Here is a 72,089-nt window from a genome sequence, read left to right as displayed (position 1 = left end):
CATATTCAGAAATCATATTAAACAAAAATAAACTAAAAAAATGTGCACTTCCTTATTTGCTCCAGATGACGGATGGTCACTATAAGAAAGGAAATGTAGTGTACTGTAATTTTAAGCCTTTTTACTAAGTTTACTGAGATGGACAATTAACATTTCAGCCTTTTTGGAGTTGGAAATACCAAAAAGCAATTCTCTCTCGCTCTTGCAGACCACATATCCAGACAGAACAACAGAGTCAAATGCAAGTGACACAGCTAAGTGAAAAATAAGAGAGTGTGACATATTACATGACCACAGACAGCCAATAGCAAACCCAATACGCCACCGTGTTCCCGTTCTTTCTGCCGTACGCTCCCCCGTGAGTCAGATGTCTCAAATAACCTATATCAATAAATCTCTTCAAGGTGTGAGGTGGAAGCTATTTGCTTGCCCATCGATAGCTGATTTTACCAGAGGATAATCATTTTTTTTTCTCCCAGTGGCCTGGCCTGATATTAAGTCGATATCTGCTGTCAGAGTTCATTTTGGCAACAGAGGCAGGAAAGATTGTGGCTTGGGAGAGCAGTGTCGAGCCTTATCTGATGTTTTACGTGATTTACTTGATGCGTGGCTTCAACGGCAACATAATAAAACAGTCTATCGGGCCGAACTGTATTAGTTCAAATACGTAATAAACCTATATGCGAAAACTACGGGACGCGTCAACCATCAGTGTGAGTGTGCGAGACAATTCACATCGCCAATCAGTCAAGATAAAGATCTCCCCTCAGCAGCATGAAAGGGGAAGTGAAAAGCGCTAGAGAGAAAAATCAATAAGGAACCACTCATTGAGGAGGCCACATGTGTGTCACTGTCAATAGGAGTTAATAGGCCTGGGTCCATCTCAGCAGACTGGCCCGGCTCAGGCTCACTGCGTCCCCCTCCATCACCTCATGGTGACAACTTAATACATACTGATAGACTGACTGCTTAATGCCACACCAGTCTTAGCATCTAATAAACAGGCTTGTTTAATAGGCCCGCATTAAGAGAGAATGAACAAAAGACGATGCATTTTAGATTAAGGTCACCATCCTGAAAGTGCAAAAGGTGTAAACAAAAGGGTAATTTGATATAGGCGCTTCTTCAATACGCATATTGGGATTAGATCGGAGTATCGCATACTAGCTTGATCAATTTCAATAAGACCTTATAGGTTGCACTTTATTTTAAGGTTCACATTGTACTTTCTCAAATATGTACTAGGTAATTTAATTAATGTACATGTAGAGTTACGGTTGGGTTAGTTACTTGTAATTATGCATAATTTACTGTTATTACTAAATTAAGCGTAACGTGTAACTACGTCACCTTAAAATAAAGTGTTACCAAACCTTATAGCCAAGAGTAGGTTGATCCCCGATGCAACACAGAGCAACTAGATGCAAGCCGCCATTATGAAATCTAAATTTAATGACATTTGTCCAAACAGAAGATAAATGGTAAAAAATGAGCTTGTTAATTGGGGTCTGCGGGTCACATTGTTTGGTCCAGTTACACATTCTCCCCCTCATTAACACCCATTAAGACCTCATTTAAGGGGATCTCATTTTTTTTAATTGATTCTGGTTTAATTAATTTGTAATTAAAGAGGACCTCAGGAGAAGTTCTGCAAATTTTATGGCCCTTTGAAAAATTACATGTAGTCCCTGAGTTATAATATGAATGAAAAATTGAGCACTGATGGAAAATACGAAATAGGAACAGAGCGGAGCAGAAAAAAAAACACATCAAATACCTATAAGGTTCGTTATTTAAAAATCATAATACATCTAAAATACATATGTAACGTGCACAATTGATACTTTTAAAGCATTTAATCTTGGTTAGTGTTAATTTCTACATATTCTATTCGATTTTAACCATTTCAAGATGTATAAATGAAACTTAAATCAGCAATGCGGTGGAAGATTGTTGTTCATTGGTTAATGATACCAAATGCATTAACTAAATGTAAACAAATTGAATCAAGAATCATCAAGAATTACCTTGTGAGAGCCGCCAAAGAGTCAAGTACTGTTTGCACTGAAGCACAACACCGCAATTCCTACGAATGAAAAATCCAACAACAGAAAGACAACGTCATAATATGTTAATTATGATCACTTAGCCTATGATACCCATTTAAAAGCACATTCCTTTCCCTCCAGTATGAGTACAGAATGAAAAAAAAAAAAAGGGTTTAAACTGAAAAGCAAATGTGAAAAACACAAACCAAACATCTGTTGCACTCTCCTTGCTTCAGGTCAGACACAAAAAGAGGAAAGGAGATCTATACATTTTTTAATGGAACATAGAAATGTATAAATAGAGAATGGTAAGTGTGAAGTCCTGGCTCCAATTGACATTTCAATAAGTAGAACACAGCGTTACCGATCCATTCCCAACTTTCCTGAAACAATTATTGAGATGGTACCTTCAGGCCATGTGTGCTCGGCCTCCCTGGAGCCCCAGTGGCTGAAACAGTAATTGACTAAATTGTAGAACACATCGGGGCCATTTACTGTACAAATGTGCTGAAAATGAATCGTTTAAAAAGAAATGAGGGTGACTCTCAAATTAGCAGGGAAAATGATTGAGATGTGGCTCAGGGAATTAGGAAACGTGATTTAGAGGTCTGCTAGAGCCTGTGTGTGTGTGTGTGTGTGTGTGTGAGAGAGAGAGAGAGTTAGAGCGGGCCGTTTCACACACCACACGGGTCTGACTCGTATTTAAACACTGCAGCAGCACTCACACACACCTGACCTGTGCTTAAGCAATACACCACCATGATAATCATCTAGTCAGCGCACTGTCAGCTAAGACTGGATTGATAGATTCAGAAATTTATCCCTCAAGCCTAATCAACCGCTGTCAAAGTTGCATTTGACCCCAAATCACAATACAGAATTTTTTTCTGTCTAAAACAATAATGCATTTGACCTCAATCATAACTGCAAATCCCATGACACCTTGTCACTTCTTGCTAATACATAATTTGTGCATAATTTCTACTGGCTGGGGAGAGACCGCTACCTAAAAACGTTTACCGCCACCCGGGATATTTCTCATTTTTAAAAAAAAGCTTAAAACAGGCACCGACAACAAAGGGCAGAGTCACAGATCAAAGGACACAGCCCAAGATTGGTTTCAATGTCAACTGCTGCGAGGTGTTACAAAGTGATCTTAGCTACACATTACAGAGTGTACCCATTTCCTAAGAACAATTCCAATAAATTACACAGTGTGGTAAAGGCGCTGACAGATTTGATTGATTGTCCTGCAGCCAGTGTTGATTTTTGCTTCTTGTGTCTTTTTTTTTCTTCTTCCCCCAGTTCCCAGCGTTCTTTATTTCTTAATCATCCCTCACAGTTCTCTACCAATTAACTGTAGATTTGTGCTCCTTGGTGGCCTGTAGATCTATGTGTAATGATGTGTTTATGATGAGCACTCTGGCATTTTGGACCGCTAGCCAGATGAAACTACTGTCTCATTATGGTTATCCCTAGGTAGTTCATGGTAAACATAAATGCACATTAATCTATACACACAACATAGCTACACAGATCTAATACATAGAGCAGGGACTAAACTGAAAGAGACAGTATTACCCAATCTAGCAGTGTTGAAGAAGTTACTTTTTGAAGTTGTAGCTTGTGAGGTACAAGCTAATCATAATTTGAAACGGTTTAATGCTGCAAGCTATAAATATAAAGTTAATGACATGAGTTATTAAAGGGCTTCATATACATACAATAAAATGATCAAATATATCATTTCATAAATTTAGAGATGTTTTTTCCTCAATTTAACAAAGTTGAACAGGTAAATGTATACTAGAACAGAATCACAATCATGGTAGAACATGCAGGGACAAATTTTTTCCCATCAGTTCATTTACATGAATCATCTAAAATGGTTCTCCACAAGGGGGCCATCATTAAATTATATATTTTTAAAATTAATTAAAACTTGATTAAAATATTTAACACCAAAAAAAGAGACTTAAACTGAACTCATATTTGTCACCCCCCTCAATAACTGTTATTTTTATTGAAAAACAAAGAATCAGGATCTTAAATTACAGAATCCCAAAACGAATCACATTTAATTAATATATCAACACTCCCAGTTTCTGTTAGATAAATAAGTTTGAAAACACAAACCAATTCACTAATTTAAATGGAATTTCAGAAAGCTACTGTACATAACCGAGTTGAAAACATAGTAGTAACACGAATCAGTCAATCATTTTGTAATCAGTTCATTTAGCATACAAAACTATTCAGCAATGAATTGAACACTCATTACAAAGAGAGAGAAAGAGGACCTGATTAGGTGTGTCTGATTATTCTTTTAAATCAGACATTAAAAAACAGCCATGTACTGCTGTGAAAAAGCATTGCTACTTTTATTTGTAACTCCCCAACACTAGTATCTAGCGTGTCACTCCGGCGTTCAAAATGTTGACCAATTTAAGTCTATCAGTGATGGAGCCGCCCCTGGCTATTTACAGCAATGTTCACATAATCTTTCTTTAATGGAAAATTTGCTGCTTATCGATCTACACTTTGCAATGCCTGCCAGCCACACTCCAATTATGACAGCTGTCAAAAGCATTCAAGGGCTCTACACACACCTGATGTGAAGTCACAGCACACTGTTTACCGATCTGTTTATTTTGAAGTGATACTACTACCGTTTTTTTTTTTTTTTGGCATTAGTAAGAATCTTTAACATCCATGAAAACATTCTAATGCACAAAAGGTTCTTTAGATTATTAAAAAGTTCTTCATACTAAGTGGGTGTTTACATGACACCATTATCAACTAAAAATGTATGTTTCGGGGGCTGAAAAAACACAAACCTTGTTGATATCGTTATCGTCGTTGATAAATGATATCGTTACCGTCTCCATGTAAACTACAAAAATGCATTTGTGAAAACGGTGACGTCACGCTCATGCGTATTAAGTGTTCTTTCTAGGCATGTAGTGTTTCTTTACAAAGTGACATCGCCAACTACTGGCATGGTAGCAAAATACAGCGTTTTAAGTCGTTTTCGCGGATCCATGCGAACGGGGATCGTTTTGACAATGGTAACGTCTGTTCATGTAGATGTAAATCTCCAGGAGCAGGATTGGACACCCCTGTTCTATGGCATCGCTGCAAACGCCCTTTTGGAACCTTTATTTTCAAGAGTGTTTACTAGAACATATCGGCTTTATCAGAAATCCACCTTAAAATGTGTGAAGAAAAAAGCTGTTTATATGTGTTTCGGCGTTAACTCCAGGCCAGAGCTGTGGTTCGCTGGCCGTGGCTATTAGGTGCTGTGATTTGCTATTCCGATCGCGCTCTCTTTACAGCCCATTTCCTCTCCAAACAATAACATAAAAGACCATTTTTGTTCAATATCAAAGACTCCAACCGAATAATCACAAGGGTGAAACTGTAACTATTTTACAGGTACCTCTGGGATATCCCCACACAACAGGGGTGTCAAAATCAGCGCTGAGAAAAGTTTCTGCAGGGCAAAGCCTGTTTTGGCATTTGTTCCAACATCTGCCTATAATTACTTAATTATCCCAATCAGTTACCAGCTTTGACATTGACATTTCACCAAATGCTAAATCATAGCCGAGAGTTGCCCTGTTCTATGCTGCCATGGTTTTAAAACGGATCATGAAAAATGCATAGATAATAATGTACATGGATACTTAACTAATTGAGCCAATTAAGGTGGGAGAATTGGTTTGAATGAGAGCAGGGGAGACAGTGCCCTAAAGGAACCCGCTCTGACATCTCTGATATACTGCCGTGACTTTCGCTAGTCAGTCATTCAAGCCCCGGGTCATATTTCGGCAGACAAAAGAACTTGCCCTCCGTCTAATGGCTTGTTTAAAATCAACATAAAAGCAAGCAGCATGTGTTTAAATACAACAGAGAACTTCTTCAGGCCACACGCATGCACTATGAGCTTCAGAGATATAAATGGTGTAAAAGCAGAGAGGCATTTTCACTAAAAAGTAGTCAAGTACTAATGGCGTATATTGAGATGATAGATAGATAGATAGATAGATAGATAGATAGATAGATAGATAGATAGATAGATAGATAGATAGATAGATGGTGTAAAAGCAGAGAGGCATTTGCACTAAAAAGTAGTCAAGTACTAATGGCGTATATTGAGATGATAGATAGATAGATAGATAGATAGATAGATAGATAGATAGATAGATAGATAGATAGATAACAATAGGTAGATATAATGATGGATAGATGGATATAACGATAGGTAGATATAGAGATAGGTAGATATAACGATAGAAATAACGATAGATATAAAGATATAGAGATTGATAGATAGATGGATGAACAGATGGAAGGACAGATAGATAGAAGGATAGATAGATAGATAGATAGATAGATAGATAGATAGATAGATAGAGCAATGTTACGACAAAAATAGATAGATATAATGATAGATATAAGACATAACGATAGGTAGATATAACGATAGATAGATATAACAAAAGATAGATATAACAATAGATATTACAATAGATATAACGATAGATATAACGATAGGTAGAGAATAGAGATAGATAGATATAACGATGGATAGATAGACAGACAGACAGATAGATAGACAGACAGATAGACAGAAAGACAGACAGACAGATATATATATAGATAGATAGATAGATAGATAGATAGATAGATAGATAGATAGATAGATAGATAGATAGATAGATAGATAGATACAGAGAGAGCAATATAGCAAGAGACCGACAGATAGATATAACAAGAGATGACAGACAGACAGACACATAGAACGACAGAAAGAAAGATAGAACAAGAGACAGACAGATAGACAGATAAACAGATGGATGGATAGAGAGAATAAAAATACGATCAATTACTTAAACTACCATTGGATCTAAAACTAAGAAAACATCACTAATTTACTTGTCATTCTGTAGAAATACAAAGAAAAGCACAAGCAATATTCACGCTGAATATGCAAGAACATGGATCTGCAAAGGGCCTTGATGCAGAAACACAAAGTCATTGGAGACCTGAGAAGAGATGAACGATTTAGTTGGGTCGAAAAACAACACCCTCTAAAAATCCAAATCTGTGAAATCACCAGATCCCCTCCCCTCCAATCTCCCCCCCCAAAAAAAGACATATTGGAGCCCTACGGTTGTGATTTCCTTCTTGCTATAGATGCATAAATAAACAGAAATAAATACACAGAGGACACAGGCTGTGAGTGGCTGGCCAAGTGGGGCAGCTGTTATTAAAAGGGCTATTTATCACTGTCACCCTGCTCAGGTTTCATCCCTATCTGCCCGCCAGCGTTGTCACTAGGCCGCACAGGAACAATGAGGCTCATCCAAGCAGACCTAGCCCCACTGTTTGAACCCACACAGTGCACAACCATATTCATAGACTCTCTTTCTTATACATATGCCGAATTTAGGCTTCAACTCTAAATGCAGGCTTGCATGAAGGGACACATGGCTAGTGCAATAATATGAAATGAACATATGCAATCTATATCTGCCATAACACACCATTTCAGACCCCCTCCCTAACACAATTGCACCTTTTATTTTACGCTCTGGTGACTTATCGATTATGGCAACAATTACCCACTAATCTCTGCAGGTTGTGTTAAGTGAATTCCCCCTTTGTTGGACAATAACTAAACAAGGATGTTGTATAAATGCCTATCTCGTTGCCTCAGGGTTCAGGTCTGCACCCTTCCAATCACATCATTAAATTTACATATAGGTAATAAATTAGCAGCCGCGAGACTCCACCCCTCAATTTACCCCTGAAGAGGGACCATGATAGAGGTACACTTGGCTTTTCAGGTCAAGCCTTCATCCTGGTTAATGTCCTCATAGACACTAGTGAGCCATACCATTTATTTAAAGGGATAGTTCACCAAACATTACAATTATTTTAGTAATTACTCGCCCTCATGTCGTTCCAAACCCGCAAGACTTTTGTTCATCTTCGGAACACAAATTAAGATATTTTTTATGAAATCTGAGAGCTTTCTGACCCTCCATTGACAGCTACAACTAGTCTCTGACGCTTTAAGAAGAGATTGTAAAAACTAATCCACATGAATTAAGAGGTTTAGTCCAAGGTTTGATTGAAGAGACACGAACAGATTGAATTTATGCTTTTATTCACAAATAATTTATAAACATTCATCAACTCACACATCAGTTATGGTAACCGGAAGCTCAAGCATGTTTGCTTGACGTACGAGAACCAATGAGGTTCATTCTCGTGTTACTCAGCACCTTCGAGCTTTCGCGAGAGGTTTGTTCTCGCGCATCAAGCAGGTTCGGTTGAGCTTCTGTTTATGTTTGTTGATCAATGTTTATATGTGAATAAAAGCCAAAATTAAATCTGTTCATTATATAAAGCGATCGTGTGTCTTCAGATTTTTTTTTTACAAAACCGCTCAATTCATATGGATTAGTTTTACGATCTCTTTATGCACTTTTTGAAGCATCAAAGTGTCATTTGCGTAGCTGCCAATGGAGGGACATAAAGCTCTCAGATTTCATCAAAAAGATCTTAATTTGTGTTCTGAAGATGAATGAAAATCTTAAAGGTTTAAAACAACATGAGGGTGAATAATTAATGACAGAATTTAAATTTTTGGGTGAACTAACCCTTTAAACGTACAGGCGGGTTGTAACTTTCACATTTTTTAGAGGGATGTGAAGCCAGATGCATCATATCCATTGAAACTGAGGGCACACATGCTGCATATACACAAAAGGGCATTTACACACTAATTTAAATCTATAACACTCGTTTTTCAGGTCTTTAATATTGGGATTATCAATAAATGGCTCTATTTGGTGGATCTATGAAAAATAATGCCCACAAATGCCATCACATGCCTGAGATTTCAAAAGGAAACAATGCTGGAAACAAAACGTATTTTCTTTTTTCTCTCCTTTTTTTTAGCCAATCATTCTCAAGTGAGAAGTACATAGCATTTTAAATTTGATGAGAAATAGCCCAAAACAAAGATAAAAAAAATCTTATTTTTAGGCATAAATAAAATAATAATCACTATTATAATAAAAAAATACAACAATAATTAACAATCACTAATTGAACAAACAAACAAACAAGCAATATGTCTAATTGGCCAAATTGAAGAAGAAAAAAAAGTAAGCAATCAGCTCTGTCCAAGCTCTTTTGTCCTGTATAGTCACAGTCTGTGTCAACTTCATTCATGAAGCTGCTGGACTGTGCAAAGCTTAATCAAGTGCTTGCTTAACCAACTCAATCCTCCTTAATTCCTATTAATTTAGCATAATAGCAATCCTCTCATCTGGAATTAGCGACAGCCCAGCAGAAACCCTTCGGTCTCTGCGGAGCAGCAAACAGTCCAGCCAGCACATTCATATCCAATTGGATATGTATGTACATACAAGTGTGTAGATGAAAATGGTTAAAATTCATAACCCTTGCATAAGACCCCCATCAAGTCTGCTTTACACCTGTATTACATTTTCCTCTTCAATCAGCAGCTTTTGGGTCGAACGTACGACTCGCACTTCCCATGAGAAGCAGAAAGCCATTACAGAGAGCCAGGGCTCATTTGCAGAAAGATTGGAGATCTAACATCACATCTGAGGAAAAAAAAAAAGAGAACGAGTATCAAAGTGGATAACAGGAATGATTTATTTCACTTTCTTTCCTCCACGTTTTTTCCTTTGTAAAAGATTGCTTTTTGCGGCTTGCTCTCTGAAAAAGTGTATTTAAAGCGGATGGCTATTTCACGATTCATGCTGTAACTATGAGAATGCATGCATATGGACGTATAGGAGGCACACACACACACACACACACACACACACACCTCTAAGAGGAATAAAACTGAACCTTGACCTTTGGTAGATGCCGTTGACCTCAAAGGGGAGAGATCGTGCCCTTGGAACAGCAGAACACATTTGAGAGGTGGATCAGTAATAAGTATAGCCTACATAAAAAATAAAATAAATAAAAAAACAATACAAGAAAGTGAAAGCTGGACTGGACCACAGAAACAAGCTTTACAAGATTCATACTACAAGTCTTAGCACCTCAGGTTCCTTAGACTAGCGTAGACTCCTCCAGTCAAACTACAATAGTATCTGAACGCAGAATCAAAAACAAAGCATTAGTTCAGAATATTGTAATAATGCTTTTCTGAAGAATAGATATGATGTAGCCTGTGGCAACAAGGGCATCGCTGCACACTGGCAGGGGGTAAAAGACAAACTTGGGGCGGGGGGGAGGGGGAGTCTGGTTTTTAATGACCCAAAACTTTAAATACTGCATAATATATAATAAAATGGAGAGTTCATTTAACTCTCACAATAATTCATGGAGACACCATTAGTATCCATTATTCTTAATGTCAACACTGTAAACAGTAAATATGAGCGAGGCATCTTCCAAGCTCCAAGGGAGAAGCAAAAGCGAAGTTGTAATCAGCTGGAAGGAGAACCAAAAACAATGCATTAAGCTAAATGTTCGAAAATATCAAAACATGAATTCAGACGGGATACATTTACACGGATGTGTCAGTCGGATGATGAGCCATTAACATAAAGCGCGTTTTTATCACGCATTCCTAAATAACATCATCCGCACTTCAAATGAACAACTTTTTTAATGAACTTCTGCATTAATTAATGTTGCATTTATTTAAACACGAACCAAAGAGCGCTTCAGAGACGGCCTTGAGGAATTGTGAATCACTTGCCTGAATCCAGACTTGAGAGGGTCAGTGCCTCGCGTGACTGACAGCGCTGGAAACACCTGCAGCCTGTAGCTGAAGCAATACTGATTGGCACAGTGGGCATGCTGCCTTTCAGCTGGTCTTTCAACAACAAAAAAAGGAAGAAGAAGAAAGGAAAATAAAAAAGAAATATATAGCCACTTGTCATCCCTTCCAATCTGCTTAGTAATGAGAAGGCTTTCCCCTCTGGGTAAAAAGATCTGCTTTAATAGATTTTTAATGGCTTTTCCCCCTCTCTATAAGAACCACTCTCAGCACCCAATAGCATGTGAAAAAAGCATCAAGTAATTCCAGCCTCAGTGGTGTGAGGTCAGCAATTATAATACACAGAAATCACTAAGGCTTTAACAATTGCACTAAATCCATTTTCATTTTTCAGTCTGATAATGCTATGCTAACATGATGCAATAAGGGAAATCTCCATTAAAATATACTTACTAACTATCAAAGGCTATATAGGGAAGACCAGGGATGGTTGAAGCACAGGGTCAGTTGTAACAACAACAACACTTACGGGGATGAAATAACCATCATAAATGACAACCTTTATCCTGAGCTCAGTCAAATATAAAGGATTTACATGACAAAAAAATTATTTTGAGATGCAACATTTCACTTCTTGATTCTAATTTGATGAGGTTAATGCATATTATGACAACATATTGTCATCTGAATCCGATTCCGGTTTAATTTGATATATAGCATTTACTCAAAAACACGTCCTACTGTAAAGGACACACACACACACACACACACACACACGCTTTTACGTATAATATAGTATATAATATAACTATGGTATAATTTATAAGCGGTTTTCTTCATGGGGACCAAAACATTTCCCTAAAAGGACAAGGATTTCGGATATTGCAATCTTTGTGGGGACAGACACACAAATGGTTTTAAAATTATAATTTTTTCCTTTAAAAAAACAACAACTTTAAATGCATTGTTTTCTAAGTGTTACAACCCCTTCAACCTAATATTAACAACTCTTTGTACTTCACATTAATGTTCATATTTTAGAAGTTACATGTTTAAATACAACTTTAACTGCAGACAAATGTGGGGGAAACTATTTTTAGGTTTAACACAAATGGCACAAAACATAATCTGAGTCAGAAGTATTAAAGCAAATATTGTTACCGCCATTCAGTTTCCTCTATATATTGTAGACTTAATACAAAGGCATTTGTGCACTGAACATGAGCAACTAATTGTGATAAGGCAAAAAGAGCTAAATATAAATAAACAGATACATAGTATTATTTTTTATCTACAAGAGATTCACATGATGGTTTCATTCGGGGTGAAATCACATCACACTCTTAATTCAATCCTATTCAAAATCATTTCCCTCGCTAAAATGAATTTAATCAGAATTCAGGACTGCAGCCAATACTGTAATGCCACGAGACACAAATGCAATTAATACATTGGCAGATTTGTGACATTCGTGAAGATGTCCTCATGAACGTGATTCAGTGAGCTATAATTGCTTACCTTGGTTTGTCACCGTCATTTAATGACTTATGACAACAGAAGTTCAATTCCAAACCTATTTGTCTCAGCACCTCTGCTGACACGAAGATCACGGCGTACCTGGAAACAGACGACACACACCGTGATGCGGCTGACACGTTCCCCTGCTGATGGAGAACCCTGCGAGACACAGGAGCCTGTAGTTGGTCTGGGAGCTCAATGATAACCTTCACAGAATTAGCTGCAGGGGTTATTCATACAATAATTGTTTCTGCCAAACACATACATCTCCATGTCATCCAAAAATTAATGCGATTTTTCTTGCTAAATAATAGATTATGCACCTCATGCACCTCCTCATAACACAATCATATCCCGCTTTCACGTTTTCATTAGTTACCTAAGATGTAAATAGGGTTTGTATTTAAAGATTTCAACTTGGGTCTCCTTTATTTGCATGTAATTGAACTTGTTAATACAAGTGCTTAATCCTTTGTTGATTAGTACCTTATATTCAAGAGAGGGGTAATTTAGACCTCCAATTACAAACACGAGTCTTGATTGCACGGCCCTTAAAACAAGGCACTGATCTCTTAACATGGCACCGTTAAATTTTCCGTTACTTTACAGTAGCCAATTTGCTGCTCCGTTATCCTAGACCGTTGACCGAGGTGAGGTGTAAGCGATAAGCACCCGCTCAGACTAATGTCGTCTCCTGTGGCTTGGCACCGCGCTCGCGGAACAGACCAAAAACAGGAACACCACGGACACCGCGACATCGGTTCGGGTTTCACAGGGCTCGCGTCAGCCTGTCAAAGCCACAAAGGCCTGGCCTGTCACCACGCGGTGACACTCTACTCCTCCTCCAGGTCTGCTACGGTATCAGCGACGGGCTAAAGGTCAAAGAGTCAATGAGGAATTAAGACATGCTTGCCTGAGCATTCTCCATGCAGCAGTTCAACACTCAAAGATGAAAAGGAAGAGCCAGCCGTTCAGGCTAATAGTGCTGATCAGATTTCGCTGGGTGTCTAAATGATTTCCATTAAGGCCAATTAGCCCCCTCACTGATGATGTAATATAGGGGCTGCCTGCCTGTATATACACTGGGAATGAGTGGGCAGGTATGCAACACAGTCAAAGAAACACTATTACGTCATTTGTGTTTAAACTGGATGAAATTCTTAATAAGGGCTATTGGCAATTCAATACAGCCCTGATGGTTTGAAACTGCCATTATTCTTACAAGATTTAGTCATCAGACAATGGCTCAATCTAATCAAAATCACTCGGAATTAAGATTTGCAAGACAAGAGCCAAGAGGTCTATTGATTTGCATGTAATACATGATATTATCACATCGCTGCTGCTACTGAGAGAGAAGGCGGCAAGGCCAGAAAATCGAGGCCTCTGATTAATGTGCCCGGCAGAAAGCTTTGAGAAGTCCAGAGGATCAATATGGTAGTTTGTCAAAGCCGATCTCTGAGGTAATGTGACGAAAGATCCCGCAGAAGAGAGCTGGAGTCAGCAAAGCACATTATCAGAAATCAAAGCATCCGAGAATGACAGGGGGAGGGGGTTAGGGTGGGCTCTGAACGAAGGCCACACTTCCTCTATTGTAATTAAAAACCATTTTATCAGACCTGTCCTCCTAACAATCCCTCTTGCTTCCTATTGACAATATGCCAGGCAGGGCGTGGGCTCTAATTTGACTTTAAATAAATGAGCTGAAGGTATTTAAAATTCTGCATTAGCTTTAGGGAGGAAAACAAGTGGGAAAACGAGGAGTTGCCTAGCTTGTAAACTTCAAATAATACATTGAGATGTATCACAATAATGCCTAATAAACCTGATAATGGCATAATGATCTGCATCCCATGTTTGACCAAATCATTTAATCAAAAAAAAAAAAAAAAAAGACTCCTCAAAAATGTCAAATTTCAAAATAAGCTTGCCTACTTGCACCAAATGGATGAGAAACACATGTTTCTGATAAATACTAATAAAATATGATAAATACTAATAAAAGACATGTAATTAAGTATTTTACCTTGGAAAGAACAGATGTTCTTGAATAATCTGGTCAAACTTTTAATTTTGCCCCTCAATTTTTGGGTTTTTTATCTCTTTTATTATTTATGCAACTGGTTATTTAAATAGCTTCAATTATCCCTCAAAATTTTGGGGGAAATATCTTGCTTAGTTTAGGCAATACTATTAATACAAATACTAAAAATACTATTGTTAAATAATTTAAATTGAGAAATGCGTTTTTTATGCTTTTGTTAATGTTTAGTTATTAATTATCTGACATTTAGATTATGTGTTATACACTGAAAAGAAAACTCCAAAGATGAAAATTAATCATTTAATTTTTTGTGTGTGCAAAAGTGCATTCCAGGGCATTTGCATACATTTTCAGAAATTCTGTATGACAAATATTGGGCTGTGAAACTCAAGTCATTTTCAAATACTCAGTGTGTGTTCTGATATTAGAACTGAGCACCGTCCACCTCCTTGTATGCAAAGTAAACGGTGACAGGTCCTGCAGATGTCTGAACCTTCTCTGTCACACCAACTACCATCCATGAACCCAAGCCATATGCCAAGCATGGGATACCTTAAAGAAAGAGAGGAAAAACATATTAGAAATGCCTTTAGTTTGAAATATCAGATAAAACGTGTTGTAACCTATTAAAACTTACCAAGATTGACGACTTTCAATGCAGCAAAAAAACTATTTTCAAACTGCAGGTTCTGTGGAGGAGCTTTGGTGCAGTGGTATTTGATGAAAGGGAAAGCACCAGTTCTAAGGATGTGGTAGTTCGCTCCCTGCACCTGCCAGTTGAAGTTGGACAGACCAAACTGGTCGTTGATGACGTCACGGTAGCGCACGCAGAACGAAGTCCAGGGCGGGAGCGCGCGCTGTGTGAGGTGACATGTTAATACTTCAGAGGCGGCAGGACGAAGCGCTTTATTCCCAAAGGTGCTGGGGAACAACACCACTTTTAGAAAGCCGCTGTGGATTCTCCGCAGGATATCTGTCATTTCTGAGTTAACCCTCAAGTCTAATATCTCAAGAGCTTCTGTTGGAGCGTCACGTCATTATTTCATCATGAAAAATAAACTAAGCAACGTGACAGTTTACAAAGCCACCACGAGAATTAAAGAGCATCAACCCCCAAATAACAGCCGCTTTGTGACTTTTAGTCAGACTCAGTACAAAATTATCGCCTAAACATTCTGTGATCTTGAATCCTAGTCCCGTTTCGGTTGCCAGTGGAGGTTACACAACTTACCGGAGCGGCTTTAAAACTCGTCTGACAAACATTTACATTGTTACCTGGACGAAAGTACGATTAATGTGTTAGTTTTTCGCAGAAATTATGAAGCGTTCAATATAATCTTCAGTGGTACGATAAATATATTCTCCGGGAAGAAACAACCAAGCGCTTTTTTTTGTTCCTATTTGCTCTAGCATAGATACTGCAGTATTATATAGACAGTATATAAACGTTTTATCATGGATCTTTATTCTCATGTGCACTTATACTTCCTTTCATAATTGGAATTACACATACAATACAATATAGTAATATAGCATTAGTTATATAATACATTCCAACAGTAGATGTACAATATAGATGTACATTTCTAATGTATAGTACCTATTTTAAAAAAACTATCAAAAACTGCTTATTTTTGAGTGATTATAATTTTAAAGAAGATTTAATGCGTAGTTATATTTTGTGTTCCTGGAACATAATTCAGGGTGTAATGAATTAAGCAACTTTCCCCAGTTGTAGTCTCAACCTATATGATGAGCTAGGAAAATGGCATGAATGGCACATCCTGTTCGCATTGTTAATCTTTACAAACAAAAAAAAATTGCACAACATTTTAGATCACTATAAATATGACCTAAAAAGGTCATGGCCGAAATGTTAATGTATATGTATTAGCTATAACTATAAGTTCTATAGAAATGTTTGTTGACAGCAATTACTGAATGTGCAAATGCTATTGATGATGGGGTGTAACTATGTTGATTTATTTGTGGTTGATCTGTGAGGTTTATGTGGTTATAACTGTTCGCTTCCGACTGCAGGAATCTCCTTTTCTTCTTGAGATGTGGTTTGGTTTTGTATGGTCATGCCCAGGATCTCCTCGATGTCCTTGATAAGGTCCTTAAAAAAAGCAAACAATAGCAGACATTCAGAATATTTCTGACTACGGATCTTAACCTCTAACCACTGAACAGTGAATGAGAATTAAGTAACAGTCAGTGTTGAATCCAGTAATTCAGCAAGTGTCAAAGAATCTCCAATTCACTCACAGTGTCCGACAATGTCCACAGTGTTCTACATTTGTAAGACTTCGGCTGCAGTCAGATAGTGGCCAGAGACAAAGCTTTGACTTTAATAAATGAATAGCTTGTGTATTGTATAAGATGTTAATATGACAGGCAATTGGCATGCTCTTTCAAAAATAAATGTGCTCACGTTAAATTTTCTCATCTGAGATTAACCAAAAGCTCAGTTGCTTTAAGTTCCCTTCTCTTTACCACAAAAAGTGTCAGTGAAATTTGTGTATAATGATAGTTTAATAATAAACTTTAGTTTAGTTATAATACTAACAATATATATTTTTAGAATAACATGCTTAGACAATATCATGACATATTTTTGTGCAAACTGTTAAAACTGTTTTTCACTACACTTGGCCCAGTATACTCATCATTTGCTAAAAGTAATATGCTGAAAATTGTTGTGTCATAACTTAATTTGAATTGAATAATAACCAAAAAACACCCAAATTAAATTGAACAACTTTGAATAATGTGATACATTGAAGTTTTGCAGAGCCTTTTGGAGCAAATCGTGGAGTAGTGGACTCCTCTACTGAGTGACCTGCGTTGTGGATATGTTTTTGTCAAAAATCCTTGTGATTTCTGTCCTAGTTTGTAGATACATGACTTGAACGTGAAACATCTATAGTGTTTTTTGATGACTGAAGTGAAGCAGAGAATATACCATCAGCATAAGGACTTCTAAATACATCCGCATACCTTAAAATTGTTTGCTCCTTGCATATTTGGAGCTGATATTTCCTGATGAATGACTGACAGGTTGCGAGCAAAGGTCAGCAGCGCTCCCTGGAGATTCTCCGAGATTGTTCTGTTAACGACACACAGAAACAAACGAGCTTACTAATGATCCCCCAGAACCATCATCAGAGAAAAACAAAAAAACAATCACCTTGTTTGGCTGTGGGGCTGTAAGGAGCTTAATGAGAACTCTCAGCCTTAAAGAGTGTGCTATTCTTTAGGGAGAAATGAGGAAGGAAAGCAGGGCTTCCATGTGATAGGTATAGGATTTATGTGATGAATGCCTTTAATTCGACTCGGCAGTATTTTGCACTCTGACACATTTCAGGTTGAGGTATTCACTACATAATGTTTAATCTGCTCTTGGGAGTGTGCTCAAGGTCTAGATATATCTCTAATGGTAATGGGGACAGAAGAAGGGAAAACAAAGCTGGAGAAAGACGAGGGTAATGCGTCCGCCTGCTTCATGTGGGAACTCACAGCATGCCAAGACTCCTTCTATCTCTGCTGTCATGGAGGGCGAACACGGTGCCTTGCCTTGCCTGAAACATTAGCAGAAGTATATAAAAACACTTGCTCTCCAATCAAAGAGCTCCGGTTGTATTATTGGGACGCGAGCAGAGGTTTTACCTTGACATCATAGCCTATGCCCTGCGCTTTGCACATCAGAAAAAATGTGCTGTAATACACCAAAGAAAGATTGGTGTGGAGAAGTCGGGTGCACATCACTGCAAAGCGACTGGTAGCGGAGGTTTGCTGAGAAGAACACATACACACACAGAGAGAGTTAGACAAGAAATTGCATGTGATTCTGTAGCTAAAAATTTGACCAGTACATCTAAATGATAAATTGACCTCTCGGGAATGGCAATAACCGCCACACTAGAAACAAATAGAAGAGTTTGGGAAGCCCACACAGAGAAAGGGGCTTTAGTCTCACAGTCAAATAGGGCACTGGGGAGACCGGCGAGTCCGGTGTTATTAGGTTATACCGCTGCAGAAAACAGAAAGGTTTCCTATAAAACCCAACGATGCTCACAGACACGGCAGATAAAAGATGTGTCTAAAAGAACGCCACAGGAGCGGATTAGTTAAGAGTGGCAGGACTCGCAGGACTCGTAGCGGGCATGAGGCATATTCTCAGTGACAGATATGAAGCGGAGGGTAAAGCCCTTGCACGGTGTGCGGGGCATGAGTAATTCCCTTCTATGGAACTCTGTTTTCGGCTGTCAGGCACACTATCCTCAAACAACAATAAAAAGCTTTTCCTGCAGGGTTTTAATTGTGTTTGTAATATTCTAGGCCTAAATGATGGCCAAAGCCGGAGCCATTAAGACAGGCAGGCGGGAGCCGGGCGATATGAGGGCATAGAAACTAAATGAATGTTTGATAAAATAATACAAGTCGCAGATTAACAAGCGTAAACTCCGGTTTGCCGCTAATAAAGGAACTCTATTGTTTAGGGGCTGGCATCAGGTTGATGAGGTGCTCAGGCATGCATACACATGCATAATGAATATGGTATGCATTATTTATGGGCTGATTATTTAGACTCATCTATCAAAATGATAATGAATTCAGCTTCTTCTAAACACCAATCAGGTCGGAAGCGTAATTACAGCGTTTAGTTGTATTTAACCAAAATAAAACAACAAAGCTTAGCCGGATCAATCTTTATGGATGCAGTGATTTATCGGGATAATATCCAGCAGAGGACTCTTATTGCTCTTTGGTCCAGTCTCAAGAAACACATTCTGGATAATGGCATTCTTGTGCTTTAAAGAGCTAAAAACATCCCAAAGTGTTCAGAGCATTAACCTTTAAAGTGATAGTTCACCGAAAAAAATAAATTCTGTCATCATTTACTCACCCTCATGGCCCATGGCACTTTCTTTCTACTGTGAATATAAAAGTATTGTTATTTATAGCAGGATGTACAAGCTGCCCTTTTCCATGTAATGAAAGTGAATGGTGACCACGGCTGTCAAGACAAAACTTTCAGTGAATAATGACTTCAATTTCAGTCTTTTCCTCACACTATCATACGGCGGAAGAAGATTTGGAATAAAACACACAACTTGCATACACTGCTTTTATGATGCATTTTTGACAGCCCATAGTTTCGTCCACTTTTATTGTATGGATGAGAAAAGCATCATTAAAACTTGTGCTTACACAGAAGAAAGAAAGTCATATATACCACTATAAAATAAAAAAAAATAAAAAATTGGTAAGAAATTAATACTTTTATTCAGCAATAATGCATTAAATCGATTAAGTGGCAGTAATGACTTTTATATTGTTATAGAATTAAATAATTTCAAATAAATGCGGTTCTTGACTTTTGAACTTTCTATTCATCGAAGACAAAAATATTAAGCAGCAAAACTGTTCATTATAATAATTACATGATAATAATAAGAAATGTATGTTTCTTGAGCACGAAATCAGCATATTATAATGATTTCTAAAGTATCATGTGACACTAAAGATTTGGAGTAATGCAGCTTTGATGAACATAAGAATCTTCTTTCTAAGAATGTACCGACCTCAGACTTTTGAATGGTAGAGTATAGGTTTAAAACAACATAAAGGTGAGTAAATAACAGCATTTTTCATTTTTGATCTCTATGAGGTTATTACTAAACTATTCCAAAATAAAGTCTTGAATATCTGATAAACGTTTTTATACCATATTTCAAATCCAGTACATAATCACATCTTCTTAATGCCAATAGACAGAGTGCATACTTTACTTGAAATTAGAGATTCTTACAGCTTTGACCTTTACTCCAGCATGGGGTACGGAAGACTTCACATCTCTGACTATAGGAGAAACCTCTAGTTTACTGGTGTGGCAGTCCAGCGTCCCCCTCGTCATCATGAGCATCAGCTGGGTCATAGCCAGCTGGTTACTGTAGCCCAGGTCAAGATCAATAGCCCATACCTAAATACAGTACAAGTAGACAATGACAAGAATTTCAAAACAAACAGACAGATGAATAACTGTATTTGCAGGAAGAAAAAAAACAGCTCAGATTCAACAGACGTGAGTGTGTGTGTGTGTGTGTGTGAGAGAGGAGAGAGAGAGAGAGAGAGAGAGAGAGAGAGAGAGAGAGAGAGAGAGAGAGAGAGAGAGAGAGAGAGAGAGAGTTACATACTGTGTCTAAAGCCCAACTGGAGACTCTTCACATCTGTATGGTTAATGGCATCATTATAAGGATATTAAGGGGTCAGGCCCAGTCGTGGCCTTATGCTTAAACAGGGCTAATTTTCCCTGATAATAATCTAAAAGCTATGCCCTCTCTTCAAAAAGTGGCAAATAAATCACCACTGAAGGAGTTGTTAATAACTAAGTGGCAGTTGGCTGACTCTCCTGTCGTCCCTATTTGTCAACCTAAACGCTGCTGCCAGCAAATGCAAATGGTGGCCCGGCTGCTCAAATCACTTTCTGATCACAGTGTTGTGCTCAACGTTCACATCCAGAAATATACAGTGCACTGAATCATCATCTTACACCGGCTTTAATTCAATTGCAAGCACAAATGAATTTCAGTATATAGTAACAACTAAAAAGAAAGAAAATAAAGGATTTTTTATTTAATATTTGTTGATTTTGTCCAGAAAAAAATAATCCTTTGTGTATAAGAAATGTTATGATCTAATTTTTTGCTTGCGAAAGTAGTTAATTCAAAATGTGATAATTTTAAAGCTCTTTAAAAACTAAGCACAAATCCGAAATAAGCCCTTGTAAAGGAATCAAGTAAAGCAATGACCTGGACTCAGTATAGAGTATAGAGCTGAATTCATCCAGTAGTCATACTTAATACCTGTGCTTGTGGGATAGGTGGGACCATTTAGCCAGTCTGTAGAATCAGCCAAGCCTGCTTCATTGTCAACCTCAACAAAGGCGCTTGATATATACGCCCAGATTGTACCTGTCTTCTATAGCCCCTTCACTTTCATTAAAAACTGCAATCTTGCAGCTGAGCCTCCCTCCTCACACAATGTGAGGCAAGCCTGCAAGGGCAAACACATGCGACCCACCTCTCCCCCACACATACAAAAAATACAGACTGCTTTTAGCAACAGGTTTAAATGTAAATTGATGTTTAAATAGAGACAGGTTAGCACTAGTCTGGCAGATCCGTCTGCCTCTGTGCCAGGAGAGATCGGACAGTGATGTTTGGATTTATCCGGCTGAATCCCTTTTGTCAGTTTTAATTGTGTGTGCAGTTTATTCTCAGTAAGACACGCTGAATAAAATTCATCCCGTGCCTCTGTGAATTCACAATACAGAGAATCCTGCCGCTATTCAATCAGAAGAATGTAGGAATTACTTTCATTTGCAGGACTAAATGGCATTCTATCGGGAGTGTATATGAGATTCAAGTGTGAGATTTTCTGTGGGAAAGTATATTCCACCTCCACGAGTAATTTATCTAAATAATCTGCTGTTCTCTGCCTTCCAGAGTCAATCATCTATTTTAAAATCACAGCATGCCAACTGAGTCGATGATTAAAACAGCAGTATATGACATTCATTTGAAAATATATCTGTTCTATAGCATTTCTAGACCAATTTACCCTTTCAGAGTGATAAATAGTATGTGCATATGAAGCTGTAAAAATCAACCACTGACTCAAATGGGGCTCCAGGCTTTCACTGTGTTAAGTAAATGTCATAATCTGTTTTTCTGAGCTCTAACATTTCAAGCACATACATGAGTGATTAGAACACTACACCAACACGTCTGTCCATCTCCACTCCAGGCAGGCCCTTCAACATTAAGAACAACTGAGAATAGGTTTTCTTTTTGAAATAGTGATCGATATAGTGAATTCAATGCGAGTGTGTTCTGCCACCCTCTAGTGGCAGTGGAAATTGGACCGCTAAAAGAACAATGTGACGAGACACATTTCCATCTTAGGCCTGCCAGCAAGAATCATTGATAAAAATCACAGTACTCTAATTAATTATGCATCATGTTGCCTAGTTATATAATCACTCCTTTGCTCACTAATCATTTGCACTATGTATAACATTTCCACAGGGGATATTAACATCCCATGACTTAATAAACAGACCTAGATTTAGAAACACAAGTTTTGAAAAATGACTAACTCAATATCGAACACAGTAAGGTCAGTGAGGTCAAATCCATTTCATTTTTTCCACATTAGACTTACATTTATTTTAATGTATCCCCTCCCCTTTCCCCCACAGAGATTTTTCAGTTGTCATGTCATTTGGCAGAGATGCAAAGCAAACCATGCACGGTCTGAAACGCAAGGAATGCTAGTTAGCCTCCAACTGTTAGGGGTGTCTCAGCACTGTACATTTTTTTATATTTAGGTAACCTTAAAAATGAGCTTCATGAGGTCTAAATGAACATCTAAATGAACTGTTTACAACCTTATTACATTAGCTTATGCAGGTATAAAAACTGCACATATTAATTTTTAAAGTACATAGTCCGTAAAATCAACTCAATGTAGTGTCCTACTCTATTTTTTAGCAGATGTTGAAAAAAGAAGGGGAGAGTCTTGCAAATAACCACGCCAATATGTTCTATTTCTATTTATTGTGCTAGAGAAAACATCACATTGTTCGATCTGTCTTCGACAGTGACCAAGAACCCCAACGTCTGAAGAAAAGACACTCCAGCCTGACCTGTCTGACACCAGTACATAGCTGGGGTGTTGTAAGGTCAGGGGGCAAGGCCTTAAAAGGCGAATTAGTTTATTGACACAATAAGACCTGACAGTTTATTAGATAGCCTTTTGGCACATTAGCCACCCTTCATTGTCTCATCTGTACAGCTCCTAAGGGGAACCTAGGAGTGATCTTATAACATCTCAATAAGAGCCCAGGGCCAGTAGATTGAACCCCCTCGCTATCTATATTCTAAGGTGAGAACGGTGTTACGGGCTCTGACAGAACAGTGCCACATGTCAGATCCCATATCATTTTCAACAGCTTCTTAACATGGCAGGTTCTGTTTTCATAGAGCTGTAAAACACACCACTGACATTTAAGGGTCAATTTGTTTCTGAGCGCGCTTGTTTGATGAAAGATAGATAGAGCTGAGTGCTTCCATTATTCCTGTATCTCAAATGGTAGAGCATGGCGCGAGCAATCCCAAGGTTGTGGGTTTGATTCCAGAAAACTCTACTAATAAAAACGTATACCAAGTTGCTTTGGATAAAAGTGTTTGAGAAATGTGGAAATGCTACATATTGTATAATAGTTTCAAACGCATTATCTAGCCTACTGTACTATAAATGGAAATGTCATACCTATACATTTAACCTTAAGCTTATCTTATATTCATACTCAATTGTACATTAATGTGACTACTTATATAATGCTTCATATCTGTAAAGTATAAAAAAAATATATATATATAAAATATACACTATCATTCAATTTAAAAAAGTATCTTATGTTCACCAAGGCTGCATTTATTTTATAAACAGTTATATTGTGAAATATTATTACAAATTAAAATACCTGTTTTCGTAATGTATTCCTGTGATGGCAAAGCTGAATATTCAGCAGCCCTTAATTTGGAGCTCAAGAAACATTTATTATTATTATCAATCTTTAAAACAGCATTTATTTGAAATAAAACATTTTGTGACGTACATTTTTGCATTACAATTTTTTTTTGTAATGTAAAAAAAATGAATGCATCCTTGCTGAATAAAAGTATTCTAACTCTAAATCTAACTGAGCCCAAATTTTTGAACGGTATTGCAAATATAAAGTGGTTTATATTTTGAGAAGTGTTTTAAAGACTGAGTTGGTTCTCTAACCTGCTGCTCCAGGTTGCTGGGATCCAGAAAGGTGACTAGATCTACGGAGAGGTGTCCCATGATGAAGCGCTGCTGACAGGCCTGACCTATACTGTTGCAGATAGTGTGCAGGACGTCAGGGCAGATGGAGGACTGGGGTACAGTGCAGCCCACCACTTCCAACCCACTGGGCCCACGCAGTTGATCTCCACAGGACAGCATGTGCACATCTCCACCCGGCTCCACCAGAAGATCCACCGTCAGACATGTCACACTATCCGAAGGAGGGAAGGCTTCTATCACTCCACCTGCGGAAGGAGATGGATACACTCTTAAAAATAATGGTTCTTCATGGAACAACAGAAGCCAATAAAGAAGCTTTAACATCAGTGGAAACTTTCCATGGTACTAAAGGTTCTTTATAGTGGGAAAAAGGTTCTTTAGATTATTAAAATGTTCTTCACACTAAAGGTGCGTCCCCAATTTGCACTATTCACCATTTTGTGTGTACTAAGAGTGTACAAAGAAGTGTCTCAAGGAAGATCTGACAGGTTAGAGGTACTTTGCAAACTAACCTTCCCTGAGGAAGTGTTCTAAGAAACAGTTCCATGTGGCATAGCAGGACGTGTTGGCCGGCCGGGCATATGACGCCAGAAGATCAGGAACTTCCTCTAAGAACTTAATCATCACCGGCTCCTGCACCAAAAATAAAAGATAAAAGCACAGTCGGTTATACTGAAAATCCTCTAAGCTTCAATGTGCGACCTAAATAAAACTAATATCTCAACCTTTACATCATTAAGCAATTTCTTACCATGGTGTCTGACTGGGTCTGGGTCTATAAAAAAACATATAGCACTACATAGTGTCGATACCCCTGATGAAGCAGTAACTACTGAAGTGTGTCTTAATTTGACATGCCTTACAAAAGCACAGAAGGTGGTTGTGTATGGGGGTGGGGGACTTTGATTGACAGCCCATTGCCACGGCATCACGGTAGTCTAATAGCTTTAACTGAAGGCAATAGTAACTGCACCTGTCCCCAATAAGAACTGACACATGCTGGCAGATAAATACCTATGCAAGCCAATCGATCAAGAGATCAATCAGGGTCTGTTTCTGATCAATACAGCCCTTGTTTCTGTAACTAGAAAACACCATAATGGCTTTGACACTTAATTATGTTGTTAATTGCAATGTTTGACTTTCCAGGAGTGCCTCTTAAAACCTGTTGGTTAGTAAGAGAAAGAATTTCACCTTAAGGACCTCTCAAAACTGAGAAGAATGGACAGAGCACTTAAGGACAGGCACCACAAGCACATTAAGAACGTAATATATGTGCTTACAACTGTAATGAGATGTATAGAAAACAGTTTTTACTTAAGCACAACATAAAAGGATAAAGAATCATTTTAGTGGGAAAAAATTTAATGACATATCCTTTTTATTTTAGCGCATATGATATAATAAGTAAATAGGTCCTGCTTTACAACCTTGAGAAGTGCAGGTTATGCTAGAAGATGGTAAGGATGAATTATTTTCAATCTCCATTAAGTCTTTATCTTTTATCCCTTAAGTACATTTATAATATTCAAACATATGTCACCATTGACATCACTGAAGAAGTTTCAAGATGTGGAGATACGATGCTGTTGATATTCAAGTCATGAAACAGCCATCATCATATTCAAGTACCAGAAGAGCCAGGGTCAATCGCTGCGCAGTGATTTCACCCCCGACACAAGCCATAAAGCACACAATGGTGCGGCAAAAAGTGTAAGGAAACGGCCTTCGTTCCCCGCGAAAGAGCAGGCGCGCTCTGAGAATTTGCCAATGCACTTCACACAAACAGCGGGGAGGGAAGGAAAGCGAGAGGGAATAATTTTTGCCATTCTTTATTTGGACTTAAACTGCGAACTGTACTGTGAGAGAGGATTCGGGCCTTGCTTGGCTTCCACATAAAGATGAGCTATTTGAAACTATATAAATAAAATAAATGTCTCCTGTGTGCTTTGATTGCTGTTTGATCTCTACATTAGAAAGAGCGACATTGCAGTTGCAAGCATATTCAACAGCATACCTCCTAAGAGGGACATGGGGCTTTTTCAAAGCTTTCCTTAAAGGGATATTTCACTTGAAAATGAGCACTCTGCCATAATCTATACATTTTCATGTCATTACAAACCTATCTTTTAAAAGTAGATATTTAGAAAAATGTCTCACTGTTTTTTTGTCCACACAATGACATACAATTGGGTCCAATGTTGTTTTGGACCCCATTGACTTTCATTATATGGACAAAAACAAGTGAAACATTCTTAAAATATTTGTGTGTGTGTGTGTGTGTGTGTGTGTGTGTGTGTGTGTGTGTGTGTGTGTGTGTGTGTGTGTGTGTGTGTGTGTGTGTGTGTGCGTGTGTGTTTTTTCTTTTTTCGTAAGCCATCTGATATAACTTTCATGTACATCAGATGTTAGACATACAAATATAAAATACAAATATAAAGTGATGATATCAGGTAAATGGACATTTCGAATGGGTTTGAAAATAAAGCCTGGTTATTATATGGACATATTTGCGGATTACTTCCCAAACGCAACATTAACCAAAGGGGAATACAGAAAGTGTCGTTACATTCAATATCTAATAAAATAAACATGGTACAACACGTAATCCCACATGCATTGAATAAAATAAGTAGGAGACAATCTGTCTATCTGTTGATGCTATTAGTATAATGCTCCCTCGTGTCTAATGACCCATGTGCTGGCAGAACGTGCATGTTTGTAATGTGTAAAGTGTTGCGTGTACGGGTCCACCCAGCCGTTGAATAGAGTGAGATCCGCATGTCTTTAACCCATCTACTCTGAATAGCTGATAGGCTCGCCCCAGGCTGAAACACCCCTCTGGGTTTGGGCCTCCCAAACAAACTGCAAAGAATCTTTCTTCACACTGCCTCTAGGTCTGTTTTCACACTTATCTCTGTGGCTGTTCCTCTATAGGGCCACATGGGTTCTTGTATTCTTCCCCTTGCATTAGAAGAGGCTCCTTACAGAATCAATAATTAAACAATGTGCACACAGTAAATAGGGTAAATAGAGGGGGGAGCTCGCCATACACCCGGGCTTGACAGGGGGGAAATTAAAGGATGCATTATACTAAAAACAGCTCCCTAGAGAAGCAAAATAGCATTTAAACTCCTATGACTCCTATAAATAAAGCCAAACGCAAAACTTATGTGAAGCCACTGAGCACTTATAATTGCGTTCTGATAATTACAAAATCATTATAATATTTTTCTCAGAGGATAGTGGCCCTTCAAATGCACGTTTTAAAAATTTAATTGCAAATATGCAGCAGACGTCATACATACAAATTTTGTGTACTTAAAGAACAAAAGGCAATATTTACCCTTTATTACCTACGGCAATTAAAACATTACACTGATAAATCTGCTCTACAATATTTCCGCATTTGTTGCTGAATTTACTAGCTTGAGTAATAAAGTGCAATGAGCATGACAAAAAGATAAATAAAACGAATGACATTCACAATTCACTTATGAGGGGTGCTGCAGAATGGCAAAATTGCCACTAAAAGAGTGAATACAGATTTGTAGAAAGTGAATGACACGCTGAAATAACCTCTGCGCTCTCCATTCTGTTAGCAGAGCTTGCCATTGATTAAAAAGGTTGAAGAGGTAGAATAAAGGCCCGTACTGGCTTCCATATGGCCCAGAAGCCCTAAGGGTGCAGGCCAGCTCATCAGGCCCCAGCTCCCTCTCCTCTCACTGGGACCCCAGCTGGTGAAGAGCCCCCATTTAAAGCTCCTTCACCGCCATCACCATAATGGAGCTTGGCTGGGCCTCAACCGCTTACCTCTGTAATTAACAGCGCCAATGCCACTACAATTACAGCCCCAGATTCCTCTCTCGGCCTCAGTGTAAATTAGGGACTGAGCTAATAGCTTGGAGGTTGGACACGTGGCCTCCTATTGCCCCCGGGATAGAAGGTTACAATAAAAGGCTGGAATGGGAAAAAAAAGAAAGAAAAAAAAGAAGCTAGGTCTGATTTTGCACACAGCATCGTATGATGATAACCCTGTAATTAGTTTATACAAAGCTCACGGTGTAATGGCAAAACACTGTATTTAAATCAAGGGCCAAATTGTAAGCATATGATGCAGAAGAGGGTTATGAACATGATTACAGGCGGATAAAACTGATGCGTTTTAAAAAACACAACAGACTGTTGAATACATCACATTTGAATTAGAATACATAATAAATATGCTAAAATTCTAATGACTCATTATTAATTTCCCATGTATTTGAGTCATAAGCACTCTCATGGCATCAAAGTTTGGCCTTGGTCGATAATGACAGGCTTGCCATTGAGACAAGGGTGAATTTTGTACAGAATATAAATATAAAAACCAGGCAAAGCGGAAATTCTAATGAACAACGCTTGTGACTGAAGTGTAGCTGCATTTGCAAAATAAAAGAAATGGCACATTTCATTTTGCATTTAAAAAACAAGCCACTTGATACTTCTAAATTGCTACTGTTGCAAAATAGGCACGCACTCATGCAGAGTTAGGGTGTGCATCTGAATGGTCTGCGTTTAGGACAAATCAGAACAAATGTTCTCAACGGATTTATTTTATTCATTTTAAAGGCAAAATCACTGGCATCTACCCTGCCTTACTAAAACTTTGTTTTTTTGTGTGTGAAATGTTTAGTATTATCAATATTGTATTAAGGTTTTATTAAATGCTAACACATTACGCTATTTTAGTACTGAAATAGTTCAAGGAACTTATATTCAATTTAAATGAAGTGTATAAATGACCCTGATAACTATAATTAAATGAAACATAATTAAAATAATGAATAATAATACAATGTAAATAATAAAATGTATCCTTTCTCAAAAAAAAAAAAAAATTCCAATCGTATAACTGAAGGGTATTTAAAGTTAACAAAATAAAGCAGTCCTACCCTTACTTGAGAAAGTGACGCTCTCCACTGTTTAGGCCCGTGGCGGATAAACTCCTGCTGTGCCCATGGGCGGCATTTTAGGTAGCTGACGTCACAATAAGCCGTTCCCCGTCCACCTACTTCGCTATCTATCTTGAAGAGCCATCGCTGGACTTCCATGTGTTCTGTCATCAACTGAGCCAGACCTTCATAAAGCTTGGAGAGAGACATATGAATTACTCTTAATATTACATCATAGATGGACGGACAGATGGACGGATGGTTCACTGACCTGCTCCAGGGTGTATATATCCCACTTTCCCGGAGGCACATCGACTCCCGCGCTGCTGAAGATCCTTCTTCCTCCAGATTTAGTGCCGTATAGCTGGGCCACCGCAGGCTCTGTGCCCAGAAGAGGAACTTCCAGCTCATCTGCCACAGCCAGGTCATCGATGTGGGTGACACCGCCAATCATGTAGGCCTGCTTCCCCTGGATCAAATTCTTGATGCGCTTTAGTGTTCGTGGGCTGTACTTCAGGAGCGAAGCTAGACACATGTTTTTGGTCTGTAAGAGGAATATAATGCACTGTTGTGAGTCAATTTGAAGAACACAAAAGCTGCAGAATTAATGCTGTATAAAGATAATAAGCTCTAATAAAGAGAATACATTATGAAAATACATTTTTATTATGTATATTTCCCCCACAAAGGTGAAATCTCAGAGATCTTTGTGTACATAAATAACTGTCCTTTCCACTATAGCTCTAAGGCCTTACCTCTCCCTTTGTCTATGGCTGTAATTTATAGACACGCGCAAACACATTGGGCCCATTACGTGCAGCCGGAGGGGTCATGACCTCTCCTGTACTCCAACACGTTAAATTGATAAAGGAGAGTCAGGGGAGGGCCGTAAACCTCTGCAGCCTCTTGTCTTTACTATGTGCTTAGTGATGGGCTCTGTGGGGAAAGCACTAATTACTCCACATCTGTATGTTTGATCCAAGCAGAATTGTCCCGTCTGTCATTGGCATGCCACGCTGGCAGCAACGGCTAACAGAGATTTATCCTGCTGACACGTCTGGCAGAGTTTACACACAGAGAGGAATCGACAGGGAAGAGGCAGCGCGTGCCACTCGTGCACTATGCGGCAATATATAAATAACGTGTTGTGTTGCACGTGCAGCCAGTCAGGCCTACAATAACTGTAGAAACAAATTTGCATAGTGTTGCGAAAAAAACTCTCCTTGCAAAGTACAGACTATATTATCCGTCAGTCATTCAGTCAGTCTGTCTGTCTGTCTGTCTGCCAATCTATCTATCTATCTATCTATCTATCTATCTATCTATCTATCTATCTATCTATCTATCTATCTATCTATCTATCTATCTATCTATCTATCTATCTATCTATCTATCGATTCATTCATTCAATCAATGTATATATACATTTACGGTAGTTTTGTACAATATCAAATGATTCTAAATGTCGAAAAATACTCATATTAATCCAGAGATTATTGCATTCAAACCTAATCATTCATAGGACATGTGCAACACAGGGTGCCTCTGTCACCCTCTACAGGTGAGAAATAGCACAACAAATTCTTCTATAAAAATGATTTACAAATTTATGTTCACCACCATATTTCAGAAACCACTTTGAGGGGAGACAAAAGGTCTGTGTATGAACACCTAGGTTTGTGTGTGTGTACCTACTTAACTATATTTTGGGGACAAATATGTACCCAGAATTGACCAAAATCTCCAAAAACCTCCCTTTAGGGACGTCCTCATTTGTAAAATAGGGCGGCAGTGGCTCAGTGGTTCATGTAGGTTGTCTACAAACCGAAAGGTTGGTGGTTCAATCCTCGGTTCCACCTGACCAAGTGTCGAGGTGTCCATGAGCAAGACACCTAACCCCAGCTGCTCCCGACAAGCTGGATGGCGCCTTGTATGGCTGACACCGCCGTCGGTGTATGAATGAGTGAGTGAATGGGTGAATGTGAGGCAATGTAAAGTGCTTTGGTGGCCATTGGGTCTGTGAAAGCGCTATATAAATGCAGTCCATTTACCATTACCATTTAAATCTGGTATAAAAATAAAGTAATGAAAGTTTTTTTTTTTTATGTAGAAATGCAGAAAGTTTTGTGACATGGGTTTAGGGGTAGGGTTAGCGTAAGGAGATAGAGTATACAGTTAGTACAGTATAAAAACCATTACGTCTATGGAATGTCCCCATTTAGATAGCTAAGTGTGTGTGTGTGTGTGTGTGTGTGTGTGTGTGTGTGTGTGTGTGTGTGTGTGTGTGTGTGTGTGTGTGTGTGTGTGTGTGTGTGTGTGTATGTGTGGAGCACCATACTGAAAAATACTCCAATGCTTCTGGCATGAGGATGGTGAAGCGTTTGGCACAGTTGGACTCAGGCGCAGAAGCGTCACCCAGCTCAATGGCTGTCTGCAGGCCCAGCAGGTGAGTGTAGTACTGGAGAACATCCTCTCCCAGGCACACCGGAGACACGTAGATGACCTCGACATTCTCATCTGTATGTGACACAAACAGTACTGTGTTCATTTGCATGTGTCTTCTATCAATCCAATTTAATTTGTGGGTAAATTCCTCACCTCTGATGTCACATAGTCGCCCCATTTGGGTATTCTGAAGAACATCAAATCCCCTGTGACTGAGTCGCTGATGCTGGGAATATCCTGTCAAACAAATTAAAATGATTTGAAAATTAGATTTTATCAACAAGTTAATGACTCTATTCTAAGTCAGGACACTCAAAATCCTCAAAAAGACTGCTAGAAACGAATCTCTATAATCAAATGAGTAAATGTATGCAAACTAACAGAGCGAGGCAATAAAAACAATAGGGTTCAACTTCTTAATTATCCTAGCTCACACGGGCCTCTCCTCAGCCACCCCCAGTGCAAAAATCACACTCCATCTGCTGGTGATTACAATTCACACTCATTCTCATCTCAATAGCCAGTGCAGGTCTCAATGTTTTTGACAAATGCATTTGTGTTTATTTTTTCCCCCCTTAAAAATAAGATGTGACCAGGAGCCATCATAACAGATGCAAAGGAATTACCCAATGATGGGACGTGGATAATCGTCCTTTTGGCGGAGGTGATGTGTTTCCAGTTGGCTGCCAGACTCTGTGAATCACAGCAGAGAATAAAAGAGAATAAAAGTGATCAGTGACAGTCAGCACCCACCAGCACATGGATTTATCACGTTGTCGGCCCACCGATGGCAGCAAAGTGAGGAAATTATGCTTGTCTTTCTCCCTGGGTCTCATGGAGACAAACCAAGCATAAATCACATTAATTAAATCAGCTAAGTGCATACTTAGAAACATCTTCCCTCTATTAATTCAATTAGCAGGCTACATGAAGCTTTCTGCCAGGGGAAGATTAAGGCTTAATTAAAAGGATGTGAGTGTTTAAAGGGTGGAAACATACACAAGCTTGTGTCTCCTCTCACAGTGAGTGACGGTGAGGATAAATGAACATGTGGGCACTAATTAAGAGACATGCGAGATTCATAAAGATGTTACAGGAATGACAGCACAGACGAAACATCTGCTCTGACAAATAGAAACTTAATCTAAACGTGAGCTTGTGCTATCACAATTATTCTTTGTATAAGCACCTCTGCACTGAAAGTTCAATTCTCTCCAACGCTACATTGATGAAACGTGTTCTTTACAGGTGTGTTCAGCCTGATTTGATACAACACTTTACTTTAGCGATCAAGAGTGTCCCAGAGAACTTCTTGTGAGAGGAAGTACTGCTCACGGATTCAGGATCCACAGCAGAACAGCTGCAACACTTATTCAGTTTTTTGCACGAATTGGTTGAACAAATTATTTAATTAACTCATTCATAAAGAAAGTTGCAAATGAATCAGTTTTTTTAAATGAATCAGTTGAATAATGACTCACAAATAACAACAGTTGTTTCGTTCCTGAATGAACCAATTGGTTGAACAATTGAATGACTCAGTTATAATAAAGATTATTATTATAATCTTTCATTATAATATTATTATAACCCCTCCATCCGAATCTGTAAACTCCCCTACTATATACCGGTACTAGGCAAAAAACAGTATCTATTCTACAATAAGTTGTATTTCCGAATTTGTAGTATTCATAGAACAGGTGAAAAGTACCCGTCCCGGATGCCCAACTATTTCTGCCGAGATTGTGAAGTTCGCATCCGATAGACACTTTACTATCCCATTATACCACTGGAAAGTTGTTGTTAATGGCCATGAACACACGACAAAACTAACATGGTGGGTGTAGTATGTCCAGATTTAATTCATATTACACACATTCATACTTGTTCCTCGTACTTTGTTTCTTATCAAATTGAATACCTACAGACTGACAATCCGGAATGTACAAAAGACAAGCATGCGAACCCCCCTGTTAAAACATTATATCAATGCTTTTGTAATGCTGTTCGACCTATCAGATCCGAGGACCAGAACTAACTGTTGTATAAATGTGTATGTGATTTACCTCTGCTCGGGTGCGGTAGTTTTCCAGTTGGCGGAGACGTGAGGCCTGCAGACTCTCCTTTAAATGGCCCAGTTTGGCACGTTTCAGCAGAGACATGGCAATAATTTGTGCCGCCCATTTGGGCCTGAGTTGGAGCAGGTAGGCGGTACGGGCAGAGTGACGCCTCCAGCAGGTCTGGATGCGCACAGCCGCTGCCTGATGCCCCCCGTTGCCTTTGTAGCGCTGGCCGGGCTGGCACATCAGATCCCATACCTCATCCCTGTTCTCCAGCACCGAGAGCAGCTTCTCCACATGGGCGCACCGGCCCCTGCTGCCTCTCCAGTTGAGCTCACTGCTCTGCACGCAAGCTGCCAGTCGCTCCCCGCACACCCGCGCCAATGGCACCGCAAAGTCCAGTAGCATCCGCTGCAGCTGATCCAGAGCCTCCACAATTGCAACCCAGCACAGACAGTACTGCTTTTTAAACCTACAGTAGTCAGGAGCGTCCGGGTCAATCTGACCCTCAACTATGGTGAAAGGATATTTGCTGACAGCAGCTTGCACTGGAATGTTCTAAGAAGAAAGAAATGCATATTATATAAAGGCAAATGGTTATTGCAATTAATAAAAAAAGGGTTACTAAAACTAGAAACGAGTCTCAATTTGCACACTTATGCACTACTCTATGCCGTTTTGTAGTATAAAAAGTGTGCGTAGTGCATTCACACTAAAAATTCCAAAAAGAAAAAGTGCACTTCAAATACCCGGATGATGGACTGAATTAACCAGGAAGAAAAGTGTGGAATATTGGACACTTAATGCGACTCAACTGGCTATCAGACTCTTGATGCTGAATGACAAAATAACCTTATAGAATTCATACACTAGACTAGCTTGAGTACATAGTGTATAAAATGTCATTTTGGACACAAATTTAGTCTGTAACATATAAATACATATAAATGTCTGTAACATATAAATACATAAATAAATAAAAACAATGAAATCCATTAACTGAGTAGAAAGCAACTGTAAAAGCTTATTTTTAAATCCGAAAGGCCACTGGCTTGCAGAGGGTGACCATTTCAAATCATTGCCCATATCTTCCCTGAAGCTATTTCTGACACATTTAACATTACATCAGGGGTAAAAGGTCACTTTAAACAGAAAAGGAAAATTGATTATCAGTCAGTAAGCTTTCATGACCAGATTGCATGTTTAGTATGTGTTCACAGGCAAAATACAACATAAAATAACAGTCCAAACAACAAATGATTATTAGAAACAGAAGACACACATGTGGGAATGGAAAATGAGCGTTTTGCCAACTCAGCGAGCAGAGCACACTATATATCCTTGTCATAAATAACTTTATGCACCTCAGTATAAATAAATAATACCTGCAGGTTAAGTGGGGTGAGTCGGGCTAAACCATGAGTCGGTACTCTGTTGTCAGAGCTTGCAGAAGCAGCTGAAGGAGGGGGAGTTCGCATGTTCCTGGATGTTTGACTCTCGGATGATGATCTTCCAAGAGCCATTCTGTCTCTACTCACATCCATCTCCCGTTTACAAGCCTTTTCTGACTCATCTACCATTAACCAGATAAGAAGTACATACCGCAGTCATCTGTCAAAGACTGTATGAAGTATAAAAAGTACAACAGATATAATAAAAAGTATGAAAAAGACAATATATAAATATACATCATATTTATTTCGTTATTTGAAAAGCAGAAAACAGTGTTCTTTAAAAAGTAACTTATTGCATTACTTAGTTACATTTTATGAAAAGAAATGTGTTGCTTTACTAGTTTTTTCTCACCTGGGCTGGGCTTGCTTGTTTGTTTTATAATAACAAAAAAAGTCCTATCCTTTTGGCAGATGTAAAGGCCCTTTCTCACACCAAAAGTGAAATGAATAAGCCTCAGGCTGAAGGAAATGCAAATTCACGCCTGTACAGTAGAGGGCGCAGCTCAAACAAACCTTTCAGCTGTGCTGCCTTTCTCGATTACAGAAGGATAGGACGGAGGAGAAGAAAGTTCAACACTCTGGCTGCGTCCGAAATCGCATACTCTCTTGATTATTTTGAATAAGTAATTACTTCACGGCCGCTAAAAAAGTATTTTCTATAGTATGAATGAATGTAATCCGGACATACTACATTTGCCATGCTGTGTCATGTGACCTACCAGCGTCAGTTGCATCACTTCACTGCCATTCATAAATCCTCTCCCATGGCCTCATGGGAGGGTAAAGTGTCCATCGGATGCACACTTCAGAATCTCACCAGAAGAAGTATGTCATCCGGGTACTTTTTGCATACTCTTTTATAAATACTGTGAATTCATGCTTGTTTTGTCACATACTGTTTATCGCCTAGTAGGGAAGTATGCGATTTCGGATGTAACCTCTAACTTCAGCAATAAAAAGTCATCTTTCCTTATTAGAATCTGGTTGAATTGGATCATCAAAGGTAAGCAGCGAGGACATTGATTAATATAGTGAGATTAAATGTATAAAGTATATTTGTGTAATTTAACATTTAATTATTGCAGGTTTGCGTAACATTGCGAGTTTGCATTTCACTGTTTTTATTGATTTTGAGTAATACTGAACCTGTTTTTATGTGAGATGAGTAAAAAATGCATGCTCATAACTACAGTAACTACTGTATAATGTTTACACAACGGATTTGAAAAACAAAGTAACTTGCGTTACTAATTTGAAAAAGTAACCTATATTTTGTTTTTAAAAAATAAACTTTACTAGTTACATGAAAAATGGAATCTTATTATGTAACTCAAGTTACTTGTAATGCGTTACCCCCAACATTGTGTATATTTCAAAAAGTACTAAATGCATGACTGACACTTAAAACAAGATATCACAGATATCACAATCAAATGTTAATTGAACAAAAATTTATTTTTGTTTTCTTGTCCCCGAAATGACTTCAGTTGACTCTCCCTGTGAATGTAGATTGTGGGAATCCAATACACGAAAAAAAGCAGATTTTTTGGATACATACAAATTGACCTTCTAACTTTAAATGTAGGCCGCAAGTGTGTAATGACATTATGGAAATAGACTGACCCGTCTTACTTTGGCCACTGTCCTCTCTCTGGAGCACATGGACAGCTTTAGGCTGTGGTGGAGTTTGCACTGAAGAGAGGCCAGCTGTAGAGGGTTGCTGCGCTGAAATGCATAACAAACCAAGTCTCAATAAAATCTGCAGTGAGGATCTGCACACAAAATATTTCAGGGTTTTATTGTGACTGCAGCACATTACTCATGAAAACAAAAAGGGCACAAACAAACAAATCTAAGCATATATACTACCATTCGAAAGTTTGGGTTAAGTAATATTTTTTTCTTTTAAAGAAAGTAGTACTTTTATTCAGCAAGGCCATATTAAATTGATCAAATGTGACAGTACAGACATTTTTATGTAAAAAAAAAAAAAGTACATTTCAAATAAATCCTGTTCTTTTAAACTTATTCATCAAAGAATCCTGAAAAAAAAAACATCACGGTTTGAACAAAAATATTACACGGTACAATTGTTTTTAACATTGATAATAATAAGAAATATTTCTTGAGCACCAAATCAGCATATTAGAATGATTAATGAAGTAATGATTAATTTGCCATTAAAGGAATAAACTACATTTTAAAATATATTAAAATAGAAAACTGTTTTTTAAATTCTAATAATACTTCACAATATTACTAGCCTGGGAAAACCCTGATTAACTTCCGGCAAATTTGAGATTTGCTCTGCAAATCCGTCCGGCCATTCAAGCCCATTTCTAATTTTTCCAAATTGAGGCACCAATCACAAAACGTTGAGGCGGGCTTTACACGATGACGATCGCTCTGATTGGTTTTAGGTCTATCCAATTGTGCTCAGAGGCATTTGAGCGACGTCCGTTGGTGACGCCCCTTTGGAAATGGGCTGTGAATGAACCTTCCCCAGACCCACTCTCAGTTACAACTGAGTAAGGTCTGGTGTCAACCAGGCTACAACTTACTTAATTTTTTTTTTACTATATTTTTGATCAAATTAATGTAGCTTTGGTGAGCTTAAAAGACCTCTTTCAAAAACCTTTAAAAATCTTACTGACTCAAAAGTTTTGAACGGTACTGTTTATAATGTATGAATAAATATCAGTTGTTCCAAGGAGTTTATACCTGCATTGGTGTGCTCACATTCGGGTAGTGATTTGGGGTGCAGTTGTTTAGGAAGACCTCCATGTGTTGCAGCGAAATTCCCTAAAGCGGGACCAGTGACCACTCTTTGAGTCCCAACCTAGAAAAACCAAGGCAAGCACATTTCCATTACATAATTACACATTATACTCTTTCTAACCCTTGTGGTTCACCTAAGTATGGAATGTAGTTATTTTAAATACTTTATCCAGAAAATCTGTTATGGTTTATTTCACTGTACTTGATGCTTTAAATTCCTAAATTTAGCATTCAAATCTCATTTGGATATTTAAGTTTGTTGTGTTACAATCAGTATAAGGCAAACATGGTCACTATTCACTTTCAGAATTAACCCTTTAAGTAAGGGAATGTCTTCAAAAGGCAATAAAACATTGTCCAAATATGGAGGAATTACTGAGCCTCGAATGATAGCTCTGTGGTCAAAGGTCAGAGGTATTGAAAGTGACAGAACAAAGGGTATTAACCTGCTGCCCCGTCTCACTGGGCCAAAAAGACCTGCCTGCAGGCTCTAAAGCCACCATTCACCCCATAGTAGAAGAAGAGAGAGGGAACATACTTCGCTCAGTAACTTGCTCATGGAGAATGCTATTAGCTTCGGGTCACCGATCAGATTTTTCCCTCCAAACAAAACTTTGTTGTAAAAGGCTGAGAGACGACTATCCATTAATCAGGCCGGTGGCAGCTTGTAGATGTCAAGAAATATGGTTTCTCTTTCTCTCTGTTCCGTTGGCTGTTGCGAATCACAAGTGCGTGCACATTTGCGAGAGAGAGCGCGGTGATGTTGTGTGATTACAACCAACAGATTTTCTGCATTCATTAAAATAAAGCTGGAGCTAAAATACAGGCAGTTAATGACATTGTAAACTGGCCAATAAGCCCCTTCCCTGAAGCAATCAATCACATGCTGGCAATGCTTTCTGGATACTTTGAGCACGGCTCGGTTTATTTGCCTCGCACCTTCTCTCAAGTGAACAGCTGTTTGAAATCTTCTAGAATTAAATTCCATCAGAGCAATGCCTAAAATGCTCATACCTCCTCATTATCATATAATAGTTCATAAATCAAATGAAAGCCAAGCTCCACATTCCACAATAAAATGGATGTACCGCAACAATTAGGATTTTTGCAATAGTCATAAAGCGACTAATATAATTCACCATTAATTTTTATAATCATTTTGATAAAAACAAGCACCAAAAGTCACAAATTACTCCCGAAGACACATAATGTCACAAAACGCCCAATAAAAACGTGTTATCTACCGACAATTTATAGCCAATTAAAAGCAAGATAAACTTTTTTGGTGTAAAATAAAATAAAAAATGCTACGAGTAGAACATGCATTATTCATAGCACACAAAACAGCATCAAAGAACAAGGTCGGTCACATTGCCGAAAAACATATAATGGAGAGCACACTGTGAGTTTGTCAAGTTGTGGGCACATGCCAGACACAGCCCTTCTGTACTCTCCTCATCCTGCTGTTCTGGATTCTCCCCATGATGTTCTCTGGCCTGTCTGTTGTCACACCACTGAGCTCTCTGACAAACCACGAGCACCAGCCAGGTGTTTGGAGTGGTTTTGAGGCTTGCAGCTGTTTAAGTGGTACAAGGGGACATTTAAAAAAAAATAAAAAAGAATAAAAAAAGTGGGAGCTCCTTTGGAGACTCAGCGGAGAACTAGCCGACAGCATAGAGGTATTGATGCAGCAGGCAGAGCGCCAGCGAGTGCCAGTTGGGTAAGCCACGGCTGTCTTATTGGCATGCGGGAACAGGTACCAGTGCCTGTCCTGAGACAGCTGTAAAGCAGCAGCCCATACAACTGCAATCAGGCGGTGGCCGTCCTCAGAAGAATGCTGATGTGCCGCAATCTGCGTCTGTCTGCTTTCGGCAGCCAAGTCTCATACCTTCTTCTCAACAACATGACAGCCTCCTCACGAGTGACAGGCAGAGGATGCAGGAGATAGAGGAAGAACCGCAGCGGAGAGCAGAAGGGGAGGGGAGCACCAAAACAAATGGTGACCTTTCGAAAGATTAATTTGTTTACCAACAGACAGATTTAGCTGTCACTGCCAAACCAGGTGACCTTCAAATCCGCATCTCCTGTTTGAAAGCAAAGTAACTGGAGTCATCTATTATTACACGCCAGTCATTTCTTTTCGTGAGGCTCATGTGGCAGACGCTGGTGGTAAGGCAACAGTCACCATATAATCAACACTATCAATAAGCCTTAATCATAAAAGCTGCTGGATTCTAATGCAGCCACACATGTAAAATAAAGGAAAGAGAATACTATAGTATTAAAGGGACAGTTCACCCAAAAAAAGAGTTTCTGTCTTCTGTGGAACATAACAGAAAATATTCTGAGAAATGTCTCAGTGTTTTTTTTCTTTCTGTACAATGTCTATGGTCACAAAAAAACTATATTCTTCAAAATATCTTCTTTTGTGTTCCGCAGAAGAACAAAAGTCATACAGGTTTGGAACAACATGAAAGTGAGTAGATTATGACAGATTTTTTTTTTTGGTTGAACTGTCACTTTAATAGACCTTTTTAAATAATAAAAGAAATGAATGGAATCATTCCTGTCCGAAACTCACACTGGCCCCATTTCTCTTGTGCAGCTGAGGAAACTGAATCCCATAATTTTGTTGCATGAGCTCCTTGTTCTTTGGGTGACAAGGGTTATTGAGGAGACGCGTGATAAATGCTGACTTGTGCTGTGTGGAAGATATAGAATAGATAAGAATATAGAGTACAGAATACTTTTATTTTTTTTGGCATAACAAATGTCATGAATGAGTGTAAAGAAAGATGGAAACCTTTTCCCCAGGTGATGGACCAGAAATCTGGATTTTCTGTGGACGTGCATTAGGTATTGCCTCGTATGCTGGTTGCCTAGAAAAAATGTTAGACAGATATTTTAGATTTCATGCAATGTTACATTATGCAATTGAAATACTTCTGTTGTTGTAGATTTTTTATTACATTATATTCGGATAAGAGTTTTTAAAAATACCATTTAACAGGTTTGGCAGGGGCAATCTTCTTTTCAGGCTCTTCAATACAAGGTAGAGTCAAAACCTGATTATTGATAGTTTTCAGATAATCCTCTGCATGCCTCTATGAATCAATAAACAGATATCATATTTACATACAGTACATTATTCTTCCATGCTTCACATATACTACAAAGTTTCGTCATGAAACTCTGGGGCCCGGTTTCACAGACAGGGTTTAGACTAAACCAGGATTAGGCCTTAGTTTAATTAGGGCATTTAAGTGGCTTTTATGAATGTGCCTTAGAAAAAACATTACTGATGTGCATCTTGAGACAAAACAATTACACTGACATATTTGAAGATATGTCAGTGCAAGTTGCTTTCAGTTAAAATTGGGTAGATGCCGCAGGCTGATAGGTCCTTGACTCAATAAGTGATCACATCATAATCTACATAGCGCAGCTGATTGGTCGCTGTGGCAGCAGCAGCCAATGAACTTGCAGCTCAACCATCAAATATTGGCATTGTTTGCTGTTAGCAGTCAGTGTGCTTTCAGAAACCCTCTACCTTCCCCAGCTCCACCTGTATAGATCTGCTACAGGGGTTAGTTCACATGTTATTTGTGCAGCAGCAGCAGCAGCAACATGTCTTGCATGCTCACAGCAATGTCTGTAAATGTATTAGCAGTAACGTTAGCAAGTCCCTTGCTCTGCAGTAGCAGTAGCATCTATTCCACCAAGACCAAAGACATTAACAATGCCACATCCATTAGCATGTCAATCTCTCCAAGAGTTGTCATGACAGAATCACAGTACACATATTTGTGTGTTTTATAGCATGAATATTACAAGCCAGGGACTGCAAGATGACCTAAATAGATTTCAATTTGGTTCAAATAAAATAGTTGTATTTACTTATTTCGCAATTTGATAAACTCCCCACTCTTTGCACACTCTTCTGACAACACAGAAATTTGGTCATGTAACTTATGCTGTGTAATTAGGATATACAGACCTCAACTATACATAAATATTCTAGTCAAGTTGTCATAAAGTCGTGATTTATTTACCCTTATTCCATTTTCTGTCCTGCTAATGGCTGTATCCAGAGCTTGGATGTCCAAAACTTCCCCGTTCTGTTGCACAGTCATCCGAACAAGATTCCTTTTTAGTTGTCTCAAATCATCCTGCACCTAACACACGAGAAAACCCACAATAATATAGTCCTACAAACGTAACTATGTCATATTCAATTATATTACTAATATTCATACAATATAATGTTAATGTAACTAGCATAGTTTTGTATATTTAATACTTAAACAGCTGTCAGCCTTCTTGTTACATTACCTGTACTAAAATATGCCCAACTTCATCCTTATTGTTAAGCACGTCGGCCATTTCTCAAGTAAATAACTATTTTGGCGTTTCAAGACACATTTAAGTACAAGTCTTAATATTTGTCTGGTCTGGCCGTAACTATGGCAACACGACGCTCTGTGAGAAACACGGTCAGGACCCAGGAAGTATTATTCGTTTTTATTATTATTATTTCATTATTAAGTAGTATATATCACCGACTGACTTACGCTATTTCCAAAGCTATTCATTGAAAAGGCGCTTTGCAACAACTCTTAAAGTAAACTTCAGATTTTCTATTCCACACACGAGACGCGCAGACACGGAAGCAAGTTAAGGTTAGAGGTGAAAGGTTTCCTGGAGGAGGTTGACAGCTGTTGCTAACGTGCTAACTTTCATTTCGAGCTGTTTTTAAGTGTCTAAACGCATAAAATGGCAGATGATCAAGTAGATGAAGTACCTACTCTGCCGTGTATCTTAGTCACAAGTTGTGATTCCAGCTTTAAAGAAGAGGAGCTCATTAGACGTGAGTACCAGGGGGAAATTTATCCTAGAGTCGTTAGCCTTGCAGCTATGCTAACGTTAGCTGTCAACAAGAAACATCATTAGTCGTGTCTCCTAATTGCAAACGCGAGCAATAAACGAAACGAATAAATACGATAATATGTATTGTGCATTAATGTATTGTGTAACTATAGCATAAAGCAGTATTTTTGGTAAAGATTACCCAACTGTCATCTTATAAATCTACATCTAACGTTAACTCTTTGCTCGTTCCATGTAACATGCAATGTTTCGTTAAAGTACAATTGCTTTCTTTACACGTTTGTCTCTCATATTGGTTTTCCACAGATACCTTGTTCTTAGAGTATTGATACAGCGTGATATAGCAGGAAAATATGTGTGAATCATTTCTGGTATTTACAAATATTCTTGGTCCAGTGATACACTACATAATACGTGTGCAATATAAAGCCTGACACAAACATAATATATGTTCACACTGTGCATGTATACAATTCTGTAAAATTGGGTGATTAAGGTGTATTCTAATAATATCTATCTATCTATCTATCTATCTATCTAAGTTAGTGCTTTACTTGTAATACATTTTAGAAAAAAAAATTGTGATTCTTTATATCTAGTGTTTTTTTGTGTGTGTCCAGCAGGCGGCAGTGTTGGGCTTCATTTAACTTATTATGGCTTATTTTAGTGATTATTTTCACTGCCAGTGTTTTTTAATTCATTTTAAATACACACTTGGCCAATAACAATTTTGTCTGTATTTATTCCAGAGATCTTGGGCTCAGAATCACTGCCACAAGCTACCAAAATAGAGGAAAGAGTTTCTTGGTTTCCATGGACAATTAACAACAAATACTACACAGCAAGCGTCAGTCTATGTGTTGTTTCAAGTAAATTTGACATGAATGCAGAGGTTGCCCGGTCTATGCAAGCATTCATCGTTTATTTTGACAGCAAAACTGTGAGTGACTGACAATTGGACACATTGATCAGCTGACAATTGCACCATTTCATGCATGTGCCCTTGATTCACCTCTTTATGTATTTCAGAAAGACGCTCTTAACAATGTCAACTCCTGGTTATCAGTAGTGGAGGAACTGGCTCCAGAAGTGCTGATCCTAGTGTGTGACCAAGTGTGTGACAGCGGTGAGTATGTGTTTGGTATCGTCCATCGTTCAGTAGTTTTTTTTTTGCTAAGTTTGGTGCGAATATACCGTTGCAGGTGTTAGCAGACAGGAAGCCCAGCAATGGTGTCTGGCTCACGCATTTGAATTAGTAGAGCTCAACCCTGAAGATCTACCCGATGAAGATGGTGAGAGAGAAGACATAGAGACTTCATGATTATGCACAAAAATGGTTTTGTTTACAGTCTTTTTTTTTTTTTTACTTTGCGTCTCCCGTAGATGACTTCCCAGAGTCCACAGGAATAAAAAGAATCCTGCAGGCCCTCAATGCCAACGTGTGGTCCAGTGTCGAGATGAAAGATGGTGAGATTGTACTGCCCTAATGCTAAATGTTCAATGTCAAGTTTATTTTTTTATAGCACTTCATATAGAAATAGTTTCAAAGCAGCTTCACAGTCAGTGCCGGCCCGAGCCTTTTGGGGGCCCTAAGCGAATTTGATTTGGGGGCCCCCTCCCACCATGCGGAGTCACCTGTGCTTGACGATTATTGACACAAATGTCATGCTATAATGCGACATTATAAATTAATACAGTGAGGTTATGTATTAATACAAAATAAATACTTAATAAAAAATAGATACTTAAATAAAAAAGTTTTAACTTGTACTTTACTCTTTTACTAACTCTTTGAAACTTCTGAAAACAAACTGCCACAAAACATAAATAAATTATTTACAAATGTGCAATAAATGTGCAATCTTCAACTACAAAATAAAACCAAAATAGACAAACATGGATATAATCAAAAATAGAATGTTACAAAAAAAATTATACTTAATGAAATGCATACATTTTTCACTTTTGTTTTTAAAACGTTTAACTTTTACTTTACTCTTTTACTAACTCTCTCAATTATTTGCTAAAATAATGACAAAACTTAGAAATCAGAAACATAATAACAGCAACAACAATAACAATTATTGACAGTGTAACTGTCCTCAAAATCTTTTTAATTTATTTATAGATTATTATTGTAACAGACTTTGTTGGATTGCATCATGACAGAATCCAACAAAGTCTGTTACAATAATAATGATGTACTGGCGCTAGTTGTATATGTGTGCATGCAATGTATTTTTCCCCTCGGGGCTTGCCGTAGATGCGCACTTGGTACTCGAGTGTCGCGGGGTTTTGGAGTTAGTGATCTGATGTGTGGAATATAATAAAGTGGAGAAGACTTCAAACTGCTATCGTTTATGATTTTCTTATTTCTGTTAGTGTTAGGTGAACCCTATACGAACGCCCGGTTACATTATGAAGATTATTAAAACCATATTAATAAAGTTAAAGTCTATTTTCATCACAGAAGTCTCCCCACCCACGAATTGTCTATGCACGCGAGGTGTCTAGATTATGCGCATGATTCAAACGCTGGCAGACACAGCAGCAGTTGTAGCAGGTATAGCCAATTGATAATAAAATCAGAATTCGCTTGTCATGAATTATTCATTCATTCATTTATGTCACTCGTTTAAGTTATCTAATATGTGTAAAAAAAATAAAAAAAATAAAAACTCGATTGGGGGCCCCCTGGTGGCCACGGGGCCCCAAGCAGCGGCTTAGTTCGCTTATGCCTCGGGCCGGCCCTGTTCACAGTAATAAACAGGAGTAACAGAGACATTCTGCTGTAAAGCAGCTCACATTATTCAGCTCAATTTAGTTCAATAACTGTGTAAAAATCATTCATTATGCAATACCAATGCCATTTACAACAAACCATATTCACAGGTTCATTCTAAGCAATGTTAATAAACTTTTCTTTTGATCATCATTTATTCCCCTCAGTACATAATCAGGGATTTGGGCTAATGAGCAGCCTGGTGGCCTCTCATCACAACAACCCACGGCCCAGTCAAGAGACACTGGTTAGTCTTTTCTCATTTTCTACTATTTCAAATATGTAGATGAACATTATTTAGCTTTGTCTGTGTATGTTAGTCTTAAAAGGAATAGTTCGCCCAAAAAAGAAAATTCTGTCATCATTCGCTCACCCTCAAGTTGTTCCACACCTGTATGAGTTTCTTTCTTCTGCTGAACACAAAAGAAGATATTTTGAAGAATGTCGGTTTCCAGACAGTTGATGGTAGACATTGATGCAAATACTATGGATGTCAATGTTTGGTTACCGATATTCTTCAAAATATCTTCTGTGTTCAGCAGAAGAAAGAAATTCATACAGGTTTGGAACAACTTGAGTAAATGATGACAGCATGTTCATTTTTGGGTGAACTCTCTGTCATCTAGTTGTAACAGGCTGTTTTTCTCCCTGTTATTAGTCCTCTCATTCCCCATCCGACAGTACAGATGAAGGCACGGAGAGCCAGAGAGCAGAGAATAACCAGAATAATGCAGTGGACACAGTAGTTGGTATGTACTTTTGCTAATGGCTATATATTTATAGTCGGTTTGGAGGTTAATAATGGTAAAATATCATAAAAAGTACAAATGCAACAAGCTATTTTTTATATATTTGAATGTACTTCTGTTCAGTGTTTAATGAAATGTTTGCCAATCTGTCACAGATCCCATGATTGATATAGATATCCAAGAGTTGGCAAATCTAACAGCTGGGGATGCAGATGTGGAGAATTTTGAACGACTCTTTACGAAATTGAAAGAGATGAAAGGTTAACTTATTTATACACTACTGTTCAAAAGTTTGGGATCAGTAAGATCTTGAAAGAAGTCTCTTATGCTCACCAAGGCTGCAATTATTTGATCAAAAATACAGTAAAACAGCAATATTGTGAAGTATTATTACGATTTAAAAGAACTGTTTTCTATTTTAATATTTTTAGCAATGCAATTTATTCCTGTAAATGGTAAAGCTGGTCATTACTCTAGTCTGATGGTGGTTAAGAAGCATTTAATATATATATATATATTATTATTATTATTGTCAATGTTGTAATTTTTTATACAATTTAATTTGTCCTTGCTAAATAAATGTATTAATTTCTTTAAAGAAAATTTTCAAATTCAAATTTTGTATATATATATATATGTGTGTGTGTATATATTTATTATTGAAATATATATGTATTTACTGTATGCATAAGTTAAATTGAAACATTGAATTCCTGTTTTTTTTTTTTTTTACAAATGGTATTCACTATTCTTAAATTTCTTGTAGACAAGGCCTCTTCGTTGCCACATGAACAGAGGAAAGTGCATGCAGAGAAGGTATCATTCTCTAATTAACACTAATGTTAATACTTTTTCAAATCCAAAACTTGAACTAACAGTAGATGTACCCTCAATCAGGTTGCTAAAGCGTTCTGGATGGCTATTGGTGGAGACCAGGATGAGATTGAGGGCCTGTCATCGGGGGAGGAGAGTTAATGCCCGAGTTACTCTTAACCAGCTTCCACTGTCGATACTCATCCAACCCTTCGAACCCCATCATCCCAAATCTGCTCAGCCCAGCCCGTCCCAGTCCTGTCCTGTCCTGTCCCGCCCGAGAAACCAAGATCCGGCATGAGGAACATGCAAGAATGCGAGCAAATTCTGCTGTTGCTATAATATAAACATCCAACACCTCAACCAGGCAGTACAGCGTCATTATGGGCTTTTGGCTTTAAACATTGTCATCTCAGAGCCATCGAATGGGTTGCAGGGGGCAAGATTGTTATCTTGTCTGCTCTCTGGTGGTTTCAGTGCAAGCCACACACAAGGAGGAAGCCTATGGTTCTGTCAAGAGTTGTAAATCATATGACAGATGAGCTGACAAAAATGGATTGTTTTTAAACGCATTTTTCCTTATGTTCTTGATACAAGTCACAATTACGGACTATGCTTGAGCATGTCATTAGCTCTTCATCAATTAAAAGAATCATCTGTCGAATCAATTTAGATGTTCTTTCGTTTTGTTTAAAAATACATTTGACGTGAAATAAAACAATTCTTTACAAAAGAAACAAAGGCAGTGCAAAAACCGATGCTCTTATAACATTTTATTATTAAAATGTACATAAAAGTCAATATAACAGTTAATGCAATAAAAGTGAAGTCTTCGTGAATGTACGTTACAGAAAAGCAAAAGGGAAATGCTGAGGGAAAACAAGAATTAAGCACCAGTTTAAGAATATGAATGAATTAACTGACACTATTAAACAAAGAATGTTGTATTTGCTTCCAAATCAAGAGGGCAAAGAAAAGGAACAGGATATAAGCAATATTCCAGCAAATATGACACATCTAAATAACATCACCAGTCCATTGTGTGCTTTGGCCCTGTTAGTCACAGATGAAGAGCCGGCAAGATTCAGAGCAAAAGACACGGCTTAGGGGAATTAAACACGCATCAGTTGTTCCATGAAATATCCATTTGATTTTCAAAATCAAGCAAAGATTGTCAGGATTTTCATGAGAAATGATTCAGTGCTTATTCCTTGAGAAACCAGAATAAAAGGAGAAACACGCTTACGGACTGATGATTTCTGACCATGCATTGAGTTGGATGTTAAATGTCAATACTAACAAATTCAGGGATTAAATAACCTGAAAAGCAAAGCGTACGCATACAAATCTAGCCATTTACACTATTCTCTTGTGAAATCAATCTTTATGTAAAAATACAAGCTTTCCAAGAGCTGCCAGCAGTACTTGCCCTCCTTTTCTTTTCTGTGAAAAAAACCCCCAACCCTTTAAATATTTTTTACCCTCTCAAAAGTCACTGTAAAATAGTGTAGTATGTAGAGATATGAAATGCTGTTATTTGTTAAATGACTTAAAAATCAGTTTAATGGATTGACAGTCCTGAGTCTAACACATCTCTTTCATGCACCAATCATACACAGAAGAGAATCGATAAAAGGACAATGAAATCAAGTGAATGTTTGAAAGAGAAATGCGATGAATAATGGTGTGGTCACATTTACCACTTTTGGCCAATTTTTGCCTGCAAAATCCAGTCATTTTGATATGAAATCCACACGATTGGGAATTTGCGAAAGATTTCCCTACTTGGATTTCCCAACAGGTTCTAGTTGGTCACATGGATTTGCCCGTGAAAGTGACTTCTGTGTGAGCAGTGCTTCATACATTTACATTTATGCATTTATCAGACATTTTTTAAACCCAAGCCTTCCATACAATGCACCAGTGAAATATTGCTAACATTTTTACCCCCAAATTTTAGCACAAATTTCGCTTATGCGACCACACCTTAAGTGTGTCCATTTTTCTTCAAATCCATGTATAATATGATGTCCTACAGATCTGGGTGATAAATACTTTACTACACAATCTTAATTACAATACTCTAGGGCAGCAGTAAAAATATACTTTCGCGATCTCCATTCGGTTTATAATGCAAAAATACTTTTTACAAAAATGTCTTTGCTGAGCAAAATTCAAATGGTAACCATCAAGTTCAAGAAATATGGCACTATTAGCATTTGTCGTTGACAAATTTCCAATGCTATTTTCTTGCTCACGGCGTCATTGGGTTGTAAAAAAACAAGTGCTATTCATAATCAAGGCAAAGTAGCTTTTTATAATTTTTACACACTCAGTTCCTGTCAGAAGTATAACCTGGTCGACCGTGCAATTTGAGACAGACAGCAATCGCAATCACATTGTATTGACCTGTCCAGTGCAGTGCAATTTACTTGAGCACAACTACACACAAACAACTAGACAAAGACATACTGTAATAGTTCACACAAGACCCCTTCACTGAAGGTGGTGGAAACAAAACACTCTTCTCTGAAGGCTTGTCTGGTTCTGCACTAAGTCACCAGAAATGTCTACCACGCCCCCTATGAGGACATTTTATGATTTGAGCAATCATATCATGAGCCCATGATTCTAATACCTTAAGATCAAATTAAATGCGTGATGCACTTCTTGATAAAAACAAAAAAAAAATGACAGAATCATAATTTCATTATCACATTTAAATTCACAATGAGGAAAATGCCTCATTTTAAACTCATCACACTGAGGAAATATCAGCCATGTTCCATGAGTGTCAAAAGTGCTTCAACTGTACGTGTCATTTTTTGCCCACAGTAAAACACTGGGATCTGTAATTGATAAAGTGAAACTGAGGAGTCCAGCGGGTGTTTTCTCCCCCGTCCTTGATTTTGCGCTGTTTGTTAGCTTGGCTTTAAGCAGCAATAGAGCGTGGGTCCTGGATGTCATTAAATGGTTATGGGCTGAGGGTTCGTCCTATGACACGCTTGAGCAGCGGAGGTTTGGAGAGCCCATCTGAGTGAGCACCTTGTCCAGCCATTGCAGGGGGCCGTTGAGATGCAGCTCTATCCAGCAGGGGGTGCTGGTCACTGTCTGCCGCCTGCAGGAAGGAGAATCTGGGTCAGTAATGTGCTTCCATGCCTGCCAAGCATTTTTAACACACTACAGAGCAGCTCGGAATAGCCGTTTTACATAATCAAGGGCAACCATTAACGTTTTGTGCGCTACTGTCACAGAAATAAAGTGATTAAATTCCAGTTGTGTGTGTGTGTGTGTGTTTTATTCAGCATTTACGTGTACAGAGCAATTTTGAAAGTGATGCAGATATGAACAACAGATTCAGAAAATCTCTAAACCCGTTCTACATTTGCATAAGCAAATTACATTTGAATTCATGCACACATTTACAAACAAAATATAAATTACTTTCAAAAACGCAGCAAAATACTTATAAAATACATGTTCTATTTTAATACATTTTCAAATAGCGTATATTCCTGTGACTGCAAAGATTTATTTTCAGCATCATTACTCAAGTCTTCAGAGTCACGTGATCTTTCAGAAATCACTCTAATATGCAGATTTCATGCTCAAGAAACATTTCCTGTTATTATAAATGTTGAAACAGATGTGCTGCTTAATATTTTTGTGGAAACCGTGATAACATTTCTTTCAGGATTTTTGGATGAATAGAGAGTTAAAAATAACAAGCATTTATTTGAAGTAGAAATCGTTTGTTATTAAGGTTGTCATATTTAAAATATCTTCAAACTTTTGAAGGGTAGAGTATGTATAATTTGTGTGTGTGTGTGTGTGTGTGTGTGTGTGTGTGTGTGTGTGTGTGTGTGTGTGTGTGTGTGTGTGTGTGTGTGTGTGTGTGTGTGTGTGTGTGTGTGTGTGTGTGTGTGTGTGTGTGTGTGTGTGTGTACCTGTATTCTGCCCCCCAGCCTTTGACAAAACTCATGCGAATGGTGCACATGCGGGTTAGCTGGTACACGGCCTCAAATCCCTGATTCACCGATTGGGCCAATAGAGCTGCAAATTCCTGATTATTGAAGATCTTCAGATTACAGCCTGAGAGGAAGCAAAAAACACACACACACAAGTATGTACAGTATGCTTAAGTGCTTCTATGGAACATGATGAGGAAGTCTGAAACTAGAACATGCCTGAGTGACTCATAGGATGTATATATACACAGCTGCACATTCATCCAATCACAGTGTACAGACGGACTGACTCACCTGGAGGAATCTTACACACTGTGGCGGGGTGCCAGCCATACCGCTGGTTACAGTTGGGACTCTGGACGAAAATAGCACTGTCGCTCAGACATTCAGCAAACACCTCACCGCCGATGTAATACAAACGCACGCCTCGGCCTGGGGAAAGGTTATGAAGTTTATGAGCAAATACAGATTCGGTTCATTTCAGAATCTCTAATTCCAGTATTTTTTTTATAAATGTACCGATGTGTCTGCGCGTCAGCTCCACGGCGGCGTTGCGGTTGACGTTGGACAACAGGCCCAGGCAGAAGCGCTCTGCGTTAGACGGGTCCGTAAAGCCGTCCACGGTCAGAGACGGTTGCGAGGCGTGGAAAGTCTCGCCCACACGCTGATTCAGCTCGTAGTACGAAATCGAGCACCAGAATGCGGATTCACAATACGTTACCGGCTGCAGATCTAAAAAACACAAATATATGGGCATGAGAGAGGATCAGAGAAACAAAACAAGTACAGAACAAAGTGTGAAACAACAGGAAAGGCACTGGACTTTGGGTTCTGGTGTAAACTCAGTGTGTAGTGATCACACTGTTGACAGAATGCGGCCCTTTGAAAACAGCAGGCTGCTCATGTGGAATTGGTTATTTGTTATTTTTATTACAGGGCCTCCTGGTGTCTCACTGCAGAGGTAGAACAACCCAGCGACAGGATATTATTATTATTACATTATCCTGGGCTGACTGAGAGGACAGAAACAAAGGCTTCTTTTATTTGAGGTTTCCTTTTGCACAGCTGAGAGGCAAAGCCTGGGACATAGGGTTCCCTAACTATTATACACAAGACTCCATTCAGGACTGTTAGCTTTGTCAATATATCTATATTCATTTTTAAAATTCAATTTTTAAAGTTAAATATATGTTTTGTGAGAAATGTTTGCAATAGCAAAATTATTATTTAATCATTTAAATAACTAACTAGTTATCCTATTTACTGTATATATACATTTATATGCATAGGATATATAAAGTTTAAAAAACAATATACTTTTATTCATCAAGGACACATTAAATTGATTAAACGTGTCAGTAAAGACATTTATAACATTTCAAAAGATTTCTATTCCAAATAAATGCTGGTCTTTTGAACCTTCTATTCATCAAATAATCTTAAAAAAGTATATAATGGGGGAAAAATGTATTATGGTTTCAATAACAAAAGCAGCTGTTTTCAACACTGATAATAATAAATATTTCTTGAGCAGCAAATCAACACATTTTGAAGGATCATGTGACACTGAAGACTTGACATCACAGGAATAAATTAGCCTACATTTTAAGTGTACTAAAACACTAGAAAACTGTTATTTTCAATTTAATAATATTTAGCGATATAACTGTTTTTACTGAATTTTGTATTAAATAAATGCAGCTTTAGAGAGCATCAGACTTCGTTCAAAATCTTTAAAAAATCTTATAGTGTGTCAACTTTTCAAAGGTAGTATAAATCCTTCAGAAATGTATCTGACTGGCGTCTGAGAACATGACCCTATGCCAGCACCATTACATCACACTTATTAATATGACTAGTTGTTCAGAGAACCTCCTCAACTACCGGTAGATGATTTTGAAAATATATGCACAAATCCAATTTATATGGCCAAATGATCCAAACAGCTAATGGGTATAAATAATATAAAAAATACCAAAACATTGTCTCTTTTTTTCATGCCTTGCTATTGTTAACAATTGTAGATGTGCTTAATGGAGATAGTACAGGATGCTGGTGACGTCACTCATCTGTTTTACCGGCAGTGACTCGTCCTAGTGTTTTCTCATGGGCTTACTGTAGCAGACTTCCGTTCTCACTAATCACCTCACGCAGGACCAGGCAAGCAGACCAACGATAAGGAGATAATATGTCAGAGATAATCCATCCAGATTAAACTCCGACTCACAGTGGGGTGGGAGTACTTACAGAAATGACTCTCCGGGGTTCCCATCACAACAACACTTTTGAAGGAGATGATTGTTTTCATGGAACAAACCAACTACACATCCAAGGGAAAAGGTGCCGAAAGTAAAAGCCAAAGTTGCCGCCTTTTTGCAACAAACAGTGCGTTTTAGATTATGGGTGGCACATCCGTTTGGGGAAGTTCCACTCAAAAAGACTACAATTTAAAATTATAAGGTTGCGCTACACATAATACTTATCCATCAGTATGACTGAATATCAATTTTGATTAATGCAATGTATTTTACATAATACAGAGATACTGTATATTTAACACGTAATCCATAATAGTGCTGCGTAATGTGTAATGCTTTTGCACTTTTAAATGTTTTTTTTAATGTTCGCTGACTGTTTACAGTTTAATGGAAGTTACACCTATATAAAAACATCATGGGGCGTAGGAAAAAGGTGTATAAAATGGCTTCTACAAGATTAGTTTAAAGTTTCAAGTATAATTGCTAAACTACATTAGTGTTATTTTATTAATTTGACAACTTTACAATTACTATTTTCCACGTTAGAATAATAGTAAAGAAGGACTAGATGTACAAACATCTTTTGGTAATCTATATCAATCTGACAATCTGGGATCTTACCTAGGTTGCTGTTTGCAGGAGAGACAGGGTTGGGTGAAAGATTTGGGGAACCTGAAAAATAGAATAAGAAAATTATAAACAAATATATTCAGCTCTGGTATCTAATAGCAACTGCTTGTTTGTGATCCCAGGGCTCTAACCTGTGTCCATGCTGTGGTTCATTTGGTGGTCACTGGTTTCCCCATCCTCACTTAGGTAGCCAGGAGGAGGGGTCTCTGAAGCATAAATCAGACACATAGTGTTATTAAGCACCACACATACGCCAAATGTACAATACAAGACATAATTTGGTCTCCCTGCAGAGCACATATTTAAAGATTCAACAGTTAGTGGTGTGTTGACCATTTATTTACAGCCTTAAAGGGTTAGATATTTCTGTCATTAATTACTCACCCTCATGTCGTTCCAACGAAGGTCTAACAGGTTTAGAACAACATGAGGGTGAGTAATTAATGTCAGAAATGTCATTTTTGGGTGAACTATCCCTTTAATTATCAATCAACATTGTCGATTGTCATGGTACCAGAGGCTGAAACTGTATCAAAGCCAAAATCGTGTGGATCTAACAATACTAGTTGCAGAATTAAAATATGAAAGGGTGAAAGCTCTCTTTGTAGCATGAGCTTGGCTTTATGAAGAACTTTACTCAAATGCCACAATGAAAATGTGTCCTATAGTGAGAAGGTCTGCCTGGAAAAAAAATATATTCTTTTCCTCAAGTCATGTGAAACACATAACACCAATACTCTTGAGCCTTAATATGATGTTACCAGTCACGAGATCAGAACTTTGATCTCTCCTTGTCTTGTTCTCTTTTACCAACTTCATTAAGACGCCAGACTAAACGCTTGGATTTTGACAAAACAGCTTAAACGAACTGAGACACGACAAAATCAACTCAAACAGATGTGGCTATGAGCCAGTGTGTGTGTGTGTGTGTGTGTGTGTGTGTGTGTGTGTGTGTGTGTGTGTGTGTGTGTGTGTTTTAGAGTGAGTAATGCCTGTTGTGTAGTCCTGAGGGCATGTCTGGGTGAAAGTTAATGTGTGATTTTGAGAGAGAAAACAGAAAACTGTTTGTCACCCGGTATATAGTTGCTCGGAGGCTCAATGCCCGCTGGGAATATGGTGTTCTCAGGGATGGAGTAATCATCCAGCGGAGGGAAGTCTGTGGGGATATCAGCATGCCGAGGAACCAGGACCGGAGGCAAAACTGCACACACACACACACAGAAAAAAAAGAGAAAAAAAATGAATTAGTCCCAATAAATGCCTCAAATTAGTTTCATATGAAAAACTGATTATGAAAGTGAACAGTCATTGAATGACTGAAACCCCTTTGGGACTTACTTGGTGTCTCCACACGTTGGTAGTGGTAAGGGTTCACACACACCTCGTCCTTCTTCATGTGGAAAGCAAACTCGCACAAGTCTACGGCACGCAGTTCATGGTGGGACTGCAGGTCAGGCCAACGCCACAGCCGGCAGTAGATCACATGGGGGAGGCCTTTTCTGTGAGACACCTGTAGACGGCCATCCAGAGACCTGCACAAAGTTAACACAATAATCATTCTACTTTCTTAATACTGACAGAACACGGACTCTTATGAGCTGGGGTTTTTTTTTTATTGGACATAAAGACACATATTACTGGTTTGAATTCATTTAAAGAGTCACTTGCTCACGGAATTACTGAATTTAAGTTTTTCAGTGAGTCATTTATTAATGTCCAATTCAAACTAAGAACTGTGCAAGTAACCATTATGTTTTACTAGCGGCCCATGAGATCTAAATCAGTGTAATTATTAACGTGTATTAAAGTAAATATTCTGAACAGTTTTGCTGTAATAAATAATAGTACTCTAATTAAAAGCGACTACATAGAGATATATGCAAAATCAAAATCTGCGAAGGGGTAATAATGGAACAACAGTTTTAAAAAGTGATTTTTCACTATTATTTACAACAGTATCTGCATTTTCAAGGGTTTAAATAAAATATATTTGTTAGGCAATAAAAAAACAGTCCTTTCCTGGTATAAAATTAACTTGATTTTCAAAGGTCAATGAATTTGCAACAGCTGAATGCAACATTTTTGACAAGCCAAACATGTCAGTCTCGGTGCAACATGGAATTTATTTAAGCCACAAGACAAACCTTATTCCGTAAAATAAGTAAAATGAACTATTCAAAAAGCATTTTTGGTCTCCAGCACATTTTATAATTACCCATGTTATAATGAACATATCTCACCCCTAATGCACGTTATCATGTCCGTCAAAAAATTTGGCTGGCTGGCGGTTGGAATACTAGAACTAAAAACATTGACATAACACACTCATGGGCATCATTCACTTCACTGAATACTTGCCGGCTAAGAAATAAATAATTATTACCTTACGATCCATCCGTTTTCAAATCCACATAATTTAAATATCACAACATAAAAAAATAACGTGCGCAATACGCTGTAGTATTTACTGTACTAAAAGCATGAGGTGCAGGGAGTACAGGCACGCATTTCCTGAAAAAGGAAACTTTCCGTGAAGAAGGAGAAAACGGTGGCCTGAACGGCTTCAGCATGCTGTCTGTCCGAGACGATAACGTAGTAATACGCCAGGCAGCCTATTTGCATTACAAAACATTGTTATATAATATAAATATTGTATATATTAGTGGTGCAAGGGATCACTAAACGGTTCAGATCATATTGCGTTTTTTGAGTCATGGATCGGATATTTTTTTCGGATCGGGGAAGCAAATGTAACTTTGCTTTCTATTTATTACTTAAAGCACACTTTCGACCACAGCAGAAAAATGTGTTACTGTCCTAATAAAGTTCAAACATTATAAAGACAACTGAACAATCAGTAATAAAAAGCATAGATGCAATAATAACAAAATTAGACAAAGTCTAACAGTAGTATTCTGGTGTTCTAGTGTTCACGACTGTTTAATTAAATGAATCTTTGTTAAATCTTTTGTTGTTTGATTAACATTGACAACAGGTATTTATAGGCTGCTGTCACTTTAAGAACATACTGATCCAATATTATGATACACATACGTTTTCTTCTGTCAGTGGTGTGGTCGATGACCTGAAAGCTACGTTTTTTTTTCAATCTTAACATCCTGATCGTATATGCGCTGTGAGTATTTGCAGCGCGTTTCTGTATTTGGGTGCGTTGTGAGTATTTACAGCACATGTGTTTTCTTTATTTGCAAGTGTTTTCTTCAGTTGCAGCGCTTTGAGCTCTCTCGACCACCGAAGCAATGAGACGCGATTTAGGAATCAATTCAGTTTTCGCGCATCTAAAACACGCCTCTCTGTGTGAGCGCACTTTGAGAGTGTGCGGATAACAGCGCGCGTTCACTTTCGCCTCTTCTTGCGCTTGAATTGTTTAAAATCGCCTGAATGTGTAAATTGGTCAGACAAAACACGTGCAAATGATACATATTCACTGATGGTTAAACTTTGCAATTAATCCGCGAATCACGTGTGTGCCGAACCGTGGGGCCAGATCCGTGGGATCAACTGCTGCACTCCTAGTATATAGGCTAACTGCAGAAAACAATTCAGTTAAAATGTTATAACCTCACTGTTTCTAAAACATAATGTGCCTGATTGCACAATGTACAACGTAATTAAAGTGAAAGCCCTATAAATCTTGCCCTGTGAGTCTTTTAATAGCCTTCCAACGGGTCATTCATTTTTCGCATAAGTCAGGATATTCAAATGGTGCAAGAGACCCTTTTAGTGGAAAGTGAATCAGGCTTTATTTTCATACAGAGGGGAGAGGTCACCGGCTGTGAAAAGAGAAAGCCACAGAAAAAGCATGAATCATCCTCATGCTATTGTGGTCTATGCACCATGGCAGCCATTGCTAATGAATTTCATCACAATAATGCATTTTCACCCTACATCAGGATTATCCTAATTCATTAAAAAGCTCAGAGGACTGACAGAAGATGAACAGAGAAAGCGAGCGAGTGAATTTAGGGAAGTTCGGAAGGAGGGAAAAGACAGCGTGGCAGAGCAGACACCGAGACGAGTGCCGGCACACTTTTCCAATGTAATGTTTACCTATTCATTCAGCTATGCACCAGCAGTATGAACGCCAGCATTCTGCACTAGAAATGTCTGTATTTGCCAGACAGAGGAAAAATATCAGCCCAGAATTGAATGTGCTATCATCTGTCTTATCTATTGGGTTAAAGCTAAATTCACAAACATATTGCGTAAAAGATTTTACGTAATATTTTTGTGAATTTAGCTTTAACCCAATAGCACTAAAAAGTAGTGGTTGACTGATATGAGTTTTATAATGGAGTTTATAATGGTTTTATAACCATTTATAATGGTTTTATAATGAGTTTTATAATGGAGTTATTTAAAGCCTATAGATAGAGAAGGTGACTGTATAGAAAACTATAAATAGAGGAGAAGGTGACTGATGACTTACACTCTACAGAATTACCTGAGTACAAAAATTATTTACATCAATTTGTTATTTTTGCTTATAGAACACATATAAAACAATATGTATTTAAGACTAAAAAATATGTAAATATAAAAAATATGAATTCTGAAAATTCTAAAATTCAGCTTAAAATATTACAATATTGTGTAATTGGTTGGCCAATTAAAATATTTAAATCTTTAATACTAAAAGATGGATTTAAAGGGATGTTTAGCCAAAAATGAAAAATGCTTTCATTATTTAGTCACTCTTATGTCATTCCAAAATGGAATGCTGTATTTATTTATTTTTTTGTCCATTGAGCACAAAAGGAGAATTTGAAACATCTTCCCACACATTCTCTTTTCCATAAAACAAAAGCTCATAGGTGACCACATCTATCAAGCTAGGAATTACAACAAATACTATAAACGACCATCACAACTCCTCAGAAGCAATACGCTGTTTTTGTGTCAAATTTAAGTCACTGCAAATCTTGCCCTCAACTGTAGCTTTAAAATATGGAGCCTTTCAATGGATTGCATCAGGTTGGATGCCAATTACATCATTAAACCATATTGGAGTCGAGAACTAGAGAAGGGAAGATTTTAAATAAGGATATTTGGATCCTGACTGTCACTATGAAGCTGCCTGTATTTTTCAAAAATGATCTTTTTAAGTATCGCAGGAAAAATAACAACATGCCAGTTTTGGGTGAACTATTCCTTTAATATTGCTCTTTAAACATCTACACCAATATCACATTTAAAGAAATAAGTCCGCCAACTGCATATGCCTTGAATGCAACATCGGACAAGGCACAACAAGCTGTTGACCAGACCTCTGTGAGTTTGCAACCTGACAAAGAGAAGACAGATTATCATGTTGTCTGACTCAGTCAATGGAGACAAAGCAAAGTCCTGGAGTCTCCCACACTCACCACCACAGCTCAGCTGAAGACAGACACACAATTTCCATTCCTTCTGTTCAAGTCAAACTGACCTCCAGACTGACCTGAAAGTCACACACAGCAGAACTCATTCACCCTTCTGTCAAAGCCAAGAGCAGCCGTCTTTCTGGGCCACCCCCTCCAGTACACACTGCCTCTCTAAAATCAACACTGGAGTCATACACTACAACAACAAACCAGATATCAACATGGTAGATAAATTGTTTTAAAATGTAAAAAAGGGAACAGGAGAGAGTTGAGGAGGGAAGACGGGGAGTGTGTGGCTCACCAGTAACCTCAGAGCTTCCTCTTCGAGCAGCAGTGTTTGTTGTCTACTCTCCCACATAGGCCTATCTCACACAAATTCACATCTGTGGAGTCACACTAAATCCATTAGTCATCATCATTGCCCCTAACCTGACCTCAATTCTAACCAGTTTTGACACTAAATTTGTATGCTGTTGACTACTCCATTTAAGGAAAGTGTTCCATAGCAGCCATTGTGCTAAATTATCTGAAAGTGAAAGATCTGAAATTACACTAATAATTTCACTGACAATTGCATTGTTGTTGTTGTTAGTTCACACTTAGGGTTAGCAATTTCCTATCCCATAGTATCCCATAGTATTAGGGATGCGCCACAAAAAAGCCAAAAAAAGTATATATATATCCTATATATATATATATATATATATACACAATTTTCTTTTGGTGCATCCCTACTTAGTATGAAACTTTAAAGCTTGTCCATATCATTTGTGCTATGAAAATGAGAAAAATCTAAACTTATGATGGATGGATGGATGGATGGATGGATGGATGGATGGATGGATGGATGGGTGGGTGGATGGATGGATGGATGGATGGATGGATGGATGGATGGATGGATGGATGGATGGATGGATGGATGGATGGATGGATGGATGGATGGATGGATGGATGGATGGATGGAACGATGGATGGAACGATGGATGGAACGATAGATAGATGGAACGATATATAGATGGAACGATATATAGATAGATAGATAGATAGATAGATAGATAGATAGATAGATAGTCCAGTGAGTTTGTTTGTTTGAACATTTTATACATAGATGTTTCCGAAAGTCATGAATTACATACTATAGACAAACTCAGACAGCCCTGCTATATTAAAAGGCATTTTCAGCAGTTAGCAGGTCTCACTTTGGTTAGTGGCTCTCAGAATATCTGTGCTCTATTTGAATAGGCGAGTGGAGCAGGAAGTAGCATAACCTCAGAGAAGCCTGTGAGCAGGTGATGATTTCCTGCTCTTGTTCTGTTGCACACATGTGCAGTCTTCCATTGCCACCCAGATGGCCACTAATGTGTAGGGACTAGGGAGCATCAGGACCTCACAAGATTGTATGTCTCCGTTGAGTATATTAAAACCAGCCCAACGCCAACCTTTTACACTCAACCACAATCCAGAACAACCCACGCCCTCCACAGACCTTACACTGCATTCTTGATCTCTGAATAACCATGCCACATAGTGTGTTAAATAAACATACTCTCAGCTGTGTTTAAAGTACAGAGAAAGTCTGTCTGAGTTTGAGTGTGAGACATCCAGGTGAATGTTTTGAATGTTGTTTTGTGGGTATTTGCTTACTATTTACAGGAGATGTCAAAAAAAAAAAAAACAGTACCATGAGAGATGACACAGTAGTGTGAAAACAAGAGAAGAGATGCAACAGAGAAGCATACACACTAATTTCCTGTGTAAACGCTCCTTTAAAAGGGGCAGGATGTATGTGGTCAAACTGTAGAGAGCCCAAATTTAACAACACAGGCGCTCATGTCAGGCACTGCACTCAATATTCACAATCCTCATGACACACTTTTTTTGCAAATAATACCCGTCAAGTCCTAAAGTTCAAGAGAGGTACAAAAATAATGAAAGTGACTATATTTCTGAATCTATCACAGTGAAATGAACACCTGCCACTAGTCAAATGCAGGTCGTAATTGAGGTTCTCTGACTTTAATGAAAACATCTGCACCTTTTTTTGGCATTGTTCACTTTATTTGGCATTGTTTAATTCCAAATGTTGTGGCTAATATTTGTTTAAAAAATTGTTGTTGTATTAAAAAAATACAACAAGAGTGTAAATGGAAAGTTAAAAGATCCCAAAAGAGACTGGAGTTCACTTTCAACGCCAGCGACAGTGTAAATGTGTAGAAAACCTTTAACCCTTTCCCCGCCATTGACAGAATTTTCCGTCATTTATGCCGCAACACTTCTCCACCATTGACTGAATTTTCCGGCAATCCGTGTTTTCACTGTTACACGGTACAAGACGATATTGCGCATCTTCTGAAAGAATACAGAATCTCCGGATCAAAAAAGAAGCAGCAGAAACAAGTGATAAAAGCATTGCTTACGCACATGTAATACATTATTAAATATTAAACAGCATCAAAACTGCCTAACGTTGCTGAATGAAATGTCGACCCATGAAGAGGTACAGGACTGTGAAGCTGGGGGGGGTTGATGGATTTGATCTACTCGATATATGTTTTGATCATCGTTCTGAATTCGATCTGGACATACAGTAGTCTTTGAAAAAAAAAAGCTTAATTTTTTTTTAATTCAACAAAATGTTGCTTTTTTATGAATCTTACCCACATTCAAGTGTTAATAGAAATGCATGAAGCTAGAATAAACCCTAATTTGATCGGACAAAAATGTGTGCAGTGAAAAATAATAATATTAATACTGACATATTGGAATTTGTGAGAATCAATATTTGTTCTGTTTTTAATGTTTTTAATTAACTAGAAAGACATCAAACAGATTAACTAAAAGCCTCAAAGCCTTTAAGGGGCAGTGCTGATATAAAACGGAGGGATGCGTGAGGAAACCAGAAGCCAAATGAGAAGAAGGTGAACAAGAACAAGAACATATCGCAGTGGGATGCAAGCACAACGAAACGATTAAGCAATTCCAGCTGACCTGCCATAATCTGTGATCTATAAATATGGAAAACAACTAGAAGATGACACAACATATGAATCGATACAGATTTCTCTGCTCTTATCGACACAGATGGTAAGGTATGCACTTACATGCTCAAGTATGTAACCCCAGGCTCAAATGCCGCGTGCTGATATCACCTCTATTTATTAACTCCATGTTAGTCAACAGGGGAATCCAACTGAGAGGTCTTGACCTGATTCTCAACCATTTATGTTTACAAAGACCTCTATGGACTGAAAATGTTCTTAGCATGACTTTTTGACATAATTTGTAGTACTGGGCAACTAGTCAAATTTTATTTTTTAACTACTGAAAATAATTGGCTTGGCTTCCAATGAATATGAAAACAAAATTGCGCTTTCAATTGCAGTGGTGCACTTACGTCCCTACCTACATTTTAAATGTGAGTGTGCATGTATGTATGTATGTATGTATATGTGTGTGTATATGTTTTATGTAGCCTATATATATATATATAATTTATTTTTGTATTATTTATCTAATTATTTAACTGTATTTCAGTTACCAGTAAATTATATTCAATTATGGTATATTCATTATATTTAAAGGACAGATCAATAAATACATGATGTGTTCTAAGTCGAAGAGTAATCATGTTCAACCATGTTCTCAGAATTGACCAAAATAACAGTGATTATCAATTTTCCTTAATCAAGCAGCCCTATTTATTAGTAACATAAATGAGGCTGAAGATGTGGAAGTCTAGTTCTCTAACCTGTGATAAACATTATTTTTATGTATACTGTAAATTCCTATGCCAACTTAATGTACAGTACAGACAGAGAAAGCTAGTAAGCCATTTGTAGGTTGATTTCCCAAAAATAATCAAAGAATACCTACCAGTGGAGACAACAACTTAGACTCAGCCAATGGCACGAGTTTGGGGCGGGACTATCTGTCACAGTGTCTGGTTTGAGTTCCCTGGGTCACCACTAGATGTCCTCCTTCCCCACGGTGTTTGTCACATTCTGAACTACATTCCCCACGATCCTTGTTCTTCATTGCACTCAGCTGTCCCTTGTCACTAATCATTGCACTCAGCCAATTCCCCATTAGCATTGTCATTTCCCTGTGTATATAACCCTGTCTGTTTTAGTATGTGTCACGGAGTCCTTGTTATATATCACACCACTTCTGAGTTCTGCTTTGTTGCCCGTTTTGTATTGTTTTATGTTTTTGGATAGCTTCTCTGGTTTTGACCCCTGCCTGGACTGTTTACGAGTACGGATAACCCAATAAATACTGCAAATGGATCTAACCCCTGCTTCCCGTGTGTGGTTCGTGACAGAAGGACTCCGTCCTGAATAGATCCAGCGGTAGGGGTTTTCGTGGCTCTTCCCCAGCCATCAAGAGGGGAAGTTCGAAGGAGGTTCCACCGCGGATGAACATTTTTCAATGTTTTGCACTATGGGCCCATCAAACGGAGGAGATCATGGCGACCAAATCCCCTGAGCCTCCTTCAGTCAGACAGGAATCTTTTGAAGGAACCCGCCTGGCCAAGTTTTCTGGGACCCGTGGAGGCCGCAGGGGAGGAGGTACTAGAGGCGACTTCCAGCACCACTCTTCGCCTCAGTCTCTCTTCCACCCTGGGCCGGTGATGCTCAACCCAGAGCTCCCTTCACCGTTGTTCCTGTCCCGCCTGGAGCCTACTCCTCGCCATCGAACACGGAGGAGGAGGAAGACTTCCTGCCTCCTTAATGACCCGGAGACCGTCCCTGGGCAGATCGCTGTCGTCCCGGAGGCCGTCCCCTCCGAGCAGCCCGCTGTCGTCCCGGAGGCCGTCCCCTCCGAGCAGCCCGCTGTCGTCCCCTCCGAGCAGCCCGCTGTCGTCCCGGAGGCCGTCCCCTCCGAGCAGCCCGCTGTCGTCCCGGAGGCCGTCCCCTCCGAGCAGCCCGCTGTCGTCCCGGAGGCCGTCCCCTCCGAGCAGCCCGCCGTCGTCCCGGAGGCCGTCCCCTCCGAGCAGCCCACCATCAGTCCTGCCACGGCCAAGAGAGCGGTCTTCCTCTTTTATGCGGTGGCGGTACTGCATGCGTGGAGGAGGCACGTCATGTCTGCCGTTCCAGAGACTGTCCACGTCACGTCTGCCGTTCCAGAGACTGTCCACGTCACGTCTGCCGTTCCAGAGACTGTCCACGTCACGTCTGCCGTTCCAGAGACTGTCCACGTCACGTCTGCCGTTCCAGAGACTGTCCACGTCACGTCTGCCGTTCCAGAGACTGTCCACGTCACGTCTGCCGTTCCAGAGACTGTCCAAGTCACGTCTGCCGTTCCAGAGACTGTCCACGTCACGTCTGCCGATGCAGAGACGGTTCCTGGGCCAGAGGCTGTTCCCGTCAGTCCAGTTTTGACCCCTGCCTGGACTGTTTACGAGTACGGATAACCCAATAAATACTGCAAATGGATCTAACCCCTGCTTCCCGTGTGTGGTTCGTGACACTATCTGTTTGTCTGACCAATGGATCAATACGAGAAACATGTTTGATAATAATTTTTTCATAAAAATAAATGATACAATAAAAGCCACCTATGTGAAGTATTTTTTATTAGCAATCTCAATATGATTCTTCAAATTTATCTGGCTATTAATGGATATAAATGATTGAATAAAAATTATATTTACTCTCCATAAAGCTTCATATTATCAAGTAAAATGTGCATATCGCTGTTCTCAACAGCCACAAAGGCTTTGCATTTTCATCTGTAGGGCTACTAATTCTCCAAATCCTTTTACCCATGACAAAATGTCCTGAGTACAATTGGATAGAACTACCACAGTGGTTATGATATAACAAGATTTACACTCCTCCATCACCACCATCTAGGGCACACTAATTTAATAACACTATCAAGGCAGAGGACGATGTACTTTACACTAAAAGACACAAAACAACAGGTAGCCTAATTAAAATCACCAAATAACATTCAAATTACATAAAGGGCCATCACATAGTTGCAGTAATTTGCTTTTATAGTCTTTAACCTCACCACTGGCTAAATATTCTCTGAATAACGTCACCGCTAATTAATTATGGTTTGATATGTAAACAGTAAATGAATGCGCAGTCCAGCTCTCAAAAATAATATTTGTAATTAAAAGAAAAAAGCCTCAGTCTGGCCCAGATCACAGACTGTTATATAACAGCTTAGCTTGGCACACAGAGGTGTTTGGCATTTTATTCACTAGTACGAGCCTGAACATTTAACTTTATCGCAGCCGCTTAAACTGTCAGTCTGTTATGAATATAGATGGGTGAAGTTTATGGTCATCCATATAAGCTTTCAAAACCAACTCAACAGTTAAGTTAACGTCAAACGTAACGAATATTTCACCAGTCAGCAATTTGGCTAGCTAACAAGTGCTTGTATGAATGCAAGCAAACTGCAACCGGTCAGCTAAATATGAGAACGTAATATATTAACCAAAACATTTTTTTCTTCTCTCGATACTGTATCAAACGAGACATGATACTGAAAAGCAACAATGCAAAGCAATAATGGCTTTAGCAAGCTAGCCAACTAACGGCGCGCTCACTTCAGTGAAATTAAAATTAGATGGTTTAACTGACAAATGAAACGTCATAAACGGGTGACAGAAGTACTCAACGCATTAACAATTTAAGCAGTGTTAGAAAAGCCTGTTAAAATGAGAATACCCCTTGGCTTTCACTGGTTAGCAGCGTTAGCCGCACAGTTTTGGCTGGATGTAACGTTACTGGGGGGGGGACAACTAGCGAGCTGTCTACCTAGAGACCCTTTTTGGGAATTTACTTTCGGGACGTTCAGAATGGCAGACTGCCTACCATCTAAGTTAGGTAGGTAGGCAGCTCACTATGTTTTAAACACAGCATAACGCTACAGTGTGTACCTCGGTATAGTGATGCATTTGGTGTTGATATTCTGGGTGGTGATGGCCTTCTCCAACTCCTCCAGCTGTCCTGTCTTCTTCAACTTCTTCACCAGACTCTTCACTGCCTTCTCACACCATTTCTCCTCCTGTCCGTTCTGCTCGCCCTTCTTCCAGCCCAGAAGTCTCTTTACAATCGGTGGCGTGAAAGGCAGTATAGACATCTTTAGTAAATCAACAACAGCTCTAAATATATTCCTTTTCAGGGGACTACAAGTCTCTATGCTTTTAAAGACGTGGCGTCGATGGACCTGTTAAATGGCCAGATCAAAAAGAACAGAAAGGTTTGTTTATGCCCATTAGAGTCACTTTGCCGGATTCTGAGAGATGTTCAGCCCCTCATGTCTGTGGAAAGTGAACAGCACACACATGAAATCCGGCGAGACGCAGCGCTGTCTGGACCCGCCCCTCCTCCTCCTCTTTACTTTACAGCTTTAGACTTTAGAGATTTTAAAAATAACATTAATATCCTATCTGTTTAACATTCATTCATTCATTTATTTATTAGGAAAATAAGAAATTATTGTGTAAAAATTATTTATATTATATTACATTACATTATTGTATATTAGTCAGTATTAACATGTTAAGAGTATTTGCACTTTATATAGGCTAATTATCTTTTAGAAATCTAGAGGTTCTGGAAATAAAAACATTCATGTCAAAACCCCATATCCTATCTGCTTAACACATTTATTTATTTTTTATTTAACACATTTATTTATTTTTTATTTAACACATTTATTTATTTATTTAAAGCAAAATGAGATGGCCTACATTTAGTGTCAGCTTTAAAATTAATATTTTTTTATATGAAACTATCCACAACCAGTATTTTGGAAATGAATGAACATTATATTATATTATATTTAGTACTGTCAAATCAATTAATCACGATTAATCGTATCTAACATAAAAGTTTGTTTTTACATAATATGTGTTTGTGTGTGTATACATTTATACAAATATATATAAAAAATTTTTGGTTATGCATTTACTTTTATTTGATTAAGCAATACGCCTCATTTAATGCAATTTATTTCAATTCCATAAATATGCTCTTTTAGGTTGTAACACAAATCAAACTGATGAAATGAGTGGATGCTGGAAATAAAGTTTTTTTTAAAACATCATTACATCATCATTGGACCTAAAGCTCTGGTTTAAGTTGCGTATACTATGGTTCTGGACTCCAGACGGGGATGGGAGGGAGGCGCAGTCCTGTGTGCACTTGCATACATATTCAGGCCTGTTGCAGCTTGCCCTCGGCAAGCGCATACTGGGAATGTCCCGAATCAGTTCACGTTCATTCAAGAGGAAGGCTGTCAATTCAGGCCAGCTGGAGGAAGTACAAGGGCTTTGATTCCAGAAATCCATCTCTGTCTGACACTGTCCTCTGTGATTCATTAATCAAGACATTTGAAAGATCACATCCATGTTTGGATGACTCAATTGGCCAAAGCGGATAACAAAAATATGACCAATTTTATCACAATCACTAGCCTACTTAAATAACACCTGTTCTAAATAAATCAAATAACTTTAACTGAGAATCCTATAATTCTTTCAACATTCATTCAGTAGTTTAAATATTAAGCAAGACCGAATTCCCTGAAAACACTGCCTTATCACTGCCTAGTGAAACAAAAACAGGCTCTTTTTTAAAGCCATGTCCTGAGATCAACGTGCAATCTAGCATAGTAAAGAGAAATGGCATGTGAAGTGTCGACACATTCCCTGTTTTACAACCCACAATGTAAAGTCCTAAAATAGAGGACACCTCTCAGGCTAAACCCTTTGATCCCCCCAATAAAAGCGATTTAATTTCACCTTGAATGCATCCTGTGGAAATTGTTAAGGTGACTGGGGTGTGGGTATTTTGATCTGTTTGTGGGCTGTTATTCATACTGAATACCACCCCCTCCTCCTGCACTTATGATATAAATAACTCTACCCAGAGGCCCAAACTGATAGTCCCCCTTTTCCTTTTATCTATTTTTATCTTACCATCAATGGACACCATGTAATAATTTCATGCTGGGCTCTGGCACGATATCATACCTTTTCAATCGGGTCTGAAGAGAAACTCTTAAGTCAATAAAAAATGATTCTCTCTGTTTTACAAGTATACCCACAAGATGTAAATTGTTAATAAGATATTAGTGTGGGGGGAAAAAATCCCTCACTAACCTTTTCTGTCCAAAGTTGTATCCCGTTTTACAGCTTCAACAACGTAACACATACAACACAAAACGACCATAAAAAGTGAACATCTTTACAGCTCAAAGAATACACAAGTTTTAACAGAAGAATTATTATTTTTATATAATATATGTGCTGCAAAAACATTTCTGCTTCTAATCCTCCAAAAATTATCCACATTCACCTACATTGTTCCTCACCGTAAACTCAATTTTGGCCTTTTTTTAAAGAAAACAAGGGATGAGTCAAAAATAGTTTTTGGTAATCAGCATTATGCCACAAATGCTGTCGACTGAGCAAACCTGGTGTCATGATTACTGTCTTGTGTTGTGGACTCTTATTTTGAAGTATAGTTTTGTTGCTATTGTTCCTGTGTTCTGACTTCCTGTGTTTAGTTTCTGTTTCCTTTGTTTCATTACCTGCCTTATTAGTTTATATAGTTACCATTGTCGGTTGCCATAGCAACTAATCACCTTCACCTGTTCCTTGTTAGCCCTTGTTATCTTGTGTTTGTTTTCCCGTCAGACATCCTTGTCAGTTGTCCGAACCAAGTGAACCGAACTACAAGTGTGATCACACCTTAGTCCTGATCCGCTTAGCGTTCACATTGCCATTTTAACACCAAACCTAAAGATATCGAACCTAAAGGCATAGGGATATGTTCACAACATGATTGGCCGGCTTATATTGCATATGTTTCGCGTCCAAAACATTTCTGTGTGCTGGGATAATTGCTTTTTGTATTGTGCGTAGATATGATTGTCCGCTTGTTTGGTGCGCACCAGAGTTCGGATGGCAGCGTTCACACTTATTCAAATGAACCGCACTAACAGAGCAATTGCACCAGGGTCCGTTATAATCGAACCAAACGTGCCATGTGTGAGCAAGCATACCAGGAGCACTTGATAATTACAGAGGTGTGTTGGATCCGCAAACTTTTGAACGGTAGTGTAGTTTTATTGCATCTAAAAAGAACTCTAATGTCAAGTTCATGTGTTTTTGGGGAGGAGGCAGCGTGTGCTGCCATGTGCCGTCTGCTTCAGCCCGCACAAGCCCAGCACCTGTTTCCACCCCAGGGACTTCACCGGGACAGCTGGTACAGAGTGTGGACAGAGTGTCAGTGTGTGTGAGTTGGGGGCAGATGGGCTGAGGCCGAGCAGGATGGGAGAATGGCAGAGTTTCAGGTCCATGGCCAGAGTGAAAGATAGCTGTGGACAAAAGGCAGAGTGGATGGCCGAATGAGTAATGACCGCAGACAATCCGATGGATAACAATGGTATTGTGCCGGACTCCACACTGGGTATATGGGAAGCAGTTCGGATTTGAGGGGGAGTGGGAGGATCAGCTGGACTTTACACAATGGTGTGAATAGGAGGGGGCAAAGGATTATGGGGCTTTTGTGTAACCACAATAAAACTTAATAACACTGATGGAAACCTAAAAGTGATTGTGTGCTTTACTGCGAACGATTAGATTAGAGTTTTTGTGTGTGTCTGTGTGTGTGTGTGATTGATATCCATAGATATATTTATATATCAATTAGTAGAAAATTGTGTTTAAAATATACCAAGGAAATGTGTACATGTGAAAAATACAGATATACAGGTTTTAATTACACAAATTCTGGATGGGTAAGCAGGGCGCCACCTAAGACAGACCATATGCACCAGTCGCACCAAACTAAATCTGGGGCAGCATCAGTTTTGTCTGAGCTGTCCCCCACCCACACCCCCATCACATATCATTCTCCTCTGACCCCATAATAAACCCCTCAGACACACTCCTCCATCATACACACTGCCCAATAATCCCAGATACCATACAGTACTTATTTCCTCACAGACTCACAGATAAAACTAAGCTTTCTGCTGTCTGACTTTATATCAGCTAGCAATATAACCCAATGTTAACCTGATATTAATCAGTTTATTCATTTTATTTTTAAATAAGTATTTTTTTCCTTTCATTGCAACACCATGGACTATTGTCGGCATAACTCTTATGTTCCATTTACAGTGATATTTTTGCTTTAATGTGATTAATTAAAATCACTGAATATGTTTCCTACTTTGCAAACTTATAAAAATATATAACATATAAAGATATTAAGAGCTTGAAACTCTAAGGACTAAAACTCAATTTATGTAAGTCATCCTGTTGCAAAGCAATGTTAATGAAGAGCTATACTCTTAAAAATAGCGACATGTCTCCACCTATTGGCCAATTAAAACATTGCAATATTTTCTTATGTTATATAATATATTAAACATGTATTTTTTTAAATATTACATTCATTTTTTCCAACAAGAAAATAGGCATAATATTTTAATTCCCTGAATGAGAATTCTTTCATTAAAATGTTTATGAATTTTTATTTAAATAATTGTTTTTTTAAATGTAAATATTAATTTACATACTGTTAAAACGTTTTAAAGAAATCAATACTTTCATTCAGCAAGGATGCATTTTTTTTAATCAAAGAATTCTAAAAACAAAACAAAAACAACATTGCTAATAACAAAGCACCAAATCAGAATGTTAGAATAATTTCTGAATGATCATGAGACGGATGCTGAAAATTCAGGTTTGGCATCACAGGAATAAATACAATTTAAAAATAGATTAAAAAATATATATATTATAAATTTGTTATAATATCTTACAATATTACTGTTTTTACTGTATTTCTGATTAAATAAATACAGCCTTGGTGAGCATAAGAGACTTCATTTAAAAACATTTTTAAAATGCTAACTAAATTTATACAATTATCAATATTAACTTTTTTTTATCACACTACACGTAGTAGGCCAGCATAAACTGCATAGATCATGACTTGCTTATAACTGTACTGTGAGCAGTTACTCGTAAACCACTACATATATTAGGCTGCAGTCCGTAGTTTTTCCTCTTTGTCGCCATCTCTGTTCGAAATCTGCAATTGCAGTTATTCGCGGAATCATCAAGTTTACGTGGGTTGTGCCTCGGCACGGCAAAGCGCGGATGAATCCAATGTTTTGAGGAGAATTTGCGGCTGTCAGTCACCGCGCTGGTGTGGATACTTTCATTCGGAATCACAGATTCTACTTTTTGGAAGTATGACCAACATAAGAATTTTCACCGGGAAATGTCATCTGAAAAAGTAAGTAACATCTTGTTCTGACCAACTAAGGGAAAAAAGCATTGCAGTAAATCGCGCTGGTTAAATCGAACTATTGCTTATCAAACCACGTCAAACCGTGCAAATTATACTTTGTTCTCAAATTGTTAATGTTAACAACATCAGCATTGCGTGACTAATGCCCTTCCGATATTTATCCTTGTTTTCGCATGGGCCCGGTTGCAGTCTCTTTTTTTCTGTAGCCACTCCGAAGTCCGAAGTCTTTTACATTTTACAGTGGGTGAATCTCCAGTTGTTACCGGTGATTGTCGTTTGAAGTTTCCTGGATCCGCCATCAAAAATTGATAAGTTGAATTATATCAAGTGCTGTGAGAAAAGGCTTTAAATCTCCA

The 72,089-nt window shown here is 38.3% G+C and overlaps 4 protein-coding genes across 8 annotated transcripts; 1 reads left to right on the top strand and 3 right to left on the bottom strand.

Moving 5' to 3' along the window:
• Nucleotides 1-14,682: 14,682 nt before the first annotated feature.
• On the bottom strand, nucleotides 14,683-15,781 carry cUnh15orf61 (chromosome Un C15orf61 homolog). Its single transcript, XM_079620949.1, has 2 exons — nucleotides 15,033-15,781; nucleotides 14,683-14,947 (listed from the first exon to the last, which is right to left on the bottom strand). Exons 1-2 carry the CDS (start codon nucleotides 15,373-15,375, stop codon nucleotides 14,820-14,822), a joined length of 471 nt encoding a protein of 156 aa, XP_079477075.1. The 5' UTR covers nucleotides 15,376-15,781; the 3' UTR covers nucleotides 14,683-14,819.
• Nucleotides 15,782-15,839: 58 nt separating this feature from the next.
• On the bottom strand, nucleotides 15,840-42,459 carry iqch (IQ motif containing H). 5 transcript variants are annotated; one of them, XM_079620943.1, is made up of 21 exons: nucleotides 42,299-42,456; nucleotides 42,019-42,141; nucleotides 40,967-41,070; nucleotides 40,770-40,845; nucleotides 40,548-40,667; nucleotides 37,910-38,027; nucleotides 36,812-36,913; nucleotides 35,120-35,307; nucleotides 33,741-34,292; nucleotides 32,301-32,367; nucleotides 31,828-31,911; nucleotides 31,568-31,746; nucleotides 29,501-29,773; nucleotides 29,236-29,424; nucleotides 24,808-24,928; nucleotides 24,254-24,540; nucleotides 20,211-20,381; nucleotides 18,065-18,190; nucleotides 17,915-17,976; nucleotides 17,396-17,504; nucleotides 15,840-16,514 (listed from the first exon to the last, which is right to left on the bottom strand). In XM_079620943.1, exons 1-21 carry the CDS (start codon nucleotides 42,347-42,349, stop codon nucleotides 16,410-16,412), a joined length of 3,207 nt encoding a protein of 1,068 aa, XP_079477069.1. In that variant the 5' UTR covers nucleotides 42,350-42,456; the 3' UTR covers nucleotides 15,840-16,409. The 5 variants fall into 5 exon arrangements, 4 of the variants coding, with proteins under 4 accessions (XP_079477069.1, XP_079477071.1, XP_079477070.1 ...); XM_079620945.1 differs by having other exon boundaries at nucleotides 36,821-36,913; XM_079620944.1 differs by having other exon boundaries at nucleotides 15,848-16,514; nucleotides 29,230-29,424; nucleotides 36,821-36,913; nucleotides 42,299-42,457.
• On the top strand, nucleotides 42,430-47,865 carry aagab (alpha and gamma adaptin binding protein). Its single transcript, XM_079620948.1, has 10 exons — nucleotides 42,430-42,833; nucleotides 43,603-43,793; nucleotides 43,883-43,979; nucleotides 44,056-44,145; nucleotides 44,237-44,320; nucleotides 45,803-45,882; nucleotides 46,294-46,384; nucleotides 46,540-46,644; nucleotides 47,151-47,200; nucleotides 47,282-47,865. Exons 1-10 carry the CDS (start codon nucleotides 42,740-42,742, stop codon nucleotides 47,357-47,359), a joined length of 960 nt encoding a protein of 319 aa, XP_079477074.1. The 5' UTR covers nucleotides 42,430-42,739; the 3' UTR covers nucleotides 47,360-47,865.
• Nucleotides 47,866-47,953: 88 nt separating this feature from the next.
• On the bottom strand, nucleotides 47,954-66,794 carry smad3b (SMAD family member 3b). Its single transcript, XM_079620947.1, has 9 exons — nucleotides 66,336-66,794; nucleotides 55,392-55,585; nucleotides 55,126-55,254; nucleotides 54,185-54,259; nucleotides 54,045-54,095; nucleotides 51,685-51,897; nucleotides 51,460-51,597; nucleotides 51,145-51,289; nucleotides 47,954-50,315 (listed from the first exon to the last, which is right to left on the bottom strand). Exons 1-9 carry the CDS (start codon nucleotides 66,536-66,538, stop codon nucleotides 50,192-50,194), a joined length of 1,272 nt encoding a protein of 423 aa, XP_079477073.1. The 5' UTR covers nucleotides 66,539-66,794; the 3' UTR covers nucleotides 47,954-50,191.
• Between the last annotated feature and the right edge of the window lie 5,295 nt (nucleotides 66,795-72,089).

Source organism: Phoxinus phoxinus (assembly GCF_949152265.1).
Source record: "Phoxinus phoxinus genome assembly, chromosome: 8".
Lineage (NCBI taxonomy): Eukaryota > Metazoa > Chordata > Actinopteri > Cypriniformes > Leuciscidae > Phoxinus > Phoxinus phoxinus.
This window is presented reverse-complemented; position numbering and strand designations above follow the sequence as displayed.

Bases quoted from the DNA above. Each gene is read 5' to 3' on its own strand.
- cUnh15orf61 (XM_079620949.1), bottom strand. From the start codon at position 15,375: ATGACAGATATCCTGCGGAGAATCCACAGCGGCTTTCTAAAAGTGGTG. The intron at 14,948-15,032 runs GTAAGTTTTAAT...TCTTTCTTTAAG, and splicing joins ATTGAAAGTCGTCAATCTTG to GTATCCCATGCTTGGCATAT.
- iqch (XM_079620942.1), bottom strand. From the start codon at position 42,349: ATGGCCGACGTGCTTAACAATAAGGATGAAGTTGGGCATATTTTAGTA. The intron at 42,142-42,298 runs GTAATGTAACAA...CTCGTGTGTTAG, and splicing joins TTGGGCATATTTTAGTACAG to GTGCAGGATGATTTGAGACA. The intron at 41,071-42,018 runs GTAAATAAATCA...ATTGATTCATAG, and splicing joins GGACAGAAAATGGAATAAGG to AGGCATGCAGAGGATTATCT.
- aagab (XM_079620948.1), top strand. From the start codon at position 42,740: ATGGCAGATGATCAAGTAGATGAAGTACCTACTCTGCCGTGTATCTTA. The intron at 42,834-43,602 runs GTGAGTACCAGG...TATTTATTCCAG, and splicing joins AGAAGAGGAGCTCATTAGAC to AGATCTTGGGCTCAGAATCA. The intron at 43,794-43,882 runs GTGAGTGACTGA...TATGTATTTCAG, and splicing joins TTTATTTTGACAGCAAAACT to AAAGACGCTCTTAACAATGT.
- smad3b (XM_079620947.1), bottom strand. From the start codon at position 66,538: ATGTCTATACTGCCTTTCACGCCACCGATTGTAAAGAGACTTCTGGGC. The intron at 55,586-66,335 runs GTACACACTGTA...AACTTTGTGCAG, and splicing joins AAATGCATCACTATACCGAG to GTCTCTGGATGGCCGTCTAC. The intron at 51,898-54,044 runs GTAAGATCCCAG...TGTGTTTTTTAG, and splicing joins TCCTGCAAACAGCAACCTAG to ATCTGCAGCCGGTAACGTAT.